The following is a 72,089-nucleotide window of genomic DNA, read 5'->3' as shown; positions in this document are numbered from 1 at the left end:
TACACAGGTGTCAAACTCCAGTCCTCGAGGGCCAGTGTTCTGCAACCTTTAGATGTGCCTCTGCTTCAACAGACCTGAATATAATAATTAGGTCATTAGCAGGATTCTGGAGAACTTGACTGCATTCGAGGACTGAAGTTTGACATCTCCCTGGACTAGATAGATAGATAGATAGATAGATAGATAGATAGATAGATAGATAGATAGATAGATAGATAGATAGATAGATAGATAGATAGATAGATAGATAGATAGATAGATAGATAGATAGATAGATAGATAGATAGATAGATAGATAGATAGATAGATAGATAGATAGATAGATAGATAGATAGATAGATAGATAGATAGATAGATAGATAGATAGATAGATAGATAGATAGATAGATAGATAGATAGATAGATAGATAGATAGATAGATAGATAGATAGATAGATAGATAGATAGATAGATAGATAGATAGATAGATAGATAGATAGATAGATAGATAGATAGATAGATAGATAGATAGATAGATAGATCATTATTTAAAAATAAATTTTTGTCCTAACTTAGAGTAATTTTGTCTGTTATTATTTTTCTTTGTCTTATGCATTTAAGTGTGAAACAAAAGCAAAAACAAAATAAATCTCTTAGGAAGCAAACAATTTTTCACAGCATTGTAGCCAAAAAAGCCCAGTTGTTATTTTTCTGAATGTGGTTGAGACAAAGAGTGTCTCAAAGTTATAACTGGATATGCATAATTTCTCCAAACCAATGCCCAAACGGTGACTATTTTGATTTGGGCAAATTATCATACTGAAGAGCTTACCCTATATGAAACATATGACCCAAAGAGATCATTTAAACCAAATACAACTGAGCAACTGAAAGGTTTAACTTGTTTTTATGAGATCATCGAGCTCTGCATCCTCTGACACAGGCTCCTGTGCTTCTGATAAAGAGCACATTTCCCTTCAATCTGTGCTCAAAGAGTGACCTTTCAGAAAGCAACAGAAAACTCCCTGGAGCAAGAGCATATTCGACTCTCACTAAAGCCCTCGCTAAATGTCTGCTGATGAACAAGCATTGGGTCTGTAATCCCCAGGATTACTTCTAGCACAGACATACTTTTAAAATACTGGTGCTCCATTTTGTTTCCTGAACTTTAATTCCTTATAATCACTCAAAGTAAACAATGAAACATACAGTACGAATACCAGCAGTTAATACTTGTCAGTTTTTTAAGAAGCTAATTGAAAAAAGGAAAGTTATGATAAACATTAACAGCCTCTTCTGATTTGTGTAAAGATCAGATACACAAGAAACCTTTATTTAATAAATGAACTGTGCAGTCTTCCATCTGTAGAGTAACATTAAATTGCTTTTCTCCTGTTGTCTGAGTGAAAACGGGAGGAACATCAATCATCCTGTCACACAGGTTTTAAACCATGGTCCTGCTAAAAATGTAAGTGTTTCTCTCTCCCTCCCTTTCACCAAATCATTGCTGCTATGACAACTGCCAGGGAGAGGATGTGTAAAACTCTGGACTGTGTTTGGGGTTATGTAACTCACCCAGTCTAAATTCTGTCCCAGCTTTCATTTTCCACCGTGAAAGGATCAACAGTAAAGCTGAGACATGGATCAGATAATCTTTGGGGCTTTTTTTTATACTGGAGGAGATCTTTTTGGTTGCCTAAATATGGGGTGTAGATGATAAAAGAAAGATGTCATCTGTGTCACTAAAGACATAAAGCAGACATGGGTTAGACATATGATAAAAGAAAATACAGCAGAGAAAACATGTTTTTTTTTCTCAGAAAATACATTTCTAATGGGGCTAACATGAAATTTACACCAGATGTTGGTGACAACCCAAGTAATGAGTACAATGAAATCAAAATAATGGACTTCATAAATTCTGGTTGACAAGTTGAATGATGCAAAATTTACCATATGACAAAAACTTCAAAAAGGCATTGAAAGCCAAGAAACTAGCTGAAATCTGTTAATATTTAGGAAGCAACCCTGCTCCCTATAAAAGGAAATAATCTTAACTGACTGAGCCTTAACTGCCTATAAAAAAGTTTCTTATTACTATGGGGTCAAACAGAAAGAATCTCATGATTGTTATTATTATTATTATTACTATTATTATTATGAAACATACTGATGGTATTGGTTAAAGACATATTTCTAAACATCTGAAAGTTCCAGTGACCACTGCTTGGACAAGAAACTGGAAATAGAAAGAACATCTTTTCACCATAATCAAACATCAACAGGTGCTCGTTGCAAGATATCTGACAGATGAGTCAAAAAGCTTCAGCAACACGAGGAAATAGCAGGTACAGCGATTTTTCATGAAAACAGTAATAAATTATCTCAACCACCATAGCCTTTAAAAGTGATTGTTGAGCAAGACCTTACAACTGAAGGAAAAACAAGCAGAACATTTGGAAAAGCTTTTAAAATACTGTGAGAGCACACTAGTTTTATAAAACTAAAACTCTTTGGATGTCATTGCACTCACCATTTATGGAGGGTTAAGGGCAAGGCACATTACCCCAAAAACACTATCAAGAAATCAAGTTTGGAGGTGGGAACATCATGTTTTGGGGTCTTTCAGCATATAGTACTGGCAGATTTTAAATAATTGGAAAGCATAAATATATCTATATCTATATAGATATAGATATCGATATATCTATATATATATATATATATATATATATATATACTCGTACTCGTACTCGTACTCGTCGTCTTCCGCTTTATCCGGGACCGGGTCGCGGGGGCAGCAGACTCAACAGAGACGCCCAGACGTCCCTCTCTCCAGACACCTCCTCCAGTTCCTCCAGGGGGAGCCCAAGGCGTTCCCAGGCCAGCCGAGAGACATAGTCCCTCCAGCGTGTCCTGGGCCGTCCCCTGGGCCTCCTCCCGGTGGGACGTGCCTGGAACACCTCCCAAGGAAGGCGTCCAGGAGGCATCCGGTATAGATGCCCGAGCCACCTCAACTGGCTCCTCTCGATGTGGAGGAGCAGCGGCTCTACTCCGAGCCCCTCCCGGATGGCCGAGCTCCTCACCCTATCTCTAAGGGAGTGCCCAGCCACCCTACGGAGGAAGCTCATTTCAGCCGCTTGTATCCGGGATCTCGTTCTTTCGGTCATGACCCAAAGTTCATGGCCATAAGTGAGGGTAGGAACGTACACCGACCAGTAAATTGAGAGCTTTGCTTTTCGGCTCAGCTCTCTCTTCACCACAACGGACCGGCACAGCGCCCCCATTACTGTGACAGCCGCACCGATCCGTCTGTCGATCTCCCGCTCCATTCTTCCCTCACTCGTGAACAAGACCCCGAGATACTTAAACTCCTCCACTTGAGGCAGGAACTCCCCTCCAACCTGAAGAGGACAAACCACCCTTTTCCGGTCGAGTACCATGGCTTCGGACTTGGAGGAGCTGATCCTCATCCCAGCCGCTTCACACTCGGCTGCGAACCGCCACAGCGCATGCTGTAGGTCTTGGGTAGAGGGGGCCAGCAGGACCACGTCATCTGCAAAAAGAAGAGACGAAATCCACTGGTCCCCAAACCCGACCCCCTCCGGCCCTTGGCTGCGTCTAGAAATCCTGTCCATAAAAGTTATGAACAGGACCGGTGACAAAGGGCAGCCCTGCCGGAGTCCAACATGCACCGGGAACAGGTCCGACTTAGTGCCGGCAATGCGGACCAAACTCCTGCTCCGCTCGTACAGGGACCGGATGCCCCCTAGTAAAGGGCCCCCGATTCCATACTCCTGGAGCACCCCCCACAGGGCATCACGAGGGACACAGTCGAATGCCTTCTCCAGGTCCACAAAACACATGTGAACCGGTTGGGCAAACTCTCATGAACCCTCGAGCATCCTGTAGAGGGTATAGAGCTGGTCCAGTGTTCCACGGCCGGGACGAAAACCACACTGCTCCTCCTGAAGCCGAGGTTCGATTATCGGTCGGACTCTCCTCTCCAATACCCTGGCGTAGGCCTTACCAGGGAGGCTGAGGAGTGTGATCCCCCTGTAGTTGGAACACACCCTCCAGTCCCCCTTCTTATGAAGGGGGACCACCACCCCAGTCTGCCAGTCCAGAGGCACTGTCCCCGACCGCCACGCAATGTTGAAGAGTCAACCATGACAGCACTACAACATCCAGAGACTTGAGGTACTCAGGGCGGATCTCATCCACCCCCGAAGCCTTGCCACCGCGGAGCTTTTTAACCACCTCGGTGACTTCAGCCTGGGTGATGAAAGAGTCCGACCCCGAGTCCCCAGCCTCTGTTTCCACCACGGAATGCGTGATGGCAGGATTGAGAAGATCCTCGAAGTACTCCTTCCACCGCCCGATAATGTCCTCAGTCGAGGTCAGCAGTCTCCCGCCCCCACTATAAACAGTGTTGGCGAAGCACTGCTTTCCCCTCCTGAGGCGACGGACGGTTTGCCAGAATCGCTTCGAGGCCAACCGGTAGTCCTTCTCCATGGCCTCACCGAACTCCTCCCAGGCCCGTGTTTTTGCCTCTGCCACAACCTGGGCCGCAGCACGCTTGGCCTCACGGTACCCGTCAGACGCCTCAGGAGTCCCACAAGCCAACCACAGCCGATAGGACTCCTTCTTCAGCTTAACAGCATCCCTTACTGCTGGTGTCCACCACCGGGTTCTGGGATTGCCGCCGCGACAGGCACCGCAGACCTTACGGCCACAGCTACGGGCAGCAGCATCGACAATAGATGCGGAGAACATGGTCCACTCGGACTCTATGTCTCCAACATCCCCCGGGATCTGGTCGAAGCTCTCCCGGAGGTGGGAGTTGAATACATCCCTGGCCGAGGGCTCCGCCAGACGTTCCCAGCAGACCCTCACTATGTGCTTGGGCCTGCCAAGTCTGACTGGCTTTCTCCTCCTCCAGCGGATCCAACTCACCACCAGGTGATGATCAGTGGACAGCTCAGCCCCTCTCTTCACCCGAGTGTCCAAAACATGCGGCCGAAGATCTGATGATACGACAACAAAGTCGATCATCAACCTCCTGCCTAGGGTGTCCTGGTGCCAAGTCCACTGATGGACACCCTTATATTTGAACATGGTGTTCGTTATGGACAAACCGTGACTAGCACAGAAGTCCAATAACAAAACACCACTCGGATTCAGATCGGGGAGGCCATTCCTCCCGATCACGCCTCTCCAGGTGTCACTGTCGTTCCCCATGTGGGCGTTGAAGTCCCCCAGCAGAATAATGGAGTCCCCGGGAGGGGCACTATCCAGCACCCCCGACAGAGACGCCAAGAAGGCCGGGTACTCCGCACTGCCACTCGGCCCGTAGGCTGAAATGATAGTCAGAGACCTCTCCCCAACCCGAAGGCGCAGGGATACGACCCTCTCATCCACTGGGGTAAACCCCAACACGAGACGGCTGAGCTGGGGGGCAACAAGCAAACCCACACCAGCCCGCCGCCTCTCCCCGTGGGCCACTCCAGAGTAGAACAAAGTCCAACCCCTCTCAAGGAGATGGGTTCCAGAGCCCACGCTGTGCGTGGAGGCGAGCCCGACTATTTCTAGTCGATATCTCTCGACCTTCTGCACAAGCTCAGACTCCTTCCCCCCCAGCGAGTTGACATTCCACATCCCTAGAGCCAGCCTAAGCATCCGGGGATCGGGCCGTTGAGGTCTCCACCTTCGTCTGCCACCCAATCCTCTTTGCACCGGTCCCTCACGGTTCCCCCTGCAGGTGGTGGGCCCACTGGAGGATGGCCTCGCGTCTCTTATTCGGGCTTGGCCCGGCCGGGTCCCGCGAGGAGCAACCCGGCCACCAGGCGCTCTCCGACGAGTCCCGACCCCAGGCCTGGCTCCAGGGTGGGACCCCGGCTCCGCCGTACCGGGTGACGTCACGTGCCTCGATATTTTTTTCTTCATGAGGGATTCTTGAACCACTCTTTGTCTGACCCTTCACCTAGAGCCTGTTTGCCATGGGAGACCCTACCAGGGGCATTTAGGCCCCAGACAACATAGCCTCTAGGATCATTTGAGCACTCAAACCCCTCCACCACGTTAAGGTGATGGTTCATATATATATATATATATATATATATAATATTATGGTAAGATGAAGTAATAACAAGATTAACTATGAGTTTAATGTTTAATAAAAAAACCTACTGCCCATTTCCCATTAGGGCAGTAAATTTGATAGAATGTGAAATTACATCTCACTTAGTATCCAGCTCTATTTTAGTATGAATAAATCCAGTGTTTAACTATTTGTCCAGATCTGCTGGTAGCAATAATGCTGATCATTGAACCCCAGGTACCAATAAGGCTGTTTTCCATGCTGCACGTATACACCAGTGCATTGCATAAACTAACACACAAGCAACAAGATAGCTTCCACACCAAGAAATGTACTAAATTATGGAGCTCTGCATGGTAAATGACAGACACTATCAAACGTAAACATCCGTCACTGACTGACTGCACATCACCTCTTAATCAACTCGCCGTCAAGCACAGCTGCTCGGTTATTAAACTTCCCCTTCAGGCCTTACTGTGACCACCTACTGATTAATAATTACTGACACACGGAAAAACTTTCAGTCTAAAAGAGGCAACTACAGCACACATGCACAGTTACACCCACACTGTTAGATGCATACATGTAAAACGTACACATGTAAGCAATTTTGGAGTGAGACACTCTAATCTTTCCACACGTATTATCCTTACACACAAATCAGACCTTTCTGCACAATCCCATCTGTTTGCTCTCCCTCTGATGTGGCCTATTTGGTTGGGTTTGGTTGTATCATTTCTTGCAAAACAAGTACAAGCTGCCCAGAGAAATGCTATAGCTCTGTAATTTGATGTTCAGAGATAGCTATGCTTTCGCTATCAATAAATAAGTAATCAGTCACAGAAATAATCCCCAAACAGATGCCAAATTGAAATTCAGTGAAAATGTCCAATCAATAACTTCATCTCTTTTGCTTTTTAATTTGGCATAGGGGTTAAATGTTTTATGCAGCTTATATCCCAGTGAGATGTCTGTGGAAAATTAATGAAGGAAAACCTTTTCATGTGGGATTACTGTCTGAAGCCAACATCTTATCTTATCCACACTTCCTTGTCAAATCAAATTCAGAGCCATAGCACACCAGAGAGTTTATTTTCAATTATCTGAACAGTGTATTAAAATGTGGGTGACCTAGGACGAGAAACTTAATCACCGACTGTCTATAAAAACATGGCTAAAGTTTTCTGTTGGAAAAAACAATTATGAGTAGAAGCAGCATATAGAAACAGAATTATGAGCATATAGAAAAAATTATGAGTAGAAGCAGCATATAGAAACAGAAGGATAATCATTGAAAAGATTAAAAAATGGGTAACAGTTAAAGTCAGACTGTTCATACACCATTTGCTTTTCACCTTTCATTCCTTCAACTTAACCCTGACTTGAAGTGATTGTAAACATAAATCTAAGAGGTCTAAAATACATCCACTTCCACTGCAAGAATTTCATAAACCTCATGTTTTAATGTCAAATACGCGGTGTTGGTTTATTACAACATATCACACACAGGGCTGGGTTTTAACATGCGGAAGAGAGTTGTAACATTTGGACCAAAGAAGCAAAATCAGAGGCCACACCATCAAATAAGCTTCAAAAGGGAATGGTTCAGAATAAAATAACAATGCAGTATGCTGTCTGTCTCCATTTGTTACTGGCCATTACCATAGCCATAAATTAATGTCTGCTGGAGCCTTTCCAGTAACAACAGGATCGTGGTGCATAAAATACTAGTCCGCAGCTGAAAAACACAGGGTACATGTTTTGTTTCCTCCTGAAAAAAACACATTGTTTTGAAATCAGGATGAGGTTCCCTTTCAAGTTAGACATGCAAACATAGCATTGTTTAGTTAAAAATTGTTCAGATGCAAACTTTAATGCATGACAATGTCAGTGGGGCACTAATGTATTACAAGAAATCAATGTTTTAAAACTAAAATTCACAATTTACAATTAAAACAAGATATCATCATCCATTGTGTAAAACTAAACATGCCTTCTCTTCTCATTGTCTGATATTACACCAGACTAAACCTCTCACATTTTTAGGTCATTTAGGCATTCTGACATAATTTGTATTTCCTAGATGCCAAAATAAGGAGGTTCAGAAAAGTTTTATTAGACTTTCGTCAAAGTCAGACGGGAGTATACATTTCCTTAATATTTGGTAAAAATGCCTTTAAACTGGATGACTTAGGTTAAACGGTTTGACTGTCTTTCCACAAGCGTCTCACAATAGTTTGGTGGAATTTTGGCCCATTTCTCCAGACAGAACTGGTGCAACTGAGTCTTGTTTGTAGGTCACCTTGCTAACTTGCTGAAATGACGCAGCCAACACCGTACTTCACAGCTGGCATGGTGTCCTCCACATACAACCTTTTATCTACAAATGTAACATTGGTGTTTATAGTCAAACACTCAAATTTTTGTTTTATCCGTCCAAAGGTCATTGAGCTCAATGTTTATATGTGTGCATTTACAAAATGTAATCTGGCTTTTTATGTTGCTTTTGGATTAATGGTTTCTTCCTTGCCGAGTGGCTTTCAGCCCATGTCAACAAATGAATTTTTCGTTGCACATAATGATTCACATTATATTATCATCTTCAGTCAGCATCTTCACAAAGTCTTTTGACTTTGGGTTGATGTACACATTTCACACTGAAATATATTAATCTCTGGGACACAGAGACAGAGACTTTATACAGTACATGCATATAGTTGTTTGAACAAATGAATGTGGCACCTTCAGGTATCTGGAAATTATATGATGAACCAGACTTGAGGGGTCCACCATTCTCTTCCTGAAATCTTGGTTGAATTATTTTGATTGTTCTTTAAAGTCACACAAGGAAGTAGTGTGTTTGAGACAATGCCTAAATCCACAGGCGTGCCTCCAATTAACTCAAATGTTGTCAATTAATCTGAATCTGAAGTAGCCATGACATCAGCATCTTCCACAATTGTTTAAAGGCATTTAAGGTAATCTTAGTGTATGTAAATTTCTAAATTTGGATAAGTTATGAAACATCTCTCATTATTCTGGCGTTTACCAAATACCAATACTTTTCATAAAACTAACACACCTAAAACAGGAACAATTTTCTCTAATTTAATGTTAGTCAGTAACAAAGAAAATGTTATTGCCTTCTTTTATACAGTTCATATAAATATCTGGTTTCAGCTACATGGTTTTTTTGCACTTGCAATTTAATCAAAATTAAAATCCTTTATCCATGGATTTTCTGTTCTTGGTTAATTTTCTCCTGGAGGGTTTAATAGAAAAAGAGACCAGGAGAAGAGAAGCTGATGTATATTACAGCAAACTGTGCCAAGTATAAAATACGTTTTCCATAAATCAAAGAACTTTGCTGTGAAGTGAAAACTGAGCTTGAGTTTTAACAAAAGGGAGAACCAGATTGCTAATATTATATGATTATTGGAAATTATAACATTATAATGATTTTTAGATAGTAATTCCTTTAAAGCGTTCTTCACGCACATTAACGGTGTTTATCTTTTTGCATGGCCATAAATGTTGGATGGCTTGTAAAATATATATTTTGTTGTGTTGAGAGCAGCTTGGAAGAGTGTGAGAAGCCTCTCTGCAGAGATGCACAAGAAAAATATCATCTTGATCTATTTATGTGTTTTTAAAAGCAATTTATGTCCCTGGAAGGTAGAGTATTACAGCTATATTTTACCTGATAGAGCAGACTGCAACTCAGTTTTAAATTCTGCATCAATGAATTTGAAATAAAAATTAAATAAAAAGATTGATATTCAATCCAGGCCCCAGATTTCTTTAAAAGACAAGCTCGTTCTGCAGAAAGAGGTTATTTGTATAAGTGTTTTCCCAGCCTCTGGATCTCAAACCACCCATAATTCTGAAATGCACTGAAAAAAGAGACAACTGTTTCTGCTTTAAAAGTAAAATACCAGAGTTACATGCAGTTCGTTGGCCAAGGAAAGCGCTACATTCCCAGACAGGATGCTATTTTATTGCCAATGTGATCGCAAACTCACATATGCTTTCTATTGTGTCACCATAGAAAGAGAATGTCACATGTGGGGATACAAAATCATGGGGAAATAAACACAAATGCACACACAAAGAGCCACATGCATGCAGTTACATTCAGAAGCATAGTTAAGGTTTAATGGAGATAGACAGAGGTAGTCGTTCGCACTTCGAAGTGCACTTACAGAGTTGCTAATATCAGCGGTGAGACTAAATCGTAGCCTGTAGTCAAATCCGCCTCCCCCCGAAGTGAGGCGTACACACCCAAACAAAGCTGCATACACACACTTCCAAACACACATTCTGGCACACAGTCATCCGCACACACCTGTTTGTTGTCCAGCATGTTGCCTCTGCTGGTAAGTGAGTGTATCTGCAACAGGGAAAGATAGTATAAAATAAATTTGTCACACCGAGAAGCAACCTTTGCTGTGCGGTCATGAAACAATCTGCTTCTCCTGTGAAATGCAGACAAGTGAATTTGCAATGAAGCAGACAGGAGATACAGAAGTCCAACTGTGTGTTTGTAAAACTAAGATTTTCCTCTTTTCCTCCTCTTTCTGGCCCCGCAATGTGTTAAAATGCCTCAGGCAAGACATTGAACGTATTGCCCCTCACTGTGTGCTGTATTTCATTTATTTAAGGGAAAAAAGCTGTTCAAATGAACCTGGATTTATTTTAACTGATCCCCTTGATGAAGTTCAATTTTACAAGCCACGCCCAGAACTGATTTCAGACGTTGGAATCAAGAAATCCCTTAAATATAACTTGTCTGACAACATAAAGTAGGACTGAAATTCTCAAAAATTTATTAATTATGCCCAGAGCTAAAGTAATTCAAGAACAGGTGAGTAACATTCTGCAAAGAGTTACGGAGCCATTTCTAAGACTTTAGGGCTACACTTAACTACAGTGAGAGGCATGGAGAAAACATAGAACAGTTTTTAGTAGGTTGGTCCCAGGAGTGACCAACCTACCGAAATTTGCTTTTTTCCCTGATTACATTAAATCATGATTTGAAAACTGTGTTTTCTATTGACTCAGGTTATCTTTGTTTAATATAAAAATGAGCATCATAATCTGAAACAATTAAGACAGACCAAAAAGCAAAAACAGAAATAATCTGTTAGGGGGTAAATACATAGCCCCTTTATGGGCTGTGAACGACTGCATCAGTGTGAAACATTTACCATTATTCTTTAGGTTCTCCAAAGAAAGATTAGGCTGGGTCAAGACTTAACAGAAACAGAAATACCCTTAAAGGTTCAAACCTTGACAGATTTAAAACTGCAGATATTGGTTCTATGAAACTGTCTGGTTAAAGAGATGAGAGAGAGATGAAGTGAAGGGAAAAGATGCAGAGCAGACAATAAAACAGACCGTATCAGATGTATTAAAGAGGTCAGAAAGTGATTAAATGTTGTTACTTGTGTGACTCTGTAAAGCTGTCAAGAGAGAGTGAAAGAGGGAGAAGGGGGGAAGAGGAAAAAAAACAAGATCAAAGAAAATGAAAAGAATATGAGTTTCCCCTGTAAAGAAGAGACTGAAACAGTTTGACCTCTGACATTTGTAAAGATACAGTTACACTCCAACATCTTTAATTAACCCATGGTCTTGATGTTAAAGCTTCAGCTCCATGCTAGCCCTCAATGAAGGATTTAGTTTTCTTTTTCAAATCAAAGGAAAATTCTATTAAATATTCTTTGAGATACTAATAAATAATAATTTCATTATCAGTATTGCTCTACTTACTATTTTTGCAGTTTTTTAAAGTATGACTTTTAGGCAATTCAGTATGAAGAACAAAACCCTTTTTGTGTATTGTCTGCATCCATAGGTTGAGGTTGCAAGTTAGTGTTTCCTTTGATTAGTGACTAACAGTCCAAGAGATTCAGCAGCATGACAGCATCAGCGGTAAAAAATCTGTAAAGGAGAAGCCTTTTTCCCTCACTCTAAATGTACCATCTGCTATGGAACATTAGCCACAATACTGCTTTTATAAAGGCTGCTTGCTGTGAAGGTTTTTGTGGGTTCATTTAATACAAATTTCATGGTTTGCAAAAACTAGCAAGGATCTGTGGGAACTTTTTATGAATGTGTTTTTTCACCCCAAAAATACCTATATAGAACTCTGAGAATAACACCAAGTAAAGTGCTTTGCACGGTACATTATTTTGTTGAAATTTACATTGCAACATATTTCAAATGACTAGAGTGCAGATCTCTATTTAGGTCAGTCAGTTCTTATGAAAAATAACTCTTACTGACCTCCTACTGGTATCTTTATTGGATTGTGATAACCATTTTTCCTTACAGCAGACTGAATATATTCTTCAAAATTACTTTGAGTCTGCAGTTGTGAAACAGCTCCTTTTCATATTCTGGGTACAACATAACCAGAACGGCAAAAGTAAAAAATGGTGAAGAGATGAAACAATCTTTAAAAATAAAATAAATTCAATTATAGGGTCCTAGAAAGCTCTAAACTCCTGTGGAGACGTCTAAAGGTTTTAAAGGAATATTCCCCCTATTAGCCAGACGCATCTGCTGGACAGGCATGGTAAGGCGTGTTCGTCACTTCCTGTTTTCGCTGTTGCACTCGGTGGATTGTTTGGTGTGTGAAGGCTCTCTCGTTTGATCTGATTTCACTCTACTGTGATACCTGTTACTTGATCTAATACATAAGCACGTTAAAACACATACTTTCTGTTGCTGCATTTAACATTTGGGGACTCTCCGTGTTTTACACATTTTTTTCTAGTAGTGGTAAGGGGTCGCTAGCTTAGCGTTAGCTTTAGCTCCACCATGACTACCCGTTCTGTCGGGGAAGGACTGTGGGTCGGACAAAGCGCAGACAAGAGCTCGGTAGCCGCATCATAGTTACTTCCTTGTTTATTCATAAAAGTCCAAAAGGTAACAAACACTGCAGGGATGAAACAAGGACTAGATCAAAACTTGCGCAAACCTGCAGGTACTCATAGCAAGGCATAGCATAGCCCAAACGAAGCATAGGTATCCAAAGCGTAGCATAAACGAAGCATGAACAAAGCATAGACATAGAAACGTAGCATAGAAACGTAGCATAAACGAAGCATAGACATCACCGACATAGAAACAAGGAACCAGCGAGGAACTAAACAAACAGAACAACTAATATACACAGAGCACAGAGAGGGGAACAAAAGGCAGGTAATCAAAGAAACAAGGAACAGGTGTGACAAGGAACAGGTGAAACAAATACAAAGGCTGAGGATGGGTGAAAGGACTGAAACAGAAAACACAAACTAAGCAAGAGAATAAATCAGAGGAGGAAATAAAGAACTAGAATAACTATGAACTAAAGTAAACAGAGAAACTAGAGGGGAACATAGAAACAATAATTTAAGAAATAAACAAAGAGCCATAAGGAGAATCAAAATTACAAAATAAACCAACAAGTCCAAAATGTCACTCCATGACACGTTCTGCTGTTTCTCTCTCGGAGTCTCCTCCGCTCTCCTGCTCTCTCTGCCAGATGTTCAGTTACTCCTCTGCCTCCTTTAGTGATAATGGTACGTGTAATAAATGTAGCATTTTTGCAGCTTTGGAGGCGAGGGTGTCGGAATTGGAGACCCGGCTCCGTGCTGTTGAAAAACCAGCAGATAGCCGAGGCCCCTAAGCCAGCGCAGAGCCACCAAGGGTAGCTCCCCGTAGCAGTCCCTCCACAGAGCCCGCACAGCCGGGGCCTAAGGCCGGCTGGGTGACGGTACGTAGAAAGCATAGTCCTAGATCCCAGCCCACAGGTCACCACCAACCCGTCTGCGTTTGTAACAGATTTTCCCCGCTCAGCAACACACCCGCTGAGAAGCCAACTCTGGTAATTAGCAGCTCCATAGTCAGAAACGTGGCACTAGAGACACCAGCGACCATAATCAAATGTCTGCCAGGGGCCAGAATGGGCGACATCAAATCCTAACTGAAACTATTGGCTAAGTATAAGCGTAAATACAGTAAGATTGTAATTCATGCTGGTGACAATGACACCCGGTTACGTCAATCGGAGGTCACTAAAGTTAGTGTTGCTTCGGTGTGTAAGTTTGCCAAAACAATGTCGGACTCCATAATTTTCTCTGGTCCCCTCCCCAATCTGACCAGTGACGACATGTTCAGCCACATGCTGTCATTCAACATCTGGCTGTGTAGGTGGTGTCCAGAAAACAATGTGGGCTACATTGATAATTGGCGAACACTCTGGGGAAAACCTGGTCTGATCCGGAGAGACGGCATCCATCCCACTTTGGATGGAGCAGCTCTTCTTTCTAGGAATCTGGCTGAATTTATTAGTTCTCCAAACCTCTGAAAACCCCGGGTTCAAACCAGGAAGCAGGGTCGTAGTTTAACACTCCTCTCTGCAGCTTCTGTACTGCTACCTACCCATTACCCTATTAAGACAGTGTCTCAACTTGTATGCTAGACCCAATCCCAACCAAATTATTTAAGGAAGTGTTCCCTCTGATTACCAGCCCCATTTTAGATATGATTAATTTATCCTTAGTAAATGGATATGTACCACAAGCTTTTAAGGTAGCTGTAATTAAACCTTTGCTTAAGAAACCTTCGCTTGATTGAGATGGCTTAATAAATTACAGACCTATAGCCAATCTTCCATTCTTATCTAAAATTCTTGAGAAAATAGTTGCCAATCAAATGTGTGAGCATTTACACAGCAATGACCTGTTATGAACTGATTCTTGTGATAAAGAAATTAGGACAGGGATGGCCATTGCTCCATTGAAATGCAAAGGAAATATTTGAGATTCTTAAAACAAAGCTAGCCAATTGAGTTGATCACAACAAAGTTGAAAGTGTGTGAGCATTTACACAGCAATGACCTGTTTGAAGAGTTTCAGTCAGGCTTCAGAGCTCATCATAGCACTGAAACAGCCTTGCTGAAAGTCAAGAATTATATTCTTATGGCCTCAGATAATGGACTTGTGTCTGTGTGTTGATCACAATATTCTCTTAGAAAGGCTGGAATATGCTGTAGGGATCAGGGGAACAACGCTAGGCTGGTTTAAATCTTATTTGTCTGACAGATTTCAGTTTGTTCATGTAAATGATAAATCATCTTTAAACTCCAGGGTTAATTGTGGAGTACCACAGGGTTCAGTACTTGGGCCAATTCTCTTTACTATATATATGCTTCCAATAGGTAAAATTGTTAGGCAGTGTCACGGTGGGGTTTTGGAGTGGACCGAAGTGCAGACAAGAGCTTGGAAGCAGCATTTCAAAAAGCAGTCTCTCAGCTTTAATCAAACAAATTCAAAATGTAACAAAAACACTGCAGGTACTGAACAGGGTCGAGATCCAAACACTTACATTACAGACACTGCAGGAACAAGGAGACTCAAGGCAGGGACGAGGGTAAAGGGTCGAGTTGTAACGCAAGGAACCCACAAAACATAATGAAACAAACCAACTAATATGCAGAGAGAAAACAAAGGCAGGTAATCAAAGGAACTAAGGACAGGTGAGGCAAGGAGGCAGGAAGGCAGAGGGAACAGGTGAACTTAATACAAGTAATTAACAAGACACCGAGCAGACCTAAAACAAAACTATAAACAAAGATAAAAATAAAGCATAAGAATCAGGGATAAACATGAACTGAAGGAAACTGAGAAACTGAAGGGAATATAAGAAACACCAAATCTAAGAACGAACAAGGAACCCATAAAGCAAACCAGATTACAGAGTAATGAAACCTAACACCACACAGACTGAACTGACAGGAAGGGAAGCAGAGAACACAAGGACTAGGAAGTAAACAAACAAAATGTAAACAATAAGTAAACACAACCTAACCAGGGGGGATGGAGAAATACGATAAGTAAACAAAACAAAACACAAAATCCAAAATGTCACATCCTGACAGGCAGCATGGAATAAATGTTCACTGTTATGCTGATGACACTCAGCTTTACTTATCCATGAATCCTGATGAGCCCAACCAGTTAGATAGACTACAAGCATGTCTTGAAGACATAAAAACTTGGATCACTTTAAATTTTCTGCTTCCAAATTCAGACAAGACAGAAGTTGTCATCTTTGGACCGGAGTCTTTAAAAAAGAGACTGCTTAGTCAATCAATTAACCTGAATGGCATTAAATTGACCTCCGATAATACAGTAAAAAACCTTGGTGTTATTTTTGACCAGGACATGTAATTTAAATCCTATATTAAACAGGTTTCTAGAATTTCCTTCTTTCATCTCTGGAACATTGCCAAAATTAAAAATATCCTATCCAGGAGTGACGCTGAAAAACTAGTCCATGCATTTGTTACTTCAAGGCTGGACTATTGTAATTCTTTACTATCAGGATGTCCACAAAATGCAGTTAAAAGCCTTCAGCTGATTCAAAATGCTGCAGCAAGAGTTCTGATGAAAATTAAAAAGAGAGATCATATTTCCCCTACTTTAGCTTCCCTTCATTGGCTCCCTGTTAAATCCAGAATAAAATTAAAAATTCTCCTCCTCACATATAAAGCCCTTAATGATCTAGCTCCTTCATACATCAGACATCTGATTGTTCCATATGTTCCTAACAGAGCACTTTGTTCTCAGACTGCAGGTTTACTGGTGGTTCCTAGAGTCTCTAGAAGTAGAATGGGAGGCAGATCCTTTGGTTATCAGGCTCCTCTCCTGTGGAACCAGCTCCCAGTTTTAGTCCATGAGGCAGACACCCTGTCTACTTTTAAGGCTAGGCTTAAAACTTTTGTTTTTGATAAAGCTTATAGTTAAAGTGGCTTAGGTTATCCTGAGCTATCTTCCTTATTTTTTACCTCCGTCTTCTTCCCTCCCTGTTGGATGAAGTAAGGGGGAGTCAGGTTTAGCCCAAACCGGCTCAGTTATGGTTGAGGTGCAAACACACCCTCCATTTCTGCTACCTGTATGACCCCCTCTCTTTTCCAATGGTTATGGTCAATCAGACAGAGAGCGGTATCCCAATCGTTGTGGTTTTTAGTATAACAATGGCCATCAGTGGGCTCTAGATGGACAAACTGTCTACTTTTAAGGCTAGGATTAAAACTTTCCTTTTTGATAAAGCTTATAGTTAGAGTGGCTTAGGTTATCCTTAGCTATCTCTGTAGTTATGCTGCTATAGGCTTAGGCTGCTGGAGGACATAATGACCACTTTCACCCTCTTCGCTACATTCTCACACTACTCTCCAATTCTGCATTATTTGCTGTTATTTCAGTTTTTAACTTTATGTTCTCTCTCTTTTCTCTTCCTAGAAGCTACACCTGGCCTGGCTCTGTGTCTACCTGTGACACCTTTCTGGAGAGGGGCATCGTTCAAGCTTCTGCTGGCAACAACTTAATGCTCACCCTCTACCGATGATCCACAAGGCCCTGTCTTTCAGTGTGTGACCCTTTCTCTCTCCTAGACATGGCAATTGACTGAGCTTTTAGTGTGAATAACTCTATGTGCTCTCTTTCAGACTCTAACCTTGAAAACTGGCTCAGAGTTTATCTGTTCTTTCTTTCTAGGTGAAACGACTAAAGGAGCTACATCCATTAACATTTACTTTTCCTTCCCATAGAAAGTACTCCTGGATCAGTGCTTCTGTGTTCTTTTTGTGTCTCTGCTCTGTTCTCTCAAACCCCCAGTCAGTCGTGGCAGATGGCCGCTCACATTGAACCTGGTTCTGCTGGAGGTTTCTTCCTGTTAAAAGGGAGTTTTTCCTCTCCACTGTCGCTACATGCATGCTCAGTATGAGGGATTGCTGCAAAGTCAACGACAGTGACTGTCTACTGTCTCTACATGCTCATCTAGGAGGAAGGAATGCTGCAAGTCACTGACAGGATGCAATCTGCTGGGTTTCCTTAGACAGAAAAACTTTTTATCCAATTTGAATAAATAACTGAATCTGACTGCACTGTTCAATGATTACGATTAATTGGAATGTATGTACCTGACTTTTGTGAAGTGCCTTGAGACGACATGTGTTGTGAATTGGCGCTATATAAATCAAACTGAATTGAATTGAATAAGGGGATTCAATTCAGTTCAATTCAGTTTAGATAGAAGTAAAGTTCTGTCAGAGTGCTGTCAGGAGGCAGAAGCAAAGTTTTGAACTGGAAAGGAAGCAGAGTTTTAAAGTATTGCCTCTTCTCCAGAGAGAAACGCTTCACTTTATGGTAACACATATTCACCAAAAAGCACAGAGTGAAACAATGAATGGGTTAAAGAATAACATTTTTCCAACCGGGGGCTCGTTCAATCCTAAAATATTAAAATTAATTCATTTTAGTTTGCAGTTCAACTTTTCTTTACTTTCCTTTATCATGCCACTGAAATGTAGTTTTTGTTCTTTCCTTTGTCACTGCAAAGTACTTTTTTACATCATGTAAAGCACTTTGAATTGTCTTGTTGCTGAAATGTGCTATATAAATAAACCTGTCTTTTCTTGCCTTAATGGTGCGACAGATAAAGTTGAAATAAGTACCGGTATATTGCAGAGGGTTTGATAGGGTTCCATTAAAGAAAGAAGCCTTGTTTGGCTTCCCAGATTAAACTTCCCAAATTAAAAGACAGTTTAACACTCCTTGTTATCCCATTTGTTCCACTTTGTATTAGTGACAGCTCTCTTCACCCTGAAACACACATTATACAAAATCACAAATGTATGAGCATGTTGTGGAGGGGAAAAAAAGACCCATTAATTAACTTGGAGAAATGTTCAGAGTCACCCTCACTTCCTCAGAAGCTTCTTTAAGGTTTTCACTTAGATTGTTATCATTCTGGTGCTGAAGGTGCTCACTGCTACAAATCATATGAGCCTCACCATCAACATTTAACAGCAGAGTGCAACTTGTCTCTGATTAGTGTCAACAAAGCTGCAATAACCAATAACACCTGAAACTGATGAAGAGAAAAAAAAAATATTTTTTATTTCCTGCAGACACCAAGAAGAAGATATTGAGGTAAGGTTAACATCTTAGTGATGTAGTTACCTAATTTCCAAATTAATGTCTTATAAAGCCTCCAGACTTAGGCTATAAATAATAACAAGGTGTTTGGTTAATTTGCCTGTTATTTTCTAGATAACTGAAAAATTATGGACAGATTCGAATGCCATACCTAAAGATATACTGTGTTAAAATTAAAATCTACAGCTGGATCCAGATGTCTTTATCCTTTAGTAAAGATTTTAATTTACGGTTAGCGTTTGTTGAATTAATGTGGATGGACTGTTACTTACAGAACCTTGCAGAAGTGTTCATTGAGCTTGTACACATTTTGTCACACAACAGCCAAACATTATTATATTTTATTGAGATTTTATTTAATGAACCTACACATAATTGTGAAATGAAAGGAAATTGCAACATGCTTTTTCATATTTTGTTTTGGCTAATAAAAATTTGAAAAGAGTTTCATGCATCTGTATTCAGCCTCACTGAGACAATATATTGCAGAGCCACCTTTTGCTGCAGTCTTTTGGGCCATGTGCCTACTTCCTTTGGTGTGAAGACCAAAATGTTTCCGACTTTCTGTTGGTTTCTTCTTTTCAAAATAGTTTAAGTTCAATCAGACTGAATCGAAAGCATCTGTCAAAATCAGATACAAAGTTTTTCCACAGTTTAGGGTCACTATCAGGTTGGAACGGGAACCTTTGCCTTACTCTTTAGTCTTCTGCAGCTTCCAACAAAGATTGTCTTGCAGGACTGCTTTTGAGATAACACTAACAACACACAGGTTACACTACTTTTCTCCAGTCATCATCCCTTAAAGTCTGGCCAGCTTCTAAAGCAAAATATTCCGACAGTATGAAGCAGTATGTTTGATATCATATCTTTCTTACAACAATAGCTTTCTTCTTACCCCTTTTCCATTAAAGCCAGATTTGTGGATTGTACAATTAATACTGTAGTTGTCCTGTGGATAGATTTTCCCACCTGAGCTGTGGGTCTCTGCAGCTCTTGTATAATTTTCATAGGCCTCCTGGCTATTTGTCTTATTTGTACTGTCCTTGCAGGCCTTTCAGTTGAAGTGGGCAGTTATGTGTTGGTAGGGTGCAGTTGTGTCACACTCTTTGCCTTTATTAAACAGTGTTTCATGAAATTGTTACGATGATATTTTATAACCTCATTCTGTTTTAAACCTCTCCACAACTTTACCCCTGACTTGTCTGCTGTGTTGTTTGGTCATCTTGATGTTGTCTAGAGCTTTTTTAGTATTAACATGTAATCTGTGCAGTCTGGAGTAAAACCTGGCCTGACATTTGCTTTGTTATTCACCCACTCTTCTAGAGGTCTGTGTTCGGTCTGCCAAAGGTGTGAACACTGTCAGGTTTAATTTTGTCCTGCAGAATAAGTAGCTCAGGGCTATTTAGTCAGTTTCACTAAGGAAAAGTTGCAGCATAACAAGGTCAAGTAGGATCTTCAGTCCATTATAATCAGCTTAACTGCTTAAGTGTACATCCAAAGTGCACAGAATATTAAGATAAATTGCACAAGCAAAAGCATGTTTGGGTGGTTATTTGTGTCTCCCAGCGGTGAGGCCACAACCTGAGTTACATCCCAGCTGAGACCAACACCTGGGAGTACTTTACATGTGCACACCTTAAAAACAAAAACATGCAAAGACCCCCATGCACAAAACTGACATATCTTTATGTATTTAATGCACAGGCTGTACATAACTATGTAAGTTTCTATGTCTAGGCATGAAGCAGGCCTGTTACATGTAGGAATTGCTTGGTCTCAGCAGACTCTGGCTGTGCATCTGTCATGTGAATCAGAGCAGGGAACGACACAATACCTGGAGAGCAGGCCAAGTGATTCTGTTTGCCTCATCTATCTCTACATGACCAGACTGGGTAAGCAGAACCATTTGTCTGGGAGAGTCATGCCACTTAAAGCATAGAGGCCAGAGCTATCCTGGCTGCATACTGAAGGTTGTGGGTGACAAAGAGTGAAGGGTGAGCCAAAGTATAGCAAGACAGAAAAAAACAGCAAATTAAATAAAAGATGGCACTTAGGAAGTCCTATTTTGAAAAACATAACTTTAATGGTAAATATAAAACTACCATTAATAATGTTTAAAATATTAGAAAGGAAGCTATGTGCCTTTTTGATGTTTCAATTTGTCTCATGCATATTGTATCATACCACTGTTTTCTTATGATCATCTGGCCATATAGCCATATAGTTACATCACTTTCTCTAAGAGGGTAGTGCTTTATCTAAAGCCAGACTGATTGTGTACAATTAGAGGAAATTCAAGACTATTATTACATTTCCTAGGAGGGTAATATTAATGAGTCTGCCATCAGACAAACACTGGACAGCAAATGTATTCGTAGCACGACTGCAGGGAGATAGTACCTGAAAACACAACATTGCTGTTTGCCTTCAGGGTACTGGAAATCACAGATCACTAGCTGTTGGAATAGGTGTTTTTTTTTTTGGGGAATAATGAGATAAAGGTACCTTATGTCTGGAGGAAAGAAACAATTGCATTCCCACTTAACAGCAATAACACATGGTGGCTGTAGTACCATGGTTTGGGCTAGTCTTACCATTTGGATTTTAAAGTGCAAGTCATTTTTCCAAAACATTTCAGGGGTAATTATAAAAATAATTACAGACTAGAACTGCAAGCAATTATGATAGAGTTCCTTCCAAGCCTACTTGTGTCAGCCCCTCCCTGCTTTCATCCTGATGCCTGATGCCCTTCTGTTGTGCATCCATCCCTTTAACTCCACTTGCCTCACAAGGGTTTTTCTATTGTGTCACCCAGGCAAAACAATGCAAATTAGTTTTAGCTGCTGCCATGCTTATCTGAACTTTGTAGACACTCCCAATGTAGGTTTGCAAAACACAAACCTATAGCTCCACCCAAAAATTCAATAAAAGTATTCTGAAAAACTCAAAATCTGATGTGATTTTGATCAAATAGAAATTTAAGTGAATGATCTGAAACAAGCAGTTCCTACAAGGAAAATAGCCAACATCTTAGGACCAAAGCTGTTCTAAATCAAACACATTAAGCTCATTACTGAGAGCCAAGGTTAATTTGTGTTTAATCAGGTTTTAGAGCTGATGATGATTTATTTCAAATAGAGACATAAGAAGGACTCCAGACGTAGCAGAAGGCTTCATGTGCTACTTATACAGTGCACATGTCTTATAATTTTGATTTCTGTTACACTTAAATGACCATCAAACAAATTTTAATATTAGACAAAGATATCCCAAATGCAAGAAGCAGTTTTTCAATAATAGGTTATTTTATTAAGGGGAAAAAAACTACACAAACCACCGTGGCTCTATGTGAAAATTATTTGCCCCATAAACTTAAGTAATGGTGACAGAATTGCCAACAAGTGTTGTGTAATAACTGTCAATGGGCCTTTTACATTGCTGTGAAGCAATTTTGCCACACTCTTTACAGATTTGTATTAATTCAGCCACATTTCAGGGTGGATAAGTTGGAGGGGGCATACATGTTTCACAGCACTGTAGTTTTACCCTTTAAAATAAATCATAGCACTGAAGATAGTCGTTGTGCGGTGACAGGATGTTTTTGAAAACTAAATAAAATCAAGTTAAAAGCTAACTATGAGGTAAACACAGACCATCTCCAGCCATGTTTTTAGAAGTAGTGTTAAGACTTGTGTGACTTAATTAGTTAGGTCTGTTATCAAAATACCTAATTCAAATGGATTAATTACAGATGGTCATAAAGTCCCAAAGGCAGTTAATGGCACATCAGTTTAAACCAAAAAAATGTCTGATTCCCGCTGTGTAGTGTGTTGTGAGGACCATAATCTGGATACAATAACCCTCGAGCGTTTTTTCAATTGGTATTCTTGTCTTTTTAAACTTTTGTGAATAAGTTTTGTTAAGTTATTTAAAGTTTCTCTACAGCTTTCTTAATTTTGAAAAGAATTTAGACTTAATGGCCAACGAAAGGGGTAGGAAAATGGAATGAAATCAGTCTCAAATTGCATAATTAAACCAATAAAAGCCCAAACTGTAATAACATGAGCAATGATAATGAGAAATTTCCAGCATTCATTTGCTACACTCAGCTAGCTAGCTTATTGTAACGCTGCAAACATATTGAAAAGTTAATAAATGAGGTGTAGCAGGGATGCAGAGGCGCATTGCAGCTTATAACAAACACAAGGCAGATAAACTTTGAGCACAGTGGGCTTCAGTGTGTCACAGAGGCTCATCAATTAGCTTGCTTTCTGGACTATTTGAGGGACATTGTAGCATAATGCATGAGAACTGGTGAAGAATTGGAAAGTGAAAAGAAATGACTTCATTTTTTCTGCCTGCAGCTGCAGAGGTTGGGGGAATTGAGATGACCAGATTTTATCGATTCAGAAACACCCAGAGTTTGCACACACATAATAAGAATAATGTATTAGTTAGTGCATGTGTGAGCATGCACAGTAACACTTTAGCGAATCAAGTTCCTTTTTTGATCAAAACAGTAATGCATGAGTGTATGTGAGGATTAATACTTGTTTTGAGATCATTTTATGCAAATAGTGGCAAGCTCTTCAGTTATCGAGTCTAAGGGTGCACGAAGTGGGAAATGATGGAAATGATGTGTGTGTGTGAGTGTGTGCGTGCGTGCGTGCGTGCGTGCGTGCCTGCGTGCGTGCGTGTGTGTGCGAGATAGAAAGAGAGAGAGTTTGGTAAGAACATTTTTTAAAGAGGGGACAGTCGGTGCAGAAAAGACAAACTTCCTTCCTGTCTGAGACATCACAGTCCAAGAATAACAAATACATTCTCTCTTTCTTATCTCTCTCTCTCTCACTTTAGATGCGTCTTACAGATCAGATCAGACAGGCAAAGAAGTGAATGGATAGTCCCACAAACATAATCCTTGATACTGCAGTTTTGACATCTTGGAAAATTAACACACACCCTTAAAAAGTATTCAAACTCCATTAACTTCAATATTTTTTTACATCGCACCACAAACCTTATGTATTTTAATTGTATGTGTATTTTATGTGATTGACCAACAGAAAGTAGTCCATAATTGTGAAATGGAGGGAAAGAGAGTAAATAAAGTTAAGGATTTTGTAGCCCTTTAACAGGTTTACTTCAATGATTATATTTTTCTTCATTCATGCTTCTATCAATTTTGACCAGTTGCGCTGTAATTGGTGAAAAGCATGCCCAAAGCTTGATGCTGCAACATCCATGTTTCATGGTGGCCATGGTCTGTGGAGTGTGGAGTGTTTTGTTAGTTTCCCTCCATACATAGTTCAGTTTTGGCTGATCTTAACAGAACACTTTCTTCCACGTTTGCTGTGTTCCTTACATGACTATTGCCAAACTGCAAACAGGACATCTCAAAGATATCTTTAAATGATGTCTTTCTTATAGTCACTTTTCCATAAAGTGCATATTTGTGGAATGTAAAACTGATATCTGTGAAGTTCACAGATTTCCCCAACAGAGCTCTGCAGATTCTCCAAAGTTACCACAGCTGCTACCTCTTGGCTGCTGATTCGCGTTCTTCTTGCCCAGCCTGTTGGATTAGGTGGACAGATATGCTTTGGTTTGCAGTTGTGTAATACCCTTTCCATTTTGAAAATGACAGAGTGAACAGTACTCCCTGAGATATTCAAGTCTTTGAATTTTGTTTCATAACCCATTTTTGCTGTATACGTTTACACAGTTGTGTCCCTGGGGCATTTGGCTACACTTGATTTTACATGGGGTACTGGGATAAACTGGGGCCAAATACATGGCAATGCCACACTTTTCCCTTCACTTCACAACTGTGTTGGTCTACTGAATAAAACATGTAAAATACATTAAGGTTTGTGGTTTCCATGTGAAAAAATATGAAAATGTTCAAGAAATATAAATACTTTTCCAAAGCACTGTTCATACAAAACAGAAAATAATATTTATAGAAACATGTTTTTTTTCTACTATGCAGCTAACTAGCAGGTTAACAAAAAAAGGTTAACAAAATCAAATTACTCTACATTAGGCAATTGGGGAAGAATGTGAAAATCATAGCTCAGTAGAATCGCTTGGAATATAAAGTGTTATGTTCAAGCTGTGTTGAAGTTTTATCTCAAGTTTGAAGCTGCTTCCCAGTTCCAACTTCTGTGGTTTCGTACCCTTGTGTTTTCTTAATTATTATGCTTAAGGTAAAAAAAAAAAAAACATCCAACAAGGAGAAACTTCCTTCTAATCCCCCCTCTTCATGTCATTTATTCCCTTAATAACCAGGAACAATGCTGACCTCAGCTGGACCTAGCAAGTTACTGCTGTTGTTTACACTCATTTATGAATAGCAGTGGGCAGCAGAGATGACTGACTAATGTAGTCATTCTCCAACAGACAAGAAGACTAACCGAGCATGCAATCGGAGAGAAGGGGACAACCTTCTCTCTGACTGCAGAAAAGGGGTAGACAGGTCGGGAACAGGCTCATAACAGGTAGGCAGGCTAAAACGTAATGTCAACAGGGAGATGAGACAGATAGATGGTCAACTGCAAGTGAGACAGATGAGCAATATCTGTGGTAAAGCGTCCCACACTTAATTACTTTCAGAACGGAAACACTTAACGCTTAATGCATATAAGATCACCACAACAGCACACCCACACCACAAGACTAAACAGACCCAGACACGTGGATAAACAAGGCATGTGTAAGCACATGATGGAAGAACCCCCTCTTCCCCTTCTTTGTAACATCTTTGTCAGAAGGTGGAGAAAACATGGATAAAAAACACAAGTCGTATGAGGCAAAAAGGACATGGCTAAGGGGGGTGTTTAATAGCAAGAGTGGGAAAGGAATGAATGAGGAGAAGAGAGGAGGCAAAGAGTGGCTCAAAGCAGAGACAGAGTAAGGTTCAACTGTGAGAAAATGAAACCATTTGAGGTAAAGATAGATGGTAGCAAGGAAGGAGAGAAATGGAGTGTGAGATGGAAAAAGAGAGGGATACCGAGGGAGTGAGTGGAGGAGGAGGAAGCTAGATTAGATGAAGGAAGGAGACATGGGGAAAGAGTTTAGTGAAGTGTAGTGGAGAGGAGAGGAGAGGAGAGGAGAGGAGAGGAGAGGAGAGGAGAGGAGAGGAGAGGAGAGGAGAGGAGAGGAGAGGAGAGGAGAGGAGAGGAGAGGAGAGGAGAGGAGAGGAGAGGAGAGGAGAGGAGAGGAGAGGAGAGGAGAGGAGAGGAGAGGAGAGGAGAGGAGAGGAGAGGAGAAACAGGAAGCTGCAACCTCACATGCTCGGCTGCAATAACGCTTTAAAGATCATCTCAAGGTTGTTAGATAAGATGGGACCCATTCAGACTAAAGAGGAGGGGAGGAGGAGGATGGGGGGGTGAAGCAAAGGCGGGACGGTTGTTGGAGGGAGGATAAAGGTGATAAAGGTGAAAAGACCATCCCGAGGTATGATAGAAAAGAGGTCAAAAGAGAATAGATTTGGCAAAGAAAAGGAGGAGAAAATGACTCAAGATGCCACAAGACATGCAATGAGCGTGTTTGTTTTCCTCTGTGTGTTTGTGCAGATCCATGCAGGGTATACAGGCATGCATTAGCCTATGCATCGGTCGAAGGGAGATATGCAAAACTGGCAGATTTGCATCCCAGAGTGTGTGTGTATATGTGTTTGCATGCATATGTGAGTGTGCAGTTTGGCAGAAGTGATGAAGTGCTGGGAGCCTGCCAGCCAATAAACAACTTAGGCCGGCTGTGTTCCACTCCTTAATGAGTTACCCTTATCAGTTACCCCACGCTCCTCTCCTCCGTACATGCATCCTTTATTTACTCTCCATTACATTATCGTCTTCTCTCTTTCTCCTGCATATATCCTATTATCATTTCTCTTGCATCCTTTGATTCTACTCTTTTGATATTTTTTGGTTCTGCTGTTTTTAGTTTTTTTTTTGTTTATCTTGCCACTCTGCCTTTGCCTACTCACTTTCCTTAAGTAAAAAAATTTCAAGGAAATGACGTTGTTACACATTATAGATTGTGGCATGCAACAGAAGTAAATATAATTAATTCAGACCTGAAGCTTGATAAATAATTGTGTTGAGCTAGACTGCTTTGGATTATATTCCATATTAAAACAGTATGTGTGTATGTTTGACAGTTGCTTAACTGCCCTAAACAGGACAGCTCTGCAGGGACGGATAGGCCTGTAATTACTTTTGGATGTACTGCCATGATATTTTGCTCAGAAAATCATGTTCCCTTGAGAAAGGTTAATGAGTTTTATGATCTTTTGTCTCAAGACCAAATTGTTGCAAAATTAACATCTGCTTCAGCTGTAATTTCCCTAAGTAATTGTAAGCCAGTTAACATGCTGATTCTATTATTTAACTCAAAACATTACTGTATCTAAAACAGCTACACAGAAGACAAATATTTCAAGCTGTTTTATTTTTTTTTTCATTTGTTTTTCTCACAGTTTAAATTATGCTACCTTTACATTTATATATAATAGATTTTCTAAATGCATAATTTATATATACATTATTGAGTTGAATATTTGCAGCCATATTTGTGTAAATAAACATTTCCCTCAACCCAAACAAACATCTGACATTTAAAAATATGTGCAGCAAACACAACAGAGAATGGGAGTTTGAGTATCGTGATAAAAATAAAAGTTAAGAGTCGAAGATACTGAGGGTATAATCCCTTTTCACCCCTTTCCCCTCGCTAGTAAAATGCCATCACATTTTCCTATCTTGCCTTGCATGCTAGGATATTGAAAAACGCATTATGTGGGCAGAGATTTGGAACAGCAAGTCCTGTCACGTCTTTGAAGTATTTGTTGCTTTTGATGTGCTCTAATTCTGAATAGTGTGTATATTAAAATTAGGGGTGGGAAATGTACAGTCTTTTTTTGGTGGACTATTTTAACCCCTAAAATAATTTTACTCTAATGTTGAATATTGCTAATGTTTCAAAGACAAACCTGCTAGTGTGAGTTCCCAGAAGGCAATGGTCTATAGGAAAAAACCTTTCCCATAAAACAAAGGCTGGTCTGTGATGTTTGGTTTTCTAAACAGCACACGATTATCTTTTATGCAGCACCTTTGGAGACCAGAGAGACCTAGAAATTGTGGGGAGTTGTTCCAAAAAACAAACACCACCATGATTGCCAGGAACATTTTGACCTAGATAATTCCTGCAAGCCAAATCAGAGGAGCAATCTAACAACGTTGAGAAAGAATGTTTTTCAAAAGTGTAGAAAGCTCTTATTGAAAAAGTGGTGGTATTTACTGCCCACGATGATTCTCATCTGACTATTGGTTTAAACACTCTTTCAATCTAATGTCAATTCATCCAGGAAGACACAAAAGAAACCACAACAACATCTAACAATCTGCAGACCTCATTTGCCTCAGTTAATGTCTGTGGCTATGCTTCAACAATAAGAAAGAGACAAAAATGGCATGCATGAGCGCTGCAAGCCAAAAATCCGTATTGCCCAAAAATTACACAGAGGCCAGTCTCACATTTGCCAAAAAACAGCATAATGATTCTCAACACTTATGAAAAAACATGGCTTGGACTAAAGAGACAAAAATGGAACATTTTGGAAGGTGTAGATCCCATTACATCTATCGCAAAACAAACATAGTATTTCAAAAAAGGAACACTGTAACAGCAGTCAAGCATGGTGGCGGGTATGTGATAGCCTGGAGCTACTTCAGAACCTGGACAACATGGACAACAACCATAAATCCTACTCTCTACCAGAAAATCCTGAAGGACAACGTAAGGCCATCAGTTCATGCTATTAGGCTCGAGAACACTTGGGTTATGCAGTAGGACAAGGATTCTAAGCACAGCGGCAATTCTATCTTTGACTGACTTAAATAAAATAAAACGAAGGTTTTTGGAATTACCTATTTAAAGGCCAAACCTAAATACACCTGAGATGGTGTAGCATAACCTTAAATAAACATTATGTTCATGCTGGAAAGCCCAAAGAAGAGTGGGCCAACATTCCTTCACAGTGATGTAAAAGATGCAATGCTTGATAGCAAGGGTGGCACAACTAAATTTGGGGCTTTTTTTTTACATATGCCAAGTTCATTAGGGTTAGCTTTATTTGCCAAATAACTTAAATCCTCCTTTGAAAAGTTACATTTTGTTGTTACTCAGGCTGCCTTTGATATTACATTTGTGTGAGGACCTCAAACATTTAAGTGTGACCAAAAACAAGTAAAAACAGAATTTACCGTAATAGTACAAATGCCTAATAATGGCAGAGTCTATATTCATTTTACCAAATATTCCCACTCTTTATACTGAAAATGTGTTGCCTTTTGGAAATTGAAGAAACGGTTTGTGAGACCTACTGTTGCAGGGAACCTTTGCATATTAAAAACTATAGTTTGGATTCCCATTCTCTATTTGTTTAAGTTCAAAGCAAGGCACTTGAGTCACACAGCTATGTCCTTTGAGACAAATCACCACAATTTGTTAGAATTGACTTTTTTGCGATTAACTGTGTTTAAACTTATATTAGTCATACTTGACATATGCTAGTTAGTTTGTGCATGAGTACTTTGTAAGTTTTATGATATCTCATATAACTTGTCCTTGTATTCATTCAGTCTTCTTAGAGCTGAGAAACAGACCAGAATTGCATTCTCAAGGTCTTCTATCAGTAGGTCTGTTGCAATTAGATACACGCCTGAGAACAACACTCACACGCTTTTGTAGTACATTACAGTGAGCTTGTGTGCAGAGGCTGGCCTGCCCACAGTATTATCATATGGCCAATTAGATTGCGGTGTGTGCCTTAGTCCAGCCTATTGTAAGGTGCATGAGCACCCAAAAAGATAAATATGGATTGTACTCTAATTACTTTGCTCTTTCTGCGGACTGGGCTCAGCAATGTTCAACTTTATATATGATCAAAAATAAATTAGGCTTTGGCTTTTTGAGAACTTAAACTCCAACTCCTTTCCTTGCTCATTTCCTCAAGCTGTCAACAAAATAACTCAGTAATAGAAAAACGTTAACAAATTACTTTATAAACTATTTTTCGTGATGGCTCATTTTACTCTATATTCCCCAAAAATGTAAAATAGTAACCCTTTTGGGCTGGCACCTGCCTGGTTATCTAGGCATTACAATTTATAGAGCAACAATAACATTATCAAAAGGAGATCACCCAATCAACTGCATCTGAAAGTCTCTATTAGTCCATTATTAAATATCAAGCTTGACAGCTATGAAATTCCCCTTCTGTACATAAAGGCATAATTTCCAACTATTTCACTTAATATCATGATAGAATTGGAAACATCCAAGTAGATAATCTAAAAAAAAGTGTTTCTGTTTCTAACTGACCTTTTGATTTAACATGCAGGTAATAGTTGCCAAGCTATACAAAGCCAGAGAGCGCTTTCAGTTCAGAACAATTTCTAACAGGACTTGACATGAAGTAGGAACACCTGGTCATGCATTCTGACATGGTACCTTCCACAAATTAAATTAAGAGCAGTTAATGAGATTAGAGGAGGGACACAATGTAGGAGACATCAATCTGGTCTGGAAGTCGGCCATGAGTTTGGTTGTTGACATCTAACAGGGTATGTTTGGCCAGCTGGCAGTTGTTGATGGAATATGATGATTTACATTGATGCCCACTAATTGCATGTGCAGTAGTGACTTCAATCAGATACATATAGAACAGGGACGTCCCTATTCAATCTCAGGTGAAGCTTCATGCGATATTAGATTTCAATTGTCATCACAGTATCGGTGTCTACAGTATTGCAATGGCAAAGGGTGCAATATAAGGTCAGCATTTATATTTGAGGAGCTATGCATTCAAACTCTGTTTGTTTATTATATTTGTCCAGTTAGAGTGATTCTAGCTGTCTTTTTTTACCTTTCACATTGCCATTCACAGTAAAAGAGAGAGAAAAGCCACAGTAGGTTCCTCCCTGTCCTTGTGATGTGACCTAGCTGAACTTATCAAGGATTTATATCCAGACAGAGAGCCAACATGCTAACACTAGCATACCACCTCGGTCAAACACTAATTGTAAAGATGTTGATTAACTTATGATTGTAGCTGGATGTGTCCAGTCAAATATATCTGTAGAAACAAATTATAAAGTTATACGGATTTAGGTGATTCATCATCAATCATCAATATAGCAACTTTCCTTATTCATATAAGTTAAAGCAGCATATGAATGCTGTCCTGCAGACACTTCATTTAAAAATAAATATCTCTCCGTTTGAAGAAAAACACATAGAACAGACGGCAGTGTCCTGAAGACCAATAATTAGTAATTGTAACACCTATGAGAAGTAGTGGGTATATTTTTGCAGTGTTAAGCTGACAATTTTTAACTTTAATTAAGTATCAGACTGGGAATCAGACCCTTAAATGACTTGAATCAGTATTGCGATGAAAAGTCCTGATTGGGACATCCTCTAGCATAGCTACTAATGTGAAGCTAAAAGTGAACAATGCAAAATTAATGTAACATTTTAAGCATATATTTGCAGCAAACTGTTGTGTAATAAACGTACTACAGTCAGCTGATAGCATCAAAGAGTGATTAAAAATATAGAATTTATTTTTTTTTATTATATAAAATCAACTCAACCTGTGGAAAATATTTTCACTTGTACTAGTATTATGGTTATGTATGAACCATAATTGATAAGTGTTTTTTCTTCAGAATGTGGAAATAAACTAAATAAATCGGCAGCTGTTCCTTTTTGTTGATGACATCAGTGTATTTATAGTAATGAAGTTTGAAAATGTATTGTAAATTTTATGTTCAGACTGAATAGTTTTGTTGTCTTGTATCTTATTTTTTTTAAAGGATGTCCATTTTTGTGGATTAAAGTGTTTATTCCAAGAGAGTCCAAGAAATTAACAGGTACTGTATATATATATATATATATATATATATATATATATATATATATATATATATATGTAAGCATAAAGCTCAAAGCTTAAATTTAACACTAACCAAAATTTGGGTGGATTAACATCAAAGGGAAAAAAACAACATGAACATAAACTTCTTGTTATTTTGCTTGTCTGAGCTAATTGTACTTTTCTGAGAAAGTTATATATGCTAAAGATTTTCTAACAATTATAAATGAAAGAACATCACTTTACAGAAAGAAAATACACAGAACAAATTCATTTTAAAGCACACAAAATCCTATTTTTTGATATTTCTTTAAAAACTGCCACAAATAGTAAAACAGGGACATTAAAAATGTAAAATGCACAAAAATTGTAAAATACTGATATTTTTATTTTTCAAAAATGCAGCAGAAATGTTTTAGGCTCGTCACACGCCATCCGTCTGCTGAGACGGTAAACCCATAAGAAGAAACAAATATTCAGTCAAACATCCTTTAAATGTTATTTTTGTATCATTTTGTAAAAGTTATTTGCGTACCACAAATTTGTCAGCAATTTAAAATTTTGCACATTTTCGGTTAACAAGTGACAAAAAAAACCTCTCAGGGAAACTAATGAGGAAGTTACTTAGGATGAGCAGAGATTAAATAGGCCTCAACGTGACAAAGCTGCTTGTGATCACACATATTGAGACTGGGAGGGGGAAGGAAATGGGAGGGCCAGACTAACCTTGGGTAAAGGAAAGGGGCTAGGAAAAACAGGAAAATACAGAAATGCTGCAAAACGTTTGTTAGGGCCCTTGGTTGAGTTACTGGATTTAAAGTCATTATGGGCCCTTTAATCATTTGGTTAACTGGAACAAAGGAAAATGCTTTTTATGTGGTCTCCATGGGAGCTCTTGATCCTAAATACTTTACTTATGCATGTAAATTGTTTGTAATGGATTTGAGAAATGTTTGATCTGTTATGTTAATGACTAAGACCAGTAACAACCATGGCCCTCCTACACTCACAGTGAAGTCAGCAAGAAAAACCACCAGTAAAGCTATTATGTCCACAAGATGATGGTTGGAATTTCAGTGGTAGATTTAATTTAATTAAGCAAAAAAATTATCCTTTTTGGGGATATTAAGGTTTAGGAAGCAGCATGTTTGGAGCCTTGTTTTCCTGCACTGTTGACTCTCTCTCTCATTATAACACAATGATACTTTATCTTCCACCCCATTAATCAAAGCTTGCTCCAAACCAAGGTCACAGAAAATAAACCAAACTTCCAAGCTTTAAAAAATTGATTTTAGAGAGGTTTTTTTAATCAGGGCCAGGATTTCTGTCAGCACTAGGTAGTTTAATAAGGGGCACTACTTGAAAAACCAGGACCCTCCTTAACAGTAAATAACAAAGGCACAGTGCCTTGCAAAAGTATTTATACTACTTTTTATGTTAAAACCACAAACTTTTAAATATTGTATTATGTGTAAGTATATTATATAATAGATCAACATAAAATTGTCAATTATTGTGAAGTGGAAGAAAAATGATACATGAATTTAATTTTTAAAAAATCAATTCAAAACTTTTGTGTAATTTAATCTCAGTATAAATACAGATGTGCTGTTGCCTCTATAGCTTGTTTAAGACCATTAGTGAACAAATAATATCATAAAGACCAAATAACTCACCAAACAGGTCAGGGAAAGTTGTGGAGAAGTATTGAAGCAGTTATGTTACAATCCATCATCTTGACAAGAAAAAACTTTAATATAACTGTAAACCTACCAAAAGACCTAAACCAACAGATTACGCAAGGAGAACGTTAATCAGAGAAGCGGCCAAGATACCTATGGTAACTCTGGAGGAGTTACGTTTAAGTGAGAAAATCTGTTAACTATAACACAATGTGCTATGGACTCTACAAGTAGTTTAGGGGAGAGAAAAAAAAAAAAAACGTTTGCAGTTTGTCACAAGCCATGTAAGAAGCATTACAACATGTGGAAGAAGGTGCTCTGGTCGGATGAGACCAAAACTGAATGTTGTGTTTGTTTCAACAGTTATTTTAAGGTGTTCAATGCAGAAAGAACGATCAGATTGTTTTGTGTGTATAGTGAAGCTCAGATCTAGCACAAAACTGATGCAGCACTTCGCTATGAAAAACACTGTTTTCACAGTGAAATATGTTGGCAGCATCATGCTGTGGTGATGTTTTTCTTCAGCATGAACAGGGAATATGTATGGAGCTAAATACAGGACATCCAGGAAAAAAAAATGCTGTTAGAGGCAAAGACATGATACAGGGGTGAATAGTCACCTACCCACAAGAGGATTGGCCAAATCATCTCAATCTGTTAGAATGAACAAGTCAAACTCCAGCCATAAATCCAATTGAGAATCTGTGGCAAGGCTTAAAAAGAGATGGTAACAGAAACGCCCCATCAAATTTGACTGAGCTTCAGTTGTCTTGCAAAGAAATATGGATGAAATTTTCTAAAAATAAAACAGGGTTATATATGTGTAAAGCTGGCAGTTACATAAAAGGTTTACAGCTGTAATTGCATTGAAAGGTAATTCTACAAAGTACTTTTCAGGTGTGGCTGAATATGTATTTAGGCCACACATTTTCTTCCACTTTACAATTATTTATTACTTTGTGTTGGCCTATCACAAAAAGTCACAATAAAATTCATTAAAGTTTGTGGTTTGTTGTAGTGTGAAAAAAGTAAATACGTTCCATGGATTTAATCACTTTTTAAAGGCCTTGTACAAGAAATAAAGCATAATTTAATTTCCATAAAGAGACATTTTCATAAAAAGACATTCCATAAAATTCAGGGCCCCTTTAATCATCATCATTTATTTGTCTTCAGAAACAATATTAAGAGTTGGGGTTCAGAAAGGTGAAGTATTTAAGGAAAACAATTGGGGACAAGGGGTTATAGGGTCAAAGGGTTTGTGTTTTTTTTTGGCTGGTGCTTAATCATCAAACCAATATTGCATTATCTACACAGTACTAGCTGACTGATCAATGTTAAAAGAGAAATAGGCAGGATGATGTGAAAAATGTTCTATAGTTCAGCTACTGAATGAGGATCTAATTGGTCACATAGGTAAAAAACACTAAAATGACTGCATAGCAAATGTAGCTTTTATATCACTGTACTGTGTACATACTACAGGAGGTGAGATGGAAAGACTACCAGCCTTGCTTTAGGACATCTATACAATAATATATTAATATCTGAAATGAAAGCAATAATGTGGTTAAATAAGCAATGTTTTAATGCAAGTAGCAGGTAAATGCTATAAATCATAATATATCATCTGAATCTTTCCATTCTATTTACAAGAGTTTGACACATAGCTGGTTAGAGTGACACTTCACGGAGTTTGGCAACGCTTCAGAGGCCCGTTCTTCATCTGAACCTAAACTCTGTCTCTTGGCATACTTTCCATGTTGTTTTTTTATATGTCTATCTTTTTCCCTTTTTCCCTTGCTGTTGAATCCAACTCAATCAAATCTTTATCTCACATACAATCTAAATCTTTCCTTCAGCTAATGTTGTCTTTTTAATCCTCCTCTTCTTTTTCGGTTTTTTACAACCATCACTTGCATTTTTTTTTTCTTTTCTTTCCCACTCAGCTTAGTTGTATCCTTGGCAGATAGGGCCTTTGATCTTTTTTAATGGAAAAAAATGCTACATTCACATTGTAACAGGTTGTTCAAGTTGACATCAGCAGTCTGTGTGTGGCACTCTCATCTCATTTCTACATCTGCATCTGATCTCCCCATTCCCAGGATGGTCACTCAGGTGAAGTAAAAGAGAACTGTAACTGACCCGAGTACCCTTCATTTTCCTCCTCAGGTGTGGAAAGATTTCATTTAAAATCCAAAGCAGGTCTTGAAACATTGGGTTGTGAGCAAATGTTGCACAAAGCTGCGTCTCTGGGGAATCCAGTTTAAGTGCGGTTCCCCAACATGCAACACACACACGTCTGCCTTCTCATTCAGGAAAATGTCTCTCTGTGATTCAATCTGTAACAATCCTGCAGGGTAATTATTAGAGGTATTTCAGTCTGTTTTATGCATGTGTGTGAATATGTGTGGTTGTGTGTGTGTGTGTGTGTGTGTGTGTGTGTGTATGTGTGTGTGTGTTTGTATGGGTGTGTTAGAGTGTAAGCTGTTGGTGTGTGTTTGTGTGAGTGTCTGGCTGCGGTTATACACGTGTGGTGGAGTGTGTGTGTGCGGAGATGTGTGTGTGGGGCAAGTGTGTATTACTATATGGGCTATGGTGTGTGTAACCCTGGTGAGGGTGGCCCATCCTCATCCCAGCCACCGATCCAGGTGTCATTGGGGTCATTGGTGTTGCAGGGGTAACCGGGTGCGACCCCGGGGTCACGGGCAGCGAGCCGGGGGTCAGGGAGGTCATTAGGGGAACGTCATCTGGAGAGCGGCGTAGGGTTAGGGTGTAATCAGGTGGACAGGTGAGGCGCACAGTGTCCAGTGTGCTGTAAATGTCCTGGGTGTCCAAACCATCTAGAGCATCGAGTGTGTCCAGAGTGTGATGGTGATGAGCGTTGTTTCTCTCATCCGCTGATGCGACATCACACTCAAGCTGCTTCACCTGAAACGTGAATGGCATTAAAGAAAACACAGTGAAGATACATAAAAAAGAGAAGGATGGAGGCAAATGTATAAATTTTACTGCAATATTAGTAATTTCTGCAAATTTAGTTAACATACTGTGCCAAATCAATGTAAAGATTTTAGGCTTCTATTGGTGCATTTAAACCATTCTTTTTTCCATTTTGTAATAATGATACAACATACAACTTTAGTTCTATGTTGGTGTATGTTATTAAAAATCAAAATTAGGTGTAAAGAGATTAGGATTTTTTAAATACACGCTAAGTCAAAATGATAAACACAGCCTCGAATAAATGCATGGACTTCTAAAAATATTTAGATAAATGACCTTTGGCAAGAGAAATCATGCACCTCTTGTAGCCATAAGCAACGTCCTGGCAAAATTCTTACCATATACTGTATTTGAAGACTCTTATAATTAGAAATAGTAGAGCTCATCTTAATCAATTGGTTTTGTGGCACAGAACCAGTTTTCAATCATAGTCTTTAATTTCAATAGGACTGATGTTGAAGGCTTTGGGTAGGTCATTCAGGAAGCTTAGAGCAAGCCCCAAAAAGTTAATTTGATGTGTGGCGGTGGTTGTTGTCCTGTAGGAAAACCCAACTTTGTTCCCTTGGTTAGTATGGAAGCAAATCGTTACCATATTTCAAATGAAAAAGCATTTTCAGAAATGCTTTTTCATTTTAAGAATGTGGCTGCATTGTTTGACTCATTAATGAAATTAGTTATCAATAATCCTATTTGCATTTTAATTTTCTTCTTCAAGACTGCTCATTCTTTCACTTAATTAAAATGAAAAAGAAAAATACATTTGAGATTTATTTTTCAAAATGCACCCCAGCAAATAGATACCAAAATTCAATTTGAAATGTAAAATTTTAAAATGAAAAAGCATTTCCAGAAATGCTTTTTCATTTTAAGAATGTGGCTGCATTGTTTGATTCATAAATGAAATTAGTAATCAATCATCCTATTTGCATTTGCATTTTCTTCTTCACGACTGCACATTTTATGCCATAATCAAAAAGAAAACAAAGCAGACATTGCTTTTTTGTTTTCGTGGTCTGCCCGCAAAGTACTGCCCAGAACTCGAAAACGAAAAAGCATTCCGAGCGGCGGGCGCAGCAGAGTGACGTCAGCAGCCGCTCTTCCTCAGCTCCCTGCTGACCGAGCTACCCATCTTGTTCAGTAGGGGGCGCTGTGCACGTCTGCATTGCATTACATTGCAAACGTTCCGAGAAATCGATTGAATTGCAGCAGGGCCGAGCTCAATTTGTGGCAGTGACAGGCAGAACTGGTAGTTCCGGTGGCATCCTCATGGCCTGGGACATCCAGCGTGTTTTTAAGCATTTATTTATAATTTTCTGTGAGTGACAATTCAGAATAGCCATTCGTGCTCTACAATAAACCGGCTGTTTGTGCAATAAATCGTCGTCATCCTTTCAACACGTCACACATACACATAGTGCTATTTATTTTCCATGTCAAGTAAATACAATCACCTTATGTTATGGTTCTAAAGCTGTTTATTAAATAATAATCAATAATTAAATCATTATGTAAAGGTAACAGGCTATAACAATAATGACATCCCATTTGCCGATAATCAGCATCAGCTTCCACAAAAACAGCGGCAACCGCATTGGCAAGCTTTTACTGCCGGTCTGGCACCTTCTGGCATCCTCGCGGAATCTCGTGCCACCCTGTGGCAGGCTGTGGCAGTTCCGGTGGTAGTTCCGGTGGCAGGCTGTGGCGGAAAGAAGGAAGAGCGGCTGCTGACGTCACTCTTCTGCGCCCGCCGCTCGGAATGCTTTTTCGTTTTTGAGTTCTGGGCAGTACTTTGCGGGAAGACCACGAAAACGAAAAAGCAATGTCTGCTTTGTTTTCTTTTTGATTATGGCATAAAATGTGCAGTTGTGAAGAAGAAAATGCAAATGCAAATAGGATGATTGATTACTAATTTTATTTATGGGTCAAATAACGCAGCCGCATTCTTAAAATGAAAAAGCATTTCTGGAAATGCTTTTTCATTTTCAAATTTTACATTTCAAATTGAATTTTGGTATCTATTTGCTGGGGTACATTTTGAAAAATAAATCTCAAATGTATTTTTCTTTTTCATTTTAATTAAGTGAAAGAATGAGCAGTCTTGAAGAAAAAAATTATAATGCAAATAGGATTATTGATAACTAATTTAATTTATGAGTCAAACAATGCAGCCACATTCTTAAAATGAAAAGCATTTCTGAAAATGCTTTTTCATTTGAAATATGGTAACGATTTGCTTCCATATGGTTAGTAGTTTCTTTGTGTCTCAGCTAAGCTCCCTTTGTGTTAATTAGTCTCCCTCCCTCAGCTTCTCCGCCTTAATTCTGCCAAAGCTGCTCCACATGTCTTCTGATTGGCTCTTCTTTTTCATTTTCCACTCCTGCCTTATTATTTAAGCACATGGTTTTTCATTGTTCATTGATGGATTTTTCTTTTAGACTGCCTATTACTCTATTCTTTGAAGTATCCTGTTTTCTGCCTGTGCTCCATGTCTTGCTCAAGACCTATGTTTTCTGTTTTATTATTAATTCATTCACCATGTTCATCCCAAGTTTCTGTCTGCATTTTGGTCCAATCGAAAACCTACACTCCATTCTGCATGAGGTACATATTTTGAAATATGAACCCTAACATTAGATACATTTTTTGCAGGAACATCAACAGTCGTACAACCACAATTCCAATAAGATTGGGACGTTGCGTAAAAATTTAAAAATAAAATACCGAATACAATAATTTGCAAAACCAATTCAACCTATATGCAATTGAATACACTACAAAGACAAGATATTTAATGTTCAAACTGATAAACGTTATTGATTTTTCGCAAAAATTCAATCATTTTGAGTTTGATGCTTGCAACATGTTCCAAACTACCTGGAACAGGGCCATGTTTACCACTGTCTTACATCACCTTTCCTTTTAACAACATTCAATAAGCATTTGGGAACTGAGGACACTAACTGTTGAAGGTTTGTTGGTGGAATTATTTCCTATTCTTGTTTGATTAACAACTTCAGTTGAAAGATGAAAACATTGTCTTATTTAATCACCAGTCGACCAATCGGTCAATCCATTCAAGCAAGATTAGATCACTTGAGATCAGCCTTGCTATAAATCACATGAGCCAAAACATACTGTATCCTAATTCCTATTTAACAGTGTATACAACTTGTAAAGCTATTCCAGCAGACCCCTAAATAGCATTTAAAGCCTTAAATTAGCCTATCCCTCAGTCTTCAACACATGTATGAATAACAATACTGTGTGCAGAAACCAGATGGTTATGCTGGTTTTTTTTTTTCCTACATAATATATGAGAATAAAAAAACAGAAGAATAAGAAAAAGAACATTCTAAGTAGCTGTGGTAAAGAGCAACACAGTAGAATTGCCAATTATTAGTAATTGTCAGACATAAAAAAATATCTAAAAAGCTTCAATACACAGTGAATACAATTGACATATTCAGCGAATGAACTGGAGGCAATTTGTAGAAATTGAAGCGATTGTAGACCCTTCACATACGTGCACACATCCGAACACTCGCACTAATTTTCATACTGATAATGTCCTCTGATGACAGGCAGTGAGTCAGAAGAGCAATCCACCAGCAGATGTCCTCCCAACAGGCCAAGAGTTGAGTCAATCTTTCCTCACAACCTCTGCTTAATGCATGATTAGTTTTGTATAACTTTTATTGCTAGGTCCTGTCAGACTCATCAGTTTACACAGCAAAAAACTTTAACCCCAATGCTGTATTTATGCTGTTGGGACAGAGGTTCAGTAGCAAAACACTGGGTCAAAAATAGTGACCCAGTTTGTTGGGTTAGACAAGAGACTAGAAAACGATACGTTAGCCAGTCTGTGGCTGTCAATTGTGCTATTTGCTGCAGCACCCCTCAAAAACAGCTTTTTATTTGCTATTGAGTGTTGAGCATTTGAGTATTTAAAGGAAAAAATACACACAATACAAGTTGTTAATAACCAAATAGGCTGTTAGGAAATTTCAACTATTAATTGGCCTATAATAAATATGAAATAATAATTTTTTTTCATTTGAGAACTTAACTATAATATTTCACTTGGAAAAAGAAAACAATAATGAAAGTTGAATGATTGTTCTGAAAATATATTCTATTCAACATGACCTGTAAGCTGGGTAAACAGACCATTACAAGTCAGTTGACTAGGTTTGATTTTACACAATAAAAGGCGGTACATTCATTAATGATATCTTGTCAAGATTTAAAATAGATTTTGAAATAAAGAAAATATCATTTGATATGGGATTAAAACTATTAAACTGGCATTTAATGGTAAATTAAGATACATTAATTATCCAAGAACCTCAACTTTTTAAACGTCTTAATTTATTCTTAGTTGATGATACCTACCATAGGTATTCAAAGACTGCAATTTTAAACTGTACAACAACCTACAACCTAGTATTAAGGTCACCTGGCTGAAAATAAATTATATTTGTGTAAATAAATAAAGTTTCCTATATAGTCCCTCCAGGGACAATATATCCCATCTGGCCTGGGCTATATAGTCCCTCCAGGGAGCTCTGGGTCCTCCCCAGGGTCTCCACCCAATAGGACATGCCTGGAAAACCTCCAAAGGGATATGCCGTGGGGGCATCCCGATCATATGCCCAAACCACCTCATCTTAACAACACAGTGTCTGCTGTGGACCACTACTTTCTCAAAACCTGAGATGGTCCTCACACATAGACAATGTTCGTAAGAAGGTACAGAAGAGACTGTACTTCCTGAGGCAACTCAAGAAGTACAGCTTTCCACAGGAGCTGCTGGTCATCTTCAGCACTGCCATAATTTAGTCTGTTCTGTCTTCATCCATCTCAGTGTGGTTTGGCTCATCCACAAAACAGGACAGGTCCAGACTGCAACAAACAATCCGGTCTGCAGAGAGGATTATCAGGGATGACCTTCCCTCCATCCAGGACTTATACAGGTCTAGGGTCAGAAAAAGGGCAACTAAAATCTCTGCAGACCCCACACACCCTGCACACACACTGTTTAGGAGTTTACCTTCAGGTCGGGGCTACAGAGCACTGTTTGCTAAAACCAGCCGCCACAGAGACAGTTTCTCCCCCCAGGCTGTTTCTCTGATAAACACTTGACAGACAGAGTTCCAGAACAACAAAATGCATACTTGGACTGATCTCACACTATATTCTATTGTAAAGTCAATTGTGTATAGATGTTCACTAGTGGTCAAAAGTTGTATGCCTTTCTCACTTAATGGGTCTCTTTATTTTCATGACTGTTTAAATTGTAGATACTCACCAGAGACAACAAACTTGTGAATGGACACACATGGAATTATGTAGTAAACAAAAAGTGTGAAATTGTCAGGATCTGGGTGTGTGTTTGTGTTTGTGTGATTGCTACATGTGCTCATTCTCAGGTGGTGCTGGAGCTCTCAGGTGTGCTGGGTGACAGGTGCGACTTATTCCACTGATTGCTAGGAGGAGTACTTAAGCAGGAGGCTGCCAGCAATTCAATGCGAGAGTGTTTTGCCACAGTGGTACAAACTCTAGACACACTCCAAGTTATGCTTCATACTTCGACCTCATTTAACTTTGTTTTTTGCTCCTCTGCAGATTTTGAAAGCCTAAGCTATGGATCTATGTCACTGAGTTTTCTGGACTACATTTCTGAAAGTTACTCTGGATGATCAAGCCTGTCTTCGTTCTGAGGATTCCTATCCTGTGATCTACCTTCGGCTGGATTTGCATCAAGCTGGCAGCTTCCTGTCCTCTTCATCTCCTGAGCCAAGCCACAAGCGTACCCTGTCCACCCTCCAATGTAAGGCTCCGCACATCGAACTTGTTTACTGTAACCTGAGCTCCACAGAACAGCACCAAGTGAACTCTCTACGGAAATACCTGCTTAAGACCTGTATCCTGAATCTCATTCCCCCTGGCGACCTGAAGATCATAACTCAGTAAGCCGATCTCCATATCAAAATAACTATTTGCTCTTAGTTTCGTTTTTCCCTCCGTTACCCGTACTCATCCATTCTCTTCACTTCTCTCCTTACAGTGAGATATTTTGTCCGTTCCGTTCCTGACTATATCTTCAATAAACAATCTTTATTTTACTTCCTCCTCCTCCTGAGTGTTCTCTGTATGTGGGTCCAAGCTATTTCAAACATAATGACAGAAATAACTCTAAACATTTTTATATTTTAGATTCTTCAAAATAGCCACCCTTTGCTTTGACTCTTTTGCTTTCTTAGCATCCTCTTCACGAGGAACGCCTAAACAGTGGTCATCTGAAATGGTTTTACAAAGAGTCTTGAAAGAATTTCCCAGCCGTTCATTGAGAGACAGCAAGAGGTTAATATTTCAGTCATTACAGCAAAGGGCGGCTACTTTAAGGATTCTAAAATATAACATATTTAAAGTGATTTTACAATTTTTGGTTTGCTACACACTTGCATAAGTGTTCATTCACTGTTTTGATGCCTTCATTGAGAATCTACATACTATTTAAATAGTCAGAAACATAAAGAAAACTATTAAAAGAGTTCTAAAACGTTTGACCGGTAGTGTACTTTCAAAAAGATATTTTGTATTACTGAGAGCAAAGTGTAACCTGATTAGACTTCACCAAACTTCTTCCACAGGATGAGAAAGATCTGCAAAATGTATGTCAGTTTCAACTGATATTGTAATCTCACACTAGAGAATGATTTTGTTTTAACATTATTTTAGTTTCAGCTGCATTAATTTTATTTTAGTAGTTATATCTATATGATTTTATCCAGTTTAATCCAAAGCATATTGTTTCCTAATAAAAGGTTTACCAGACATTATGAGGTTGTTTTTCTTTATTTTGCCATCAGATTATTTATAAATTCAGGTAACTTATGCAGAATCAAACTAAACCCACCCATTAGTATCCTTAAGTTGTTACCCAAACATTTTATTTTGTATAAACCTGGTTGTACTGACCTCATAACACAAGCCTGTTTAGATAAATCACCTCAGTGCTTGATTGGATGGTCTTTTACTCAGGACTGGATATGCACAAAATTGTGTTGTTTTGAAAGGTTTTAGAGTGCAGATAAGCCTATTTGAATAAGGGTCACAGATTACACACCTGTAATGACATCAGTCCCTCTCCCTGCAGGTGGGCTGCAACATCTGCGGGTGTTATGTCCCTTCTAGGAGGAGGCAGTGGACGTGGTCTACGATGCTCAAGACGTCTTTTGTCTTTCTTATACAGCAGAGCCGCAAATGCTAATATATTGAGAAACAGCAGTGATGCTCCTACAGCTATCGTCACTGACAGTTCAGTTGAGTAGTCCTCATTTGGCATCCGAACCCCACTTTCCCCTCCATCCTGGCCCAAAGCAGACTCCGGTGGCTGTGGCGTGCCTCCTTGCGAACCTGGATGGCGTGTGCTTATAGGAGGCCATCCTTTGGATAGACGCTTGGTGTAAGAATAAGGGGTATCATCTTGTGGAGAGGGACTGTGTGTGAATGAGGAAACAGACTGCAAAAGTTCATTGACATGATGCAAGTGAGGAACCAGCTGGAGCCAGAAGGAGATCTTGGTGGCGCGGTAGTGGTCTCTGACACGTGGCTTGAGTCCAATGTGGAGGTACAGCTGCTCTTTGGGGGTGTATTTAGACCAGGCAACTTCCTCAAATCGATTGGGCTTTGTGTGGATGAACTTGGTGTCTTGAGGAACTGGCTGGTTTGGATCCCTGCCAAAAGAAAAAAAAACACTGGGAATAAACACATGGTGTACTGACAGATGAAACATACTTGCTTACATGCTTACAAATATTTTTTTCTCATTAAAGTTGTTGCCAAACGTCCCACTAAATCCACTTCTGACTGGCTGATAAGTCCCTCATGACAACTCTTCTCCCAGAAGCTTCGGGTGTTAAGAGGCTACACTATGTTAAAGATATTGCCAGAACCTGAAACTTTTGTTGTTTAAAGAAATTTGAGTCAAAACTAGGATTGAGAAACATATGGGGACTTTAACTGTTATACAGTTGTACCTCTGTTATGGGTGTATACAATATCATAGGCAACTGTGGCTCACTGAGAACAGTAGTCATCTTGCAATCCGTGTTGTGTGTTCAATTCCAGCTTCTTCCTGCCACATGTTGATGTGCCCCTGGGTAAGTCACTTAACCTCAATTGTTTGTGCATTGGTGTATAAATGTGTGCATGTTAGTGTGTGCATGTGGGTGAATGTGGCTCTAGTGTAAAGCGCTATGAGTGGAAAGGTGCTATATAAGTTCAGTCCATTTACCATTGTATGCTATGCTAAGTTGTTCATCATTGAGTGAAATAATTTTTTTTTTATTTATCCACCGCTAGTAGTGTGATTAAGCCTTCAGTAACTTTGGAAAACTTTGTTGGGACCCAAGCCATGGGTTACAACATTAAAGGCCGGTTTGAACATTTCTGTAACTTTCAAAAGAAATGACATTAACCTGCCTCCTAACACAGCCCAGGATGAGGAGGAGTCAGAGCTGGAATTTTTGACCAAAGACACCTACCCCCCTCCGCTTGCCCTCACTACGACTGTGCACCTCAGCTAATGGAGAGACCGGACCACACATCAGCTGCAGGCCTTTAAACTCATGGGAAAGCCTAAGGCCTAGAATCCTTGGAAGTAAGAAGCTACGAACCTTCAATCGAACATCGGCCAATCGAAAGCAACCACAATATGAGTCTAAACAAGTGGTATTTTAAAGTGGCTGATATTCACTCAAATAAGTAGGAGCTTAACTAGGACTTCGATTTGGCCCCACTGAGCTAACTTTTTAAATGCATAAATCTACATCAGATAAAATGTTCAAATAGAATTATTCTAATGCATCATGTTCAACCTCGTGTGGTTCAGATGTTTTTGGGAAATGTACTATTTATATTTCTATTTACTCTTTTGAAGTTCTTAAATCTAGGGGAGTCCAAAAAAGCTTCTGAGCTTCTTCTTAGCTGGCAAAAGTCCTTTGAGGGTATTGAGTTTCTCTCAAAGCTGGCCAACACTTTTACACAGACATCCATCCAATCAATATCAAGGTGACATGAAACACACTACTGGCAGCAAGTAAATTCCCAAAGTAAACATTTTGTTTTTTGTGGTTTTTTTTCATTGAACATAACTCTAAGGTGATTTATGTGTAGATCACTGACTTGTGCTCATTTTAAATCACAGTTGGAGCCCCTTTTACATAAACACATAAGATTTCAACAGACTAAGACTAAAGTAAGATATATTAAGATATTTATGATATTAAAGATATTTATTATTATAAACAATAAATTAATGTATCATTAAATATATTATTATTTACAATAAGAAAATAAGAGTTGTGCCTGGATCTTTTTTTTTTTTTACATTTTGTCATATTATAACCACAAACTTTAATGTATTGAATTAGGATGTTGTGTAATAAACCAACACCAAGCTGTGCACAAGCCACAATAGACGTACTCCGTAACACAAAAGCTATAGTCGTAGCGAAAGATGGTTCGACAAATGTTGACTCAAGATGCCTGAAAACATGTGACAATGTTAAGATTTTATTTGCAATGTTGAAAATCATGTTTCATTCCCTTCCACTTCATAATAATGTACTACTTTGTGTTGATCTGTGACAGAAAATCCCAATAAAAAACAGTGATATTCCTTGGTTTTTTACAAAATGATGAAAAGACCAAGTAGCATGAATATTTTAGCAGGTAGTGTATTTGTATTAATCAACATACAGTATTTCCATCAGCAGCCAAAATGTCAAAAAACAAAATCTAATTTTGAAATAAAAATTCCATTTGCTGACTTCGCAGTATAAGCAGCACATAAAAGGCTGCTAAAGTGTGAAGCTCTACCAACACCCAAGCAAGTGCACAAGATGAGGATTGATACGCCCACGCAGCCTACAAAACATACATCAGGGAGCATCGCTTCTCGCCGGTTAAATTGAGCTGTCGCAGAGTTCTATCATCGTCTGAGGCGTTCTCTGCAGAGTGAAATCTCTTTTTCAGAGAAAGTTCCCCATTGATAATTGAAGGGTAGACTGAACTCTTCACATCCCTCCTTTGGTGATTTTGCTCCTCTGCTTGCTGTGATGGTAATGACAATTCCGGCTGTGCTAGAAACTGCAAACCTAATGCGATGTCACTGTTTAAACTATCCACATTAGAGATACTTTTTTTTCCATGTCAGAGTAAAAATCTCTGAAAGCACTTCTCCCATTCTTTATGCTGTCAGATAGCGAGACTCAGTGTATGTTTAGATCAACATATACACTAAAGATTTCTCTGTAAATCTATTCCCCATGGACTGCGCTTCAATTGAATTAATTAATGACAATTTCTCACTTCTGTGGGTTTATCCTCAACCATTATAATTGTCATGTAAAGTATAATAATTGTTATTGTTTCAAAATGGCTGCAAAACAGTCCAAACTCAGCCGGATTGGATGAGAGCATCTGTGAGCAGCAATCTTTAGAACGTGACACAGATTAGCAATAGAATATACGTCTCAACTTTGATTAGGTCATTCTACCACATAAAACGCTTTGATCTAAACCATTCCAATGTAGCTCTGCGGCAATGCTACAGTCACTTTCACCAGAGAGCAACTCTTAAGCATCAGGCAGTCCTATCTGAGCAGTTTTTCTCTGGTTTTCATCAATCCAGATCCTGGTTAGAAGCGCAGCAGCTCTCTGTGGGATTTACTGGAAACGTAGACGGGGTAATCACGCAGGTACGCTCATCAAGCTTCACCAGTGAGGACAGTGCGCTCCGGTCCCTTCCATCCACTTGGCAAATATCCTCTCCCTGGCAAACAAAATAGACGAGTACCTCCTTCTCAGCACAAGAAACTCAGACTTTCACAGCTCTGCCACCTTCTGCTTTACTGGAAGCTGGCTTAGTGAACACATCCTGGACACTTCTGATGTTAGGCTTCCAGCTGTTTCAAGTGGACCCAGGAGCCCTCGGGGAAAAAGACAGGAGGTGGCATCTGCTTTTGTATCAAAAACGTTGTTGTACTAATATGTAAACCCTTTTATTCATAGAGTGAGTTGGCCAGTGTCATCCCAACACATCCCACCACAAGCCTGCATCAGAAGCTGAAAAACAACTCGCCGAGCTAATAACAGACATGGAGAAGAAACACCCAGGCTCTCTCATCATTGTTCTTGGTGATTTTAACAGGGCAAAGCTGTCAAATGAACTACCAAAATACAACAGCATGTAAAGTGTCCCAACAGAGACACAAACACAATCGACCACTGTAACACCGTCTTAAAAGAAGCATACCGCTCAGTTCTCTGTGCAAATTTAGGACTCTCTGATCACTGTCTGCTTCATCTCAATTCAACTTACAGGCAAAAACTGAAAACCTCTAAACCTGTTGTTATCACTGTTAGGAAGTGGACTGTTGAGTCAAAGCAGATGTTACAGGCCTGCTTTGACTGCACATATTAGAGTGTTTTTGAAGCTCCAGCCACTGGCCTGGACAAACTTGCTCAAACTGTGACATCATACATCAGTTTTTGTGAGGACGTGTGTGTGCAGACCAGGATCTCAGTGGAGACTGGAACCAGTATAAGCAGCAAGCAACAGACTGACCATGGAGATCAGGATAGCTTAAGGAAGCTACAGCAAGAAGCTAATAAGCAACCCAGTAGCAGTTTGGAGGAGCTTGAATGACATCACAAACTACATGAGCCCACTCCCCCACGCTGTAATGACCGCAGACTGACTGACAACCTAAAGAGATTTTTTCTAAAGGTTTGAAAAATAGCCGCTCACACGTTCAAACCATTCATCCATACCCCACTCCCATACAAAAAGACTACCTCCTACCCCCACCAGCAACTGTACAACCCCATTTACTCTCCGCCTGAACCCCTAACTGCACTAAAGATCACTGAAGAAGATAGGCTCTTTTCAGTGTCAGAAGACCAGAAAAGCTTTCTACAAGAAAGCATGCGCTTACCAATTGGCCCCCATCTTCACTCTGATTTTCAATGAGTCTCTGAAGCTGTATGAGGTTCCCTACTGAGTTAAGTATTCCACCATCATCCTGGTCCCCAAGAAACTCACCATAATATCATTAGAGGACTGTTGACTGGTCCACTGGTGCAGTCAGAATCACCTGGAGCTTAACCAGCTCAAGACTGTGGAGATAATGGAGGACTTCTGAAAAACATTCCCCACACTGCCTCCCCTCACCATCCTCAACAACACTATGTCTACTGTGGATCACTTCCGGTTCCTAGAACAACCCTTTCTCAGGACCTGAGCTGGTCCTCACACATAGACACTGCTCAGAAGAAGGCCCAGCAGAGACTGAATTCCTTGCAGCAACTCAAGAATACCTTCCACAAGAGCTGCTGGTCATCTTTTAGACTGCCATTATTCAGTCTGTTCTGTGCTCTTCTATCACTGTGTAATTTGGCTTATTCACAAAACATCACAGGTCCAGATTGCAATGAACAATTAGGCATGCAAAGAGGATAATCAGGGCTGACCTTCCCTCCATCCAGGAGTTATACAGGTCTAGTGTCAGAAAAAGGAGCAGCTAACATCTCTGTGGATCCCACGCATGCTGGACACATTTTTTTTTTACTTTTTTCTTCTGGTCGGCGCTTTAGAATTTATTTACAAAAAAATATTCGGTAAAGAGACATTTTCTTTCCACAGGATGCCTCTCTGATGACCTCACCTTAAAGGCTGAGTAGTCAGTAGATTCTCCCACCTGAGCAGTATCTCTTCTGCAGCTTCTTCTCAGTTAACAAAGGTCTAATTGTTGCTTCTCTAAATATTGATCCCCTTTCCCAGCTTGTCAGTTTAAGTAGATAGCCCCATCTGAGTAGGTTTGGAGCTGTACCATATTTTGTATAGTTTTGGATGTTGGACTAAACAATGGGCTGCATGGTGGCGCATGCATGACGGGGGTTCTCACCGGGTACTCCGGCTTCCTCCGACAGTCCAAAGACGTGCCTGTTAGGTTAATTGCTAACTCTAAATTGCCCTTAGGTGTATGAATGAGTGTGTGCTTGGTTGTTTGTGTGTTGCCCTGCGACGGACTGGCGATCTGTCCAGGGTCTAACCCGCCTCTCGCCCATAGACTGCTGGAGATAGGCACCAGCTCCCCCGCGACCCACTATGGAATAAGCGGTAGAAAATGACTGACTGACTGACTTTTGCATGTACTGTATGTGCTGCCAGGTTTGCAAAGTATTAAAGTGATATTTTTTGTATCACTTTCTATATATTTTTCTTAGCCACTGGCAGATCATTTTATTTTCAGTTTAACAAATTGAATCCTTTAGCTACAGGCAGTAGTTTTTCATTTAACATTTTGAGTAACCACTCCATCCCTTCAAAATGATAGAGTAGAGAAAAGAAGAGTCGGTAACTTCGAGGCCAAAAAATAAAATGAAAAGGCCTGTCAAGATTTTGACAGAACATCACGATGCAACCACTGCCAAAATAATCTGCAGTGCTTCTTTCATAATTTTCTTTGAATAAGTATCTCCTCGTCACACGAAAGATGCTTTGAAAGGAAAAACTAAGCGCACCCCTCACGTCGGTTCATTATGTTTGTTCCACTTAACACTATTTTCTGCTAATGTTTCTGTAAAAATCATCATTTGGTGGAAACTCTGCTTCCAAAACAAATAAATGACGATATGAATCACTTTTTATTAGCCCAAAAATGTAACATATGTAAAGCTTATTGAACACTGCACAGTGAAGAGGCTCAAAACTGTTCATCTTGATAACGACATAGACTTGAATCTTGGCCATGTTTTTTTAAGCTTGGATGAAATTTGTTCCTGTAAATTCAAGAGTGAGCTGTCCACATTCACACAAACAACACTGCATCTTGCCAAACCCTTGTCTCTGTGAAGTTTTACAAAAAAAACTATGAGGAAAAATTAATCAGTGCACTTTATTTTACATTCAAAAATGTAATTAAATGTCTGGATCTGTATTCATTAAAATAAGACCTCTTCTGCTCGTGGGCGAAGATTCGATATTGATATCAGAGTAAAGCTAATTAGCTGAAGAAATGCATTGTTTTTCTTGAGTTTTTTGCTGCACAAAGAAAATAAAAAACCCTGTCAGTGGGACTTTCCAACTGATTGATGTTTCACATCACTAAACCTTTTTCAGCTTACCCGGTCTTAGCGAAGTTGGTCCAGTAAGTCATGACCACAGCGCTCAGCATCACGTCGTTCTTGGAGAAGTTACAGTTGAACAGATCAGTGGGACCCACCATGGGCACGCCGAACACATAGGGCACCTACACACACATACGTACACACAATGGAATAACCTAAAATACTTAAAAGTAAAGTCACTTATTCATTTGGTGATTTAAATGGATTCCAGCATAAGTCAGACCTGCATAATAATACATTATTTAGGGAATCTGCTTAAAGACTTAAAGCAGCGTATTTCTGGCATCAGTGAGCTAAAATTTTATAACCATTCCACAGACTGCAATTCAACTGGTCTAAAAGAAAAATATACATAAGTACTTTCTCTCTTTTTAGACTTTATAAAAGCCCACATGAATAAATGTAAATAAAACGTTTTGAATTCCAGCATTGAAAACATCTGCCTACACTGCAAAGCAAATGAAAATAACGGGAAAAAACACGAAGCAAATTAAGCATATTAAAACCCTTATCTCTAAGAGTACTTGTACAACTAATGATGCATCTAATTACTGCAGAATCCTAAGCTTGGTACTGTTCTCATTTATATATTCCTTGTAGTAATATCCAATGGTTTTGGTGAGTGATTAGTTGGCTACAATTAAACCAGGTAATTAGTGTCTTTTTGTTCTTTGTTTAGCACTCTGTTTAATATAGCCTTCTGATAACCATAAGGACCAATTATGAAACACAACTCAAAATTGTGTATTTGGTGCACAGTTTTTAAGTTATCTTATTTTTATTTTCCCTTGTTCTGTTTTTCTGCATGCATCAGCTTTAATTACTTGCATATAGTGGATATAAAAAGTGGAGATTTTTCTATAAGTTTTTTTTTTTTTTTTTTTTGCTGTATAAATAAACCAAGATAAATGATTTAAAACCTTTCCCAACTATATTTGACATTTATACTTTACAGTTCCGCTAAAAACCAACAAAGCTATTGAAAGAAAAAGTGTAAAGAATTTTAAAAAACAGCAATAAACTAACTCCATAAGTGTGCACATCATTAAAATAACACTTTGCTGAACCAATTTTAATTCAATTTTAGCATTCCGTCTTCTTCAGTTCACATTTATTATCAAGTCAGTCATTTAATATGGATGGCATTAAATTGACCTACAGAAATAACGTAAAGGACCTTGGTGTTAATTCAATTCAATTCAATTTTATTTATAAAGCGCCAATTCACAACACATGTTGTCTCAAGGCACTTCACAACAGTCAGGTACATATTTTCCAATTAATCCTAACCATTGAACAGCACAGTCAGATTCAGTTATTTATTCAAATTGGATAAAATGTTTTTCTGTCAAAGGAAACCCAGCAGATTGCATTCAGTCAGTGACTTGCAGCATTCCCTCCTCCTGGATGAGCATGTAGAGACAGTGGGCAGTCACTGGCGTTGACTTTGCAGCAATCCCTCATACTGAGCATGCATGTAGCGACAGTGGAGAGGAAAAACTTCCTTTTAACAGGAAGAAACCTCCAGCAGAACCAGGCTCAGTGTGAGCAGCCATCTGCCACGACTGACTGGGGGTTTGAGAGAACAGAGCAGAGACACAAAGAGAACAAAGAAGCACTGATCCAGTAGTACTTTCTATGGGAAGAAAAAATAAAAGTTAATGGATGTAGCTCCTTTAGTCGTTTTACCTAGAAAGAAAGAACAGATAAACTCTGAGCCAGTTTTCAAGGTTAGAGTCTGAAAGAGAGCACATACAGTTAATTACAGTTAAGCTCAGTCAATCGCCATGTCTAGGAGAGAGAAAGGGTTAAACACTAAAAGACAGGGCCATGTGGATCATCGGTAGAGGGTGAGCATTAAGTTGTTTCCAGCAGAAGCTTGGATGCCCCTCTCCAGAAAGGTGTCACAGGCAGATACAGAGCCAGGCCAGGTGTAGCTTCTAGGAAGAGAAAAGAGAGAACAAAGTTAAAAGCTGAAATAACAGCAAATAATGCAAAATTGGAGAGTAGTGTGAGAATGTAGCGAAGAGGGTGAAAGTGGTCATTATGTCCTCCAGCAGCCTAAGCCTATAGCAGCATAACTACACAGATAGTTTCATAACTGAGCTGGTTTAGGTGTTAGATTTGATTTGATTTCTTTTTTTCACATCTGGAATACCACCATAATTAGAAACATCCTGTCCAGGAGTGCCACTGAAAAAACTTGTCAAGCATTTGCTATGTCAAGGCTGGACTACTGTAAGTTTTTACAATCAGAAAGTCCACAAAATGCAGTTAAAAACATTCAGCTTATCCAAAGCGCTGCAGCAAGAGCTCTTATGAAAATTAAAAAGAGGGATTCTGACCTTTTAGTTATCAGGTACCTCACCTGTGGAACCAACTACACACTTCTCAAGGTTACTGTATGTAGACTGTTTATTTCCACTGTGTACCATATTGATTGTATTAGGGCCGACTGATATTAGATCGTAAAAGATTGGAACATGATGATGATCTACCAAAGCATAAAGACTGTCATATTGACACTGTGTTTTGCAGACCCAGTCCATCTTTGTTCTTTATTAAGTAAATAATAATTATAGTACTAATTAATGTCACCTAATAACAAGTTGAAGTAGTAATAGGAGTCTCTCAATAAATATTATATCTTGCTAAAAAACCCAAAAAGAAATTGCTGAATTATATTATAACATGAGCAGAGGTTAACCTTAGTTTATATTTTCAGTAAATCATACATTCTAAAGTAAACACTTTCATTATCTGTTTACAAATAAAACATAAATGTGTCAATGTGAAAATGTCACTTTCTTCAGAAGAACTGATTGCTTGGGCCTGTCATTTGCATGTTGATTAAATAAATCTCGTAACCTGCATGAAGTTCTGTTTTTGTGCTCTGAGTTGTTCTCACACAGTTTCCAAATATTTTATTAAGCTATGAATAATTGTCCTCAGACATTTCACAGCAAGGGAATCATACCACTTTGTATGCTCTTTAGTTGTATCTTCATTCTTTCCTTTAGCTTGAAGCAAGAGTGCACTTAACCTGTGATGCTGTACACCTTTTAAATTAAAACACAGTTTCAGAGTGGTGGAGTGTGGTCAGTCAGTCAGTGGTTTAAGTATTAAATGTCAGTTGTACTTGACACAAGAGGGCAAATTTGAGAAAACAAGTGAAAATCTGTTTAAAATGCACATTATTGAGGTTTCGAGATAATCACAGATTAGACACTCATCATCAACATGAAGGTCTTATTCGTTAGGGGCTTTAATTTGTGCATTTGAACTGTTAATATCTTTGAGTGTAATTATAATGCAACAAATAACTTCAATGAATTTGCCCTGCGATGGACTGGCGACCTGTCCAGGGTGTACCCTGCCTCTCGCCCATAGACTACTGGAGATAGGCACCAGCTCCCCCGCGACCCACTATGGAATAAGCGGTAGAAAATGACTGACTGACTGACTGAATTTAAAAACGATAATTAGTAACACAAGTTTGAATTTGTGAAATGTGCAGAATCCATGCAGGGTCAAAATCATATACACAGGCTTCAATATAAACATTTACTCAGCCTGATTAATATTTCAATAAATGTCCCTTAGTAAGCTGAAGAGGAAGTACAACATTTCTGTAGCCAACAACAAGCTTGTGGCTTAATTCTGCCAGTATATGTGGCCACTTGTGTTATCAGAAATGGTAGCTCAGCTTGGAAGAACAAGTTAAATAGGGCTGAAGTTAAAGCAAATCTAGAAGCTGAATGTTAGCCTTATTTATCCATTTTAAAACAACTTTTTATGTGTGTTTGGGATCTTTGCTCATTTAAGACATTTGTGTCCAAGTCTCAACCATCTGATACTATGTGTTCCCTTTCACATTGAATTGAATTAGTTAGATCATTCAGGAACAACCCACGGACCACTAAAGCTCAGGTTTATTATACACTGGAAGATGCTGGAACACCATGAAGCCATTTTAAAATCAACATTTACTAAAATACCTGCTCCGAAACTGACACCTTCAAGCTGCGGAAAGCAAATAAAATTAGCTGCTTCCCACATGGTTAAGCCAAATACCTTCTGGAGAAATGTTTAATGGTTAGACAAAAAAAAAGATGGAGCTATTTGGCCAAAATAACTAGACTGTTTCAAGGAGTCAAGGCAAAGCTTTTGAAACTAAGAACAGTACACAAACTGTCTTGCACTGTGGTGGTAGTATCTTGCTTAAGGTCTGCACAAAGTTGGTGTAGCAATGAAGATGAAGGACTACACCCACATTTTTCTAATTTTCCACAACAGCTCTCGCCCGGATTAATCTGGGTGTATCAAACAGACAATGATCAAAACTGTTTTTGTAATGAACAAAGCAGGCTAAAAATTAAGCGTCTCTAAATACTCATACTTCAATCCGATATGATATAGAGTATGCTTAAAAACCAGACCCATGTCAAGAAAACCAACAAATTTAAATGAAATCTACCTTTTCTGATAAGAATAGTCAAATCAGCCAGATAAGCTGGCATACAGTTACAAATAGTATGTAGTTGAGGTAAAACATTATAAGGGACATTTAAGCAAATATAATGGGGAGTGTATGTAAATACTTTGTGTGTAGGTCTATGCAACATATATTGTGGACATTTTGTCATGACAATGTCAATGTCTGCAGTATCAATATTATATAATAATAATATTATATAATAATTATGTAATTGTTGGCAGATATATATGCAAAGAGTAATTAAAGCACGCTTTGCATGCCAATGAGAGATTCAGTCTGTTAGATGGTAGCTCACAGCAGTAGATCCCCACACTTGACACTGAGTGTCCAAGAGGCTAAAGGTCACAGAGAGTGGTGGAATCATGCATGATAAAGCTAGGGGAGAAGAAAATGTGGCTTTATTGCAACTAATATTGCCATAGCAATATTCACCAATATCGCCATTATATGACTTTTTGATATTGTGCAGATAATTTTCAATAAATTCAAATTTGTGTGTCAAAATCATTGAAGTTGTGTATTGTAATATCATTCCACTTAAAAAACTATTTAAATGAAGTATTAAAAGCCCAAAATGAATATGATATTTATGCCCATGATGAGTGTATGTAAACATCTTACCAACACCGTAAAAGAGAAGTCAGTATTGCTTAGTATTTCCTCTTTTTTTTAACCTCTTAACCTAATATCATCCATTTTGCCAACCTAAAAGCAAATAATATGCAGCAAATAGCAGTCTTACCTCATCACCGTGAGCAGAATCGGCCCAGGGCGGCGTGGCTTCACTCTGGCAATGGTGGTAAAAGGAGTAAAAGTAGGTGGGAGACCCATACTGAGCATGGAGATCAGCTGTAGCAATGGCTGGCGCCACCCACTGGTGGTCTGTAAAAAGTGCTACCAGTGTCTTCCGACGAGTTTCTGCGTTGTCACGATCTGCCCAGTCAGTGTACATGAACCTTCAAGAAACACATATGAATTTAGCTGGCCGGTTATAGAGTTTCTGCATAGTCAAGTATTTAATCCACTACTTTTCAAAAAGTTAGCATCACAGATGGCTAGCTCATCAAGTTATTAAAAAATAAGTAAATGAGCTTCAGATCTTACCTGCTGCTCATTAAATACAAAGCTTTTAGCATGTAAAGAGTAGCGTAAGCTGAGTAGTCACGGCAGTGCTGGCCAAGCACTTTTTCAACAGCATTATATTGTATAAAAAAAATAATAAAAAGATGTCACCTACAAGAAAGACCAAGAAAATACCAATTTGGCAGCTTATTTTGAAACTATGAGAGAAGAGAAATAAAAACACCTAATGACAGATCAAGTTAAATGGTCTCAACCAAAGCCAAAGTCTTCTTTCTGTCTCCCTTGGGATAAATTTGCCTTGGACAGAGGGGTTACACCAAGTGTGTGCATAACCAACCGATAACCAACAAAAATTCGCTGGATCTGGCTAAATGTTAAATTCATTAATTGTGGACGTTTACTGTGACATTATATAGCTGAGGTTCTAAAATCTTTAGAGGGAGGTTTTACTGCAGGGAGGAGGAAGTACATAGGAGTTGAGAGCAGAATAGTGATCAGACCAATGAGTACAACAAATTGACTAATGGATGTTACTGTCCAAAAAGACGTCCAGTGATCACTGTTACTTGGCAACACAGAGCTTTGTATGTACACTAAATTATAAGAGTTTATGGGCAAAAGTTGCTGTGTGAACAATATGCGATTGTAATGCTCAGAGATAGCTGTCTTATCTACCAAATATATAATTGGTGGAAGTGGATCTTTATTTATTTAATACTTTATTAGTTTTACAGGCCATTGACACCTGCTGGCATAGAAGTGGTTTGTTCTCCTCCGCAGCTCACTTTGTCTGCACTGAATGAAAGTGCAAAGATCAAACTGCAATGGAATTGGTATTATCTTTAACCCTACTTTGTAAATTATGTTTTTACACAGAGGAACACAATGCATTTTGTGTTTATTTGTGAACATTAGAGATGCAACTTGGCAGACTTAGGTACTTTCCACTCAGACACATTACTCTCTATTCAGAGCTTCATTAGTAGAACTATTTTAAAAATGTTGTATCATACTTTTTGTGTTATTTGTTTCTATCATTGATCTTTCTAGCTGCTACAAGTTTGTAAAAGCACAGCAGTTGTGTAAAGCCCGAAGTCAAGTTGAAAGACAAAGCTGCTTCTGAAGCGTTTGAATCCTGCTAATTTCAGGCACGCAATAAAAAAAGTTTACTTACAGAAAGCCATTGCTTTAACTTTCTGGGAATTTAGTCATTCCTAGATGAACTTTTATCAACATTACTTACTTAATGACTATTATTTATCAAATGATTGCAACTAGGCATGTGGCAGTGACCAGTACCATAGTACACCAAGCTTTTAAAACATTAGGATCTAAATCTACGAAAACCGTGGTAGATTTAGATCAAAAGTGTGGGAATGATTTCAGTCGTCCTGGTGAAAACTACACCAGGGAAGCTACAATCAGCACGTCTGATAAGCAACCAACTGCAGGCTAGCTAACTGAGCAAATAACTCTACTGATTAACCAGCTAATATCAGCTTGGTATGCTTTTAAGTTGGTGATTTACAGAGAATAAGGCCAGTGACCAGAATAATTCGATTATCAGCTTGACTGACCCTTACCAGTGAATGGCCCATGAGAACCTCAAAAATTCAATATTTTTCTGATAATTGAATGCACCATACCCAACTGTTACCAGGTTGTAGTGAAAAAAAAAAGAAAGCCAATGTGTACGTTGTTTCTCCAGGAAGACTTAAAAATTCATGTTTTTTTCATCAGTTAGATGTTTCAAATTAGGACAGAGAGGTGAAAGAAGTTACTGAATTTTTAAGTAGGATTAAGTAGGATTTTTATAAGGACTTAAAGGCTTAACCAGATAACCAGAATGCTGAAAGTGTTATAGCAAAATCTGCAATTTTATTGTTTTGAGCCTTTGACATCTGTCATGGAACATGCTGGGTTTGGAAATATTGGTACCCTTTTGGACATCTTAGAGAAAGGGCCCACATTCTGTATGAAATACAGAGAGACTGCTGTTTACCTCTAATAATGTTAACCACACTATTTGGGATAATGAAAGATGATAAAGGCAGCTTAAAATTTATACATACAGGAACAACCTCAGGAACCAGTATTTTAAGACCTGGCATCTGAGAACTTAGGATTGATAGGTCGGCTTTACAGAAAACTGAGATCTGTATTTTACCATAAAACTCCAGTGTTACTCTATAAAGAGCAAAATGGCACACTAGTGCCACATTTTACATACTCTATGTACCAAAACGTCTATTTGGCACTAAAGCCCTTATTGGTACCCTTAGCTGTTATAAACAATATGTCAGATTAGGTTAGTAGCAATACAAAGTAAATCTTGGCTTGGACATTTTATTTTTTTGCATTTTTGTTTTTTTTTTTACATTTTTATTTTTTATTTTTGAATAAACAATATATTACCATAGATATATTCAAAGTTATACCACAACAATCTCAGAACCATCCATGGCTAGTAAGCACAAGATAAAAAAGTATTAAATATGTCATGAATAATCTATTGGTATTTTAATCAATGGCTCTTACCTTTAAACTGCTTCTTTTCTAATATCCTACATTAGAATGCTGTGCTGCAGCACTAACACTAGAGTCTATGACCGCAAACAGAAACAACAACCTGAGATTCAATTTTGGCTTTTATCTTCTGTTTTTTACAAATATGTTTGGTTACTATCTTTGTTTATGAAAAATATAGAAGTCCATTGCTTCTTGTGGTAAGTTTCTGTTATGTTCAGCTGCAATGTCATTCAGCCACCTTGAGGAGCATCACTTTGAAGTACATCTACATAGTGCCCACCGAGTACCTAATTTTTCATACCTCAAACATAAAATTATGCACCTGTGAATAAGCATAATGTGGGCCCATTTTTGGTCCTTTTCCCATCTTTATTTATCCTGATTAATCCTAAGCAAGAAGGATGGTAATCGTACTTTCCAGAATGTCACATGGCTGCTTAAACATAGATTTTCACTTTCTTACTCACCGTATGCTCTCTCTGAGTGTATCTCGGCCTTCTGGGTAACCATAGAGACTATCCACAAAGTCTGACACGGCAAAGTCAAAGTCCTCAGCTGTGACACCATCCTCAGAGTCCACAATTCCCTCCACAAACTTCACACCTTCCCCCTGGTTGACCCCCAGCATCACATCATAGTTCAAAAACTCTCCCTGCTCCATCAGAATCTGAGGGTCATCAGGTATAACATCGCCATCAATCACCGGGGCAAAAGCAGTGTGATATTTGGCCGGAGTAATGTTCTGCTCCACAAGTTCACGGTAACTCCGGCCCTGGAGGCAGGTGACCAGTTGAGTGCTGTCATCAATGCCACAGCCAACCCTCTCGCCGAGCTGCCGGGCATATTTGCTTGGCTGGTAGTTGACAGCCCAACTGGCTAAAGCGCTGCCACTCTGGATAATGGCTCTGTGGAACAGATCTAATACAGAAAATACAAATGCAATAATTGTAAAAATGATGATTTGCGCACACACATTTTTCGTATGCAAATATAGCAACAGACACATATACGAATATACGTTTAAAATTAAATCATGGAAAGACTTACTACAGCTTTTTTTCAACAAAAAAAAAATTTCAGCTGTAAAAGAGTTTAAAGTTTAAAGGAGATCCTAAAATGCATCACACAAAATTCACATATTTATTGGGCACCCCTAGTAGAGATGTGTAAAAAGCCTTAAAAAACATTTATCTTTTATTGTCCAGCCATCACACCGTGCAAGAACAAGACGGGTACTGTGTATCAGAGATAAATGTGTTTTGGTGCGAATTGTGTGAATCAACACCAGAAGAAAAGCAAAAGCCTAAAGAAGACACTGGCTGAAGCTGTTAATAGTGCATCATTATCTAGGGTGATGCAAGTCTTGTACCAACATGTCATGAAAGGCAGAGAGAGGAGCCATTTTTCCAAAAGCAACTTAAAAGCTAAATGACAGTTTGCATATGGAGACAAAGGAAGACGATGCTAATGTCTGGAGACATGTTATGTGGTCTGATGAAGTTGTATTGCAGTGTTCTGCCATAATGGCCAGTAATATATTGGGAGAAAAAAGGGGGACATTTGCAGGACACCATCCCAATTATGAAGTACAGAGGTGGCAGCATCATGATGTGTGGGTGTTTCGCTGCAGAAGGAATTGGTGGAGTTCACAAATTAGATGGCATCATGAGGAAAGAACATTATGTCAAAAAATCGAAGCAACATCTCAAAATACCAGCTATGAAGTTAAAGTTTAGTGTACATGGGTATTTCAAATGTACAATGAAATTGCCCAAGCTTCAAAATACGCAAAACATTTAACTCAACTTGTTAAATGGTTGCTCTACCAAATAATAAAACCATGTATGTAAATGACTAAATTTCAACAGTTCTCCAAAAAAATATTCTCTGTCTCTAATTACTCTGACATTTAGCAAAAAGAAATAACGGTGGCAGATTAACTGACCTAAAACTGGAAATGTTTAGTAGTAAATGTGTGTAAATATCTGGTTTCAACTATATCCAATTTGTTGTGTTGATCTGTGTGTTGGGGACCTTTAAATCATAATCCATAAATCCTTGTTTCTATGGGATATAATGTGATGCAACACTGTGGATTTTCTTAGCCACTCCTGAAAAATGGCTAACAGAATAGCCATTTTTCTAGAGTTAACTGTTAAAACGAGGAACAAGCATGCAAACAACCACAGGAAATCATACCCAGTATGCTAAACTGAATTAAATTATTAGAACAATACAATTCTAGAATTCTAAAACAATTCTAAAAAATAATAATGATAATAAATAAATAATGTGCTCAAAATAAAATAGAAAAAAATAAAGATTTAACATAGAATTGTATAGGCACCAACTCCCCACCCAATCCAGTATGGAAGAAGCGGGTAAGGAAAATGGATGGATGGATTGTGTGTTATTTACTATGTAAAACGGTGTGAAAAGATCATAACAATACAAAGGCATTAAAGTCAAATAAAACACTGAGCAGAACCAAACAAAGACAAACTTACTTAAAAGTGATAAATGTATTAAATTAAATAAAAAAAAACTAAGGTTTAAGTTAAAGCCAGAGTTGAAAGGTACGTTTTTAAGCAAAGGCCTTAAAACACAGCCTTTAAGGCTCTTTACACTTGTTTACCAGGGATGCCAATAATAATGGATATCACTAAAACGCTAAATGTATGATTTTTCACAGAACTCACCCACCCTCATCAGCATCTGCTTACTATTACAATCACCTTTATGAAATGTAGGTCAACACAAAGTAAGCTGAACATCAACAAGTAATGACACAACGTTGCATGATTTTGTTCTTACCTTCGGAGTAGTGGGACAAGGTGAGGAGGCTGACACATGATGCACCAGCACCAGATCCAAACACAGTGACCCTGTTTGGATCTCCACCAAAGGCTGCAATGTTCTCCTTCACCCAGCGCAGAGCTTGAATCTGATCGAGCAAGCCATAGTTTCCTTTTGCTGCCTGGTCACCTGTGCTAAGAAACCCTGCAGGAAGGCAGAGATAAATGGAAGTCACATTAACACACTGTAAAAGATAGAAAGTTATAATCAATAAACTAGAATATGCAAATACTTTGTGGAATAACCTTTCTACAAAGCACAGCTGCATGTCTTGCCCCAGGTTCTAACACTGGTTGCATTTCATTTTATTTAAAAGCAGCAGAGTAAAAAAAGGCCAATTACAATTGTACACTGCATTTTCAGACATTTTTTGTAAAACGTGTTGAAAACTAAATATCCTTTTCCTTCCATTTCACAATTATACACTAATTTGAGCTGGTCTTTCACATGATGTCCCTATTAAACATATTGAAGCTTGTAATTGTGTCATTACAAAACATGGAAAATTTCATGGAGCATAAACACTTTTGCAAGGCACAGCATTTATCATAGCTCTAAGGATGAAATCTATAAAAAAAAGATGTGGTTTTCCTACTCAGAAGTCTCAGACTAGACTAAACCACAAAAGTGCATTCATACTCCTGTGAACTTACACAAACAGAAAACCACACATGCTTGCCGTTGTATCCACAACCGCCCCGCTATTCCCTCTTCTACTGACATTAAGTAAACACAGAAGATCTTAATGGCTCATTTTGCCACAGTATATCTCATTACTGCAGAAACTCATTTCTGTGAACCTCCAGCACAAAAAGAGTATAATAACCATGAAGGCAAGGCTAAAGTAGTGCATTACTTCACTTACGTGCATTTTGTCAAATGTTTCATTGAAGCAAAAAGGAAAATATCAGGATTGTGTTCATCCTGAGTGGTTACAGGATTATATGCATTCAAGCAATTTTTAAGTAAAGCGGTTTAAGTAGTTCACATTTTCACAGAGACATGCTTCATTTCAGGGTGAATACTGCAGAGCAAGCAAAAGGTCATTGGCATAATAGTCTATTACATTGTGTAAAGGGGCTCACCTCATGCATTCACTCATGATGATGGAAAACAGGAGGAGGAGGAAGGTGATGTTGCTACTTGAAATTAAGATGATGATGGGAATGTTGAAGATTGTTTTGGAGTTGGCAAAAACACACAAAATGGAGGGGGGTGAAGACAAAAATAAGCATGTAAAATTGCTCTTTATTTAGCTCATAATGTTGATCACATCTGCAGCAGCAATATTCCACAAGGTCAGAATTAAACCCTTAAACCATACTGAGAATAAAAAAGTCTGCATTCAATAAAAGCCTTAAAATTCAGTGTTTAAAGACATTTAAATCTTTCATAATGTGTTTAGCTGGGGTTCAATACATTTTCAAGAAAACATCCACCGCCTGAGGCGACCTGATAGCTAAGCTGCGAGGGTGCATGGCACATGGGCATGAATGCCTTCAAGCAGCAAATTCCAAGACCAATTCCAGGCCTGTTGGTCCTTTTACTGCATGTCGTTCTCCACATTTCCTGTCTCCTTCCCTCTAATAAAAAAACCATTATCTGTTTAATTAAAGCTGAGCCATAGATGTGGCTGTCCTTCGGAGATCAGAACATCTCATAAAGTCCTCAAATGCTTCTATGCAGCAGAATTAGTTTCAGTTTTGGGCTTTTAAAGAACAGTTTCATGGATAAACAAACTTGAAACGAGGCCTCTTTCATATATAATTGTTACTGTTTTTATATAAAATAACAATATCATTTGGACAACTGAATATGCATCTTGTGCACTTGACTTAATCATATTGAGGCCATAGATACTCTGCTCACATAAACAACTCAATACTGCTGCTCTTAGTACAGCTAAGTAAATTATGCTTTATGGCATTAAATGTTTTAACCCTCATGTGCCTCTACTTAAGCTACGTCATTTCGATAACTGCAGCCACAAAAAAGCTAAATAGACTTTAAGATCCATTTATTCAACTTCTTGGCTTTTTAGGGCAGACTAAAATTAGAAAACAAAATGGAAACCATGTTTTGCTGTTCAGAGAGCAATGAGCAGAAGAGCCATGGAGTTAAAAAGGATCCGATTCGAGTCGATGACAGTAGTGGAGAGAAAAAATGGCTTTAGGGAGGTTTTGTTTCCACAAGGGATGCCGAACATGTTTTCATTCAAACAAAAGAAGTAGAGGAAGAGAAACTGTGCTCTGGGTACAAAACAAATCACTGATGGTTTGAACATTTTTATAGCTCATTGAAGGATTAAATAACCCAGATGGTGAAAATGGTATAAATGTGTTCACAAAAATGAGCTGTTGTGTTGAGATATAAAAGCTGCATATTATCTTAAACAAAACTGTGATGAGTTATTGAGAATCCCTGGATAATAGGGAAATGTTGAAAGATAATTATCAACCTGTCTGAACTGATCTTCTTAATCAAATCACAAACTATAAGCACATCTAAATAAATTAGAATATCAATAAAAAGTTTATTTATTTCAGTAATTCAATAAAAAAAATTAAACTTCTGTATCTGATCATTACATGCAGAGGGATATCTTGTGAGTGCTTATTTTTGTTAATGTTGATTATTGTAGCTGGCAGAATTGTTTCTCACAAAAAATGATTATTACATAAAACCAATAAAAAGGTATCCAATAATATTAATGGAAAGCTTAGTGGAAGACAAAACCGTGTAGAAACCGTTGTACTAGCAACAGGGATAACTGGGGCCTTGAGAGGACTGTGAAGTAAAGCCCATTCTAGAGTCTGGGAGATGTTTCCAGGACATGGGCTATGATTGTTATACTCTGTGACACTATTTTTGTCACATCTCCTCAACAATGCAATTAAACTATTAAACTGTGGAAAAAACTGTGCATATAGTGATGTAGTTGAAAGTGTGTCAATGGTTTGGACAAGTCCTATTTTTAAGTGTTCTCAATGCCCTTTCAACCAAAATGACAAAAACTATCCGTTACATATAAAAAACTTCACGAAGTCAATATTTTATGAGATGTTGCTAGATTCTTTCATATACACTTGCAACATCAGTATGACCTTGTATATTACATGAAACTATGTAGCCTGCAAAAGACTTTATGATTCAGACTAATGTTTTAAATGCTTGTATAAAAGAATCAACGGTATCAACTGTAAGACATCAGAGGGCACCAAACTTCATATAACCATTGTTTTTGTGGCAATACAATATGTTTCCCGGAAAGCTACAAAAACATTCAATTTGTTTTTAGATACTTTTCTGCTTGTTTAATCAACAGTGATATTAAAGGTAATACCTCAGAATACATGTAAGACATGAAAATGTACTACAGATTTAGCTTTTTTGTCACATTTAAAATGTTTCAGATCACCATTTTTAAAACGGGATCAAGATAACCTGAGTGAATACAACAATCAGCTTTTAAATTTAGGATTCGATAAAATTAAGAAGTCATTTAAATAGAACCTGTTTGACAACATGAAGTAAAATGTAGAAAATACTTGAAAGTGTATTTTTTAACACCAGGTCATACCTGACTTTCTAATTAAATCTCTGTTTGAAGGGTCAAGTAGTGTTACCTCTCTGCCAACTCTCAACATTACTGACAGGAATGAGAAACCCAGCGACCTTGACATGAGCAAGCAGATTGAAGTAGTACAGCTTTGGAGTAGGGGCAAGGAATGAAAGGGGTTGCAGCTTTTCTGACCAATTGTCTTTTTGGACAAAGAGGCCATTGAACGTAAATTCGAAATGGTCCAGAAAGATCCTTTTTAAAACTTAAGGAAACCTTTAACCTTTGCTGAATTCTTTTCCAGGATGAAAATGTTTCAATTCATCAGTTATAAAAGCTTGACCAAACAACTTAATAAATGAAGTCATTACATAAAATTTAAAAATCTAGTAGAATTTAAGGTCTGTTTTGAAAAGTAGCCTATATAGTGTAACATTAAACTTATACACTGCTGCCTGTTATCTAATAAACATTATGTTCTGCATATTGTTACATAGATTATGTATTAGACAGAGATAACTGATTATTTTACCTAAAACTCCCAGGCGATAGTTGAGGGTTATGACAATGACATTGCCATAGCTTGCGAGCACACTGCCATCCATCATGTTCCCAGTGCCTTCAGAATACGAACCTCCATGGACATAGACCATCACTGGCCGCTGACCCCCCTCCTCATGGATGTCTGAAATAGATAGACAGTTGCCAATGTGTTCAAATGATCAAGGCAACATCATTTAACCACATGCTGCCAGATTTGTGTGTGTACGTGCATGTGTTTCAGCCAATATGTATGCATGAGTAAGCCTATGTCCTTCCCATTTTCCTCTTCACAAGTAAATGCGTAAACCCCATAGCAACTGACGTAGGTGTCTGCATATTAAGCAATGGTTCAACCAGCGGCATGTTGAAGGGGAAGAGAAAACAAGGCGCATTTTTTAAAATCCTTTATTTATTTATTCAACGAGCCTGAGTACATGCAGAAACATTTCACTGTCATGTTTTAATAATTTGTCACAGCTAAAAGTATAATTCTCTTAGCTCATGTATTCACCTTAGGGCATAAACCATAACATGTAATCCCAACCTTAACCCTGCATGCATATTTAACCACCCTAGCCCCTTAAACTCAGTGCACATCGCCAAGTTAACTCACCTTCCTCTGTGGGTACGTAGATGTTGAGGTAGAGGCAATCCTCGCTCTGATGAGTGAAGTAGGTTGCTGCTATATCCAGGTTTGTAGTGAGCCAGGATGGCATCATATCTCCCAGCATGCTCCTCTCGTCCAAAGACTGTGGGCACACTGGAGCAAACTGTGTCACATTCCGTATCCCCGGCCATGGCAGAGGTGGCTCAGGTGCCTGGAAGCGCCGATCCCCAGTTGGTGGCCTGGCGTACGGTACACCCAGGTACTGGATGACAGGCCCCAGAAGGTCCGAGGGCAGAGGGGTCATGATGCCGCGAACGCGGCCCTGAGCCGTGGAAACAACAGGCACAGTCTGTTCAGCCGACAAGGAGGTCGGCTGGAGGGAGAAGTAAAGGGAGAGGAGGAGGGTTGAAAATCTAAAGGGCGAGGAGAGGGATGAGCGGGAGACAGTTCTGCTGGTCCTCAGCTCAGACATGATGGTTTGTTTAGGCAGAAAACTAGGGGGAGGGCAGGAGGAAGGAAAGGTACTGGAGGCAGGTTGAGGGTTATGTCTAAGCTGACCCCTCAGAGGTATCCAACTCTAACGCACAGCTGCTGCTCAGCTTGGCCCATAACACACACTGCACACAGTCCTGTCTCTTGAGAGCAACCTTTTCCCTTTGTGTATGTGTCTGTGTGTGAGTCAGTGAGTTTTTGCCTCTATGTGTGCAGTGACTCAGTCACTGAGTCCCTGTGAGTGTACGTATGTATGTGCTGGAAAGTTTAAGTGAGCGTGTGTGTCCTGGACTGCCAATTTGAGCCTGCATGCATGTCTGTGGGTATATACATATGCTGATGCATGGCATGTGTGTGAGTGTGGCGTTATGTGAACAGTGGCATCACTGTTCCTCTGTCACTATCTTCTTCCGGTCACCCCCATAACAAGCCTGGACTGTCTCCTGGAAGCAAGAGAAGTGAAGGAGACAAACAGAAATAAACGATTTATTTAATTAGTCTTCAGTGGAATAATCACACATACATAAACACACACACACACACACACACACACTCTCACACACATGTCATCAGGCGTTCGCTGAGCTACCTTGCTTGCTGCTCAGTTTTAAAAATAAATATGAAAGTGATAGATAGGGCAAACGAGACGTTGTCCGCTCAGCTTAACTCGGTGTCAGGCTGTCAGGGGCTGCTGCTGTGTCACATCCTCACTACAGACGGTTTCACAGATCACAGGACCTTGTTGGGGGAAGGGGGTGTTGTATGTGTGTGTGTGTATGGGGGTAGGTGTCACGTCATATGCTTAATTAAATCCTGAATGCACCACAGGGCGCCTGACCTGCATGTAGCATAAGGTTGGACACGTGCCACTAGAACACACTTGTTTCTCCTCCACACTCGTCTTTTTCTCCTTCACGCTAAACACACACAATAAGCTGAATCCCATTTTACCCCCATTTCCCATCATTCAAATGCTTTAACCGTTTGTTTCTAAAAGGTAGAGCATCCCAGTTGTTTCTGTGGAGTATGCGAAGCGCTAGAGGAAATACCTTTACAGTTATATTCTCAGGTGAATTACAAGTTTAAATAGACTGATAGAATAATGACTAATGGCTAATAGACTGTTGAGTGTGTTTAAAGTTTGCTATGTTGGAGCTTTAAACAGTAACAATACATTTATAAAAACAAAATCAATGCATCGTGAATATTTCAAAGCACATTTAATTCTCAGTACTGTACATTTGGCTTTATATTGTTGATCTTCCTTAACAAGCATGAAAACAATGTATGCTGATGCCTGCTGAAAGACTGGTAACTCTTTACACAACATCTACAGGCATATCAAGCCATGTATGTTTATAGGTGCATCTTAGTCAATTAGAATATTAAACATTTAAGTCATATAACATAAAGATTCATTACACCCAGAGTGATGTATTTGAAGTTTGTCTTTATGTTTTGATGATTATTGTTTACAGATATGATTATAGCTGCACTGACACTGGAACGTATAATGGAAACAGCAGATGATATGGCTCCCCCCAAATCATTACTACTTTGGAGACTTCACACTGGACCTCAAGCAACTCGGGTTCTGTCTTAACACTTTTATTCAGACTCTGGGACAATGAAATACAAAATTTATTTTCATCTAAAAAAAGGGGATTTTGGTCCACTGACCAACACTCCAGTCCTTTTTGATTGTGTATCTTTTCCTACCAAACCTTTTCCTTCCCCTTAACTTTCCATTAACACTCTTGGATGTACTGTGTGAACATCCAACTTCTTTAGTGATGACTCTAGTCTTCTTGTGGAGGGTGGCAATGAATGTCTGTGGGACAACTCTCAAGTCAGCAGTATTTGTGATGATTGTATATGATTCTGTATTTTTAGAAATCCTTTTTATTGCTTCATGCAGTATTGCAGTTTTCTGACAAAAAATGCATTTTGGGTTTTCATAGCAGTAAGCCATAATGATCAAAAGTAGGAGAAATAAAGGCATGAAATATACCATCGTGTCTGTAATTAATAAATATAATAAACACGTTTGATTTTTTGAGTTGAATTAGTGAAATAAACAAGCTTTATAATGCAATTCTAATTTGTTGACATGCACCTGTATGTTTATATAAAAGATAATGTGTCTGGATTTTGAAAGAGTATCTCCTTTCAACCACTACCGGTGTCAAGTGGGGTTAGGGGTAGGGGGTAGGGGTAATCTTAGGAAATGGGATTCAGCCTAAAGTCATGGTCACCTTCCATGCTCACACACTCATCTCTCCCTGTGTATCTCAAACGCGCACACACACACAGCTGCTTCCCGGCCGCCTCTCTCTGAGGGCCTGAGGATAGAATATTAACACATGCGCACACACACACACACCTAGAGAAATGTCTTTACAATCACACATACACACACAATGATCTCTCTCAGACGTATACCTCAGTATAAGCTGCGGTCGTGTCAGAATATAGCTATGATCATCAGTATCTCCTCTCTTCCTGGGTCGTATTGGTGCTGTCCAAGGTGCTAGTTAACATTCCAGTGGTGATCACACACACGCTGATGAATAACGCTCCATTTATCAAGGCAGACCCGCCGCCTGCCAGCCTCCCCCTTGTTGTATTTTCATATGGGAAGAACTTATAAAAGCAGCCACCAACAAGAAAGAGGATGGGGGGGAAATGCTTGCTAGTGAGGCAGAATATCCCGTCTGAATCTCTATCGGCAATGAAGCTGACTACGGCAAAAACAGACACACACTCCTGCCCTTTTTCACCCTTTCTTTCCTTCACACACACCGATATGCAAAAACCTCAATCTGCATCCCCGCTGCAGTAAATAAAAAAAGAATCCCAAAATGACAGATGAACCGTACCCAACCGGGGTGAGCGGAGTGAAATCCCGCGGAGCATGTTCTCTTCCAGTCCACCGCAATGATCGCCTCGTGTCTTCGCTTCTGCGGCTGATCCGACGTGCCCGGGATGGGATATGGGGAGATATTCCTACACTGCTGCTGTTCCTGCTGCTCCTGCTGGTAAATGTGGTGGTAGTGGTGGCACCTCTTCTAGGTGGAAACAACCCATATAAGAAAGAAAGAGAAAAGGGAAAAATAAACAGCCCTCCAGCTTATCTCAGCCCGCTGGAACGTGAAAGCGACGGGAAAAAAAGCACAGCTAGTTGGAATGTAGGTATTTCTTCCTTGAACACAGGGCCCAGGACGTTTACATGATCAATCTCGCTCTCCCTCTCTCCCTCTCCATTCCTTTCCTTCTTTCTCCTCCCCCATCTCCCTCTCGCTGCCTCTCTTTCTTTCTCCATTTTCTCATCGTTGATGCGATTGGACAGTGTGGCAGGCAGCAGCTACTGATCCAATGATATGCACCTAGCTTTGCTAAACTGGGGAAAAAAGAAAAAAAGGGAAATAGGGGAGACATACTATTGAAGAACATCAGTGGGTAAGCATGTATTGCTTCACACACACCTGTAGCGTGTGACTAAACCATTCTTACTGTCAAAAATAGGGATTTATACACCTGCTTGCACACTTTATCTCTCATACACATACATAAATAATGCTGAAGTACACAGTGACCTCTTCAGGACCAGAACTGGAGAGTCTGTCCCCATTCTATTTAGCTATGGCTGCAAGCAGCTCCCTCCCTTAGGCGCTACGTGTCATCGGTGTGTGTGTGTGTGTGTGTGTGTGTGTGTGTGTGTGTGTGTGTGTGTGTGTGTGTGTGTGTGTGTGTGTGTGTGTGTGTGTGTGTATGGTAATGCAGTTGCTCCGCAGTCGCCACTAACTGTGTTTGGGAACACTCCTCACGTCAGCACACCCTGCTGCAGCAGCATTCAGGACATTTCTATTCCACTCTTCAACAATCTCCTATCCAGCCATCCATCTATTCCTGTTCCTGTGTCTGATCCTGAGCTCGTCTGCTTAGTCCTCCTGCACTTCTTCTCCTCCTTTAAAACCAGTATCCAATAAGGAGAAGAAGGAAAAAGAGAAATAGGAAACGAAAGTCAATTTGTGAAGATGGGGTTTGAGAGGTGATTTACAAGGATGAAATTGACTTATAGTCTAAGCTTTACAAAGTCTTGGAGCCTAGGACAGCAAAAGTCCTGTCGCTTTCTCCCTTTAAGCTCAAAAATGAAACCCCCCATTGGTACCTAAAGCGAGGCTCTAACTTACATGGGCTCAAAAGGTCAGAGTTGTAGATTGAGGTTAAGGATGTTGAATTTGAAAAAGCTGCAGCTAAAAAATCTATAAAATACTCCAGAATTTCACCTCAAATTATGGAGAACATAAGTATCTTAAGAAATATGTGTTAACGTCTAAAGACAACATGATAGAAATGATCTAGAAACACAATAGAGCAGGCATCATAAGAATTGAACAAAGCAACGCTTTTTTAGCAGATATGTTTATACTAAGGCTGTTGATGGGAAATTCACAAGTAAGTAATCCTTATAAAGAGTTAAATTTTAATCTCATCTGAATAGATAACATCTTCCCAATATTTCATTAGCCTGTTCAAATGTTCTGCAGCACAAAACATGCTTTAAGATGCTTTAGATTCAGCTGTGAGGTCTGGTGCAGTAAGCCTTCACAGAGGACATTGTGGTTGAATGTACTGCATATTTTGTTTTATGAGAAAACTGTACCAGCTAATTCCTGGACTTTTCTAAAACTCTTAATGATTGTCCCTTGGCTCTTGGACAAATCTTATCATTATATATATTTTTCTACTGTCAGGAAGGACACAAGGAACACCTGTTGGTGACTGGTTTATGGTAAAATTATGTTCTTTCCAATTCTCAGTTTTTGTCCCAAAGGTGCTCCCTGGAACATTCAGGAGTTTAACCACATCTGTATGTTTTGCAACTATAACTTTACAAAGGTCTTGCAAGAGACTGCATGCATGCCTTGGCAACAAGAACCCAAGCCATCAATTAGAATAAAACTACTAGTCTTATCAGATTCTTATCTACTGTAAACGCCTTCCGACTGCATCAAATATGCGTT

General features: G+C 39.1%; 1 protein-coding gene across 1 annotated transcript; it reads right to left on the bottom strand.

Annotated features, from left to right (window-relative positions):
- Nucleotides 1-32,375: 32,375 nt before the first annotated feature.
- Nucleotides 32,376-70,431, bottom strand: LOC124871891 (neuroligin-4, X-linked-like). The gene is made up of 9 exons (XM_047371508.1): nt 69,942-70,431; nt 66,577-67,505; nt 65,953-66,105; nt 61,820-62,005; nt 59,473-59,923; nt 56,136-56,349; nt 50,893-51,017; nt 43,826-44,435; nt 32,376-36,621 (listed from the first exon to the last, which is right to left on the bottom strand). The coding sequence occupies exons 2-9, from the start codon at nt 67,040-67,042 to the stop codon at nt 36,214-36,216; spliced, it is 2,613 nt and encodes an 870-aa protein (XP_047227464.1). The 5' UTR covers nt 67,043-67,505; nt 69,942-70,431; the 3' UTR covers nt 32,376-36,213.
- Between the last annotated feature and the right edge of the window lie 1,658 nt (nt 70,432-72,089).

The sequence above is a fragment of the Girardinichthys multiradiatus genome, chromosome 7 (assembly GCF_021462225.1).
Source record: "Girardinichthys multiradiatus isolate DD_20200921_A chromosome 7, DD_fGirMul_XY1, whole genome shotgun sequence".
In the NCBI taxonomy this organism is placed as follows: domain Eukaryota; kingdom Metazoa; phylum Chordata; class Actinopteri; order Cyprinodontiformes; family Goodeidae; genus Girardinichthys; species Girardinichthys multiradiatus.
The sequence above is the reverse complement of the archived record's forward strand: the minus strand, read 5'-3'. Positions and strand labels throughout refer to the sequence as shown.

Coding starts and splice junctions, on each gene's coding strand:
- LOC124871891 (XM_047371508.1), bottom strand. CDS start 67,042: ATGTCTGAGCTGAGGACCAGCAGAACTGTCTCCCGCTCATCCCTCTCC. Junction 66,106..66,576: donor CTACGTACCCACAGAGGAAG/GTGAGTTAACTT, acceptor TATCTATTTCAG/ACATCCATGAGGAGGGGGGT. Junction 56,350..59,472: donor ACACTCAGAGAGAGCATACG/GTGAGTAAGAAA, acceptor TGTTTCTTGAAG/GTTCATGTACACTGACTGGG.